The sequence below is a fragment of the Gossypium hirsutum genome, chromosome D01, assembly GCF_007990345.1.
Source record: "Gossypium hirsutum isolate 1008001.06 chromosome D01, Gossypium_hirsutum_v2.1, whole genome shotgun sequence".
Classification (NCBI taxonomy): Eukaryota; Viridiplantae; Streptophyta; class Magnoliopsida; order Malvales; family Malvaceae; genus Gossypium; species Gossypium hirsutum.
The window spans coordinates 5109527-5180348 of record NC_053437.1 but is presented as its reverse complement, the minus strand read 5'-3'; the positions used below and the strand labels follow the sequence as shown (position 1 = coordinate 5180348).

At 32.3% G+C, this 70822-nt stretch overlaps 9 protein-coding genes and 1 long non-coding RNA gene across 20 annotated transcripts in view; 4 read left to right on the top strand and 6 right to left on the bottom strand.

Moving 5' to 3' along the window:
- Positions 1-2710, top strand: part of LOC107934650 (LRR receptor-like serine/threonine-protein kinase EFR) — a 6160-nt gene extending 3450 nt beyond the window's left edge. The window contains exons 3-5 of one of the 3 annotated variants that reach the window (XM_041086847.1): positions 1-1271; positions 1528-1560; positions 1636-2710. The exon at positions 1-1271 is cut by the window's left edge and continues 724 nt beyond it. In XM_041086847.1, the coding sequence (XP_040942781.1) occupies positions 1-1271; positions 1528-1560; positions 1636-1886 (1555 nt within the window). In that variant the 3' untranslated portion in view covers positions 1887-2710. Of the gene's footprint in view, positions 1272-1527 lie in introns of all 3 variants that reach the window. The other 2 variants (XM_016867131.2, XM_016867130.2) reach the window with 2 other exon arrangements.
- Positions 2711-14748: 12038 nt separating this feature from the next.
- On the top strand, positions 14749-20245 carry LOC107934690 (gamma-glutamyl hydrolase 2). Its single transcript, XM_016867172.2, has 10 exons — positions 14749-15320; positions 15950-16036; positions 16226-16315; positions 16901-16995; positions 17977-18037; positions 18611-18700; positions 18812-18874; positions 19143-19231; positions 19784-19876; positions 19978-20245. Exons 1-10 carry the CDS (start codon positions 14880-14882, stop codon positions 20027-20029), a joined length of 1161 nt encoding a protein of 386 aa, XP_016722661.1. The 5' UTR covers positions 14749-14879; the 3' UTR covers positions 20030-20245.
- A 3846-nt stretch (positions 20246-24091) lies between these two features.
- Positions 24092-27746, bottom strand: LOC107934669 (putative receptor-like protein kinase At3g47110). The gene is made up of 3 exons (XM_016867150.2): positions 26837-27746; positions 24970-25041; positions 24092-24705 (listed from the first exon to the last, which is right to left on the bottom strand). The coding sequence occupies exons 1-3, from the start codon at positions 27744-27746 to the stop codon at positions 24092-24094; spliced, it is 1596 nt and encodes a 531-aa protein (XP_016722639.2).
- A 2707-nt stretch (positions 27747-30453) lies between these two features.
- LOC107934658 (uncharacterized) lies at positions 30454-32980 on the bottom strand. 2 transcript variants are annotated; one of them, XR_001693978.2, is made up of 4 exons: positions 32539-32930; positions 32398-32454; positions 31860-31931; positions 30454-30593 (listed from the first exon to the last, which is right to left on the bottom strand). It is a non-coding gene; the product is annotated as an uncharacterized lncRNA (long non-coding RNA). The 2 variants fall into 2 exon arrangements; XR_001693977.2 differs by having other exon boundaries at positions 32398-32980.
- Positions 32981-36281: 3301 nt separating this feature from the next.
- Positions 36282-41340, top strand: LOC107934693 (uncharacterized). The gene is made up of 8 exons (XM_016867175.2): positions 36282-36433; positions 37159-37214; positions 37325-37449; positions 38187-38346; positions 38715-39145; positions 39336-39845; positions 40085-40202; positions 41004-41340. Exons 1-8 carry the CDS (start codon positions 36365-36367, stop codon positions 41140-41142), a joined length of 1608 nt encoding a protein of 535 aa, XP_016722664.1. The 5' UTR covers positions 36282-36364; the 3' UTR covers positions 41143-41340.
- A 76-nt stretch (positions 41341-41416) lies between these two features.
- LOC107934694 (ubiquitin domain-containing protein 1) lies at positions 41417-45132 on the bottom strand. 8 transcript variants are annotated; one of them, XR_001693997.2, is made up of 5 exons: positions 44870-45110; positions 43539-43661; positions 41963-42082; positions 41690-41805; positions 41417-41592 (listed from the first exon to the last, which is right to left on the bottom strand). XR_001693997.2 is itself a non-coding variant. In XM_016867179.2 (5 exons), exons 1-4 carry the CDS (start codon positions 44904-44906, stop codon positions 41741-41743), a joined length of 345 nt encoding a protein of 114 aa, XP_016722668.1. In that variant the 5' UTR covers positions 44907-45115; the 3' UTR covers positions 41417-41592; positions 41706-41740. The 8 variants fall into 8 exon arrangements, 6 of the variants coding, with proteins under 6 accessions (XP_016722668.1, XP_016722667.1, XP_016722665.1 ...); XM_016867179.2 differs by having other exon boundaries at positions 41706-41805; positions 44870-45115; XM_016867178.2 differs by having other exon boundaries at positions 41699-41805.
- Positions 45133-48974: 3842 nt separating this feature from the next.
- LOC107934670 (dirigent protein 15) lies at positions 48975-49538 on the bottom strand. The gene has a single exon (XM_016867151.2). The coding sequence runs from the start codon at positions 49536-49538 to the stop codon at positions 48975-48977; it is 564 nt and encodes a 187-aa protein (XP_016722640.2).
- A 2704-nt stretch (positions 49539-52242) lies between these two features.
- Positions 52243-57354, bottom strand: LOC107923461 (dirigent protein 15). The gene is made up of 2 exons (XM_016853658.2): positions 56895-57354; positions 52243-52352 (listed from the first exon to the last, which is right to left on the bottom strand). The coding sequence occupies exons 1-2, from the start codon at positions 57352-57354 to the stop codon at positions 52243-52245; spliced, it is 570 nt and encodes a 189-aa protein (XP_016709147.2).
- A 3809-nt stretch (positions 57355-61163) lies between these two features.
- LOC107923463 (dirigent protein 4) lies at positions 61164-61991 on the top strand. Its single transcript, XM_016853659.2, has one exon. The coding sequence runs from the start codon at positions 61292-61294 to the stop codon at positions 61841-61843; it is 552 nt and encodes a 183-aa protein (XP_016709148.1). The 5' UTR covers positions 61164-61291; the 3' UTR covers positions 61844-61991.
- Positions 61992-64255: 2264 nt separating this feature from the next.
- On the bottom strand, positions 64256-64831 carry LOC107923464 (dirigent protein 15). Its single transcript, XM_016853660.2, has one exon. The coding sequence runs from the start codon at positions 64829-64831 to the stop codon at positions 64256-64258; it is 576 nt and encodes a 191-aa protein (XP_016709149.2).
- Between the last annotated feature and the right edge of the window lie 5991 nt (positions 64832-70822).

Sequence of the window (70822 nt, the reverse complement as noted above, 5' to 3'; positions counted from 1 at the left end):
TAACAAATTGTCTGGACAAATACCTGCTTGCTTAGGTGATCTCACTTCATTAAGGCAACTATTTCTAGACTCCAATATGTTTTCCTCCTCAATACCTTCCACGTTGACAAGGCTTAACTATCTCCTCATCCTATACTTGTCTTCAAATTCTCTGAGTGGTTCACTGCCAACTGACATTGGAAAATGGAAAGTTTTGACTAGTTTGGATTTGTCGAACAATCAGTTCTCAGGTGATATCCCAACTGGAGTTGCAGATCTCAAAGACCTCACTCATTTTTCCTTATCCAATAATAGAATCATGGGTTCTATTCCTGAGTCTTTTGATGAATTGTTGAGTTTGGAATTCTTAGACTTGTCAAGAAATAATCTATCTGGAGAGATTCCCAAATCCTTAGAGAAACTTCGTTATCTCAATTATTTCAATGTCTCTTTTAATAGGCTTGAAGGAGAAATTCCTGAAGGAGGATCATTTGGAAACTACTCAATCGAATCATCTAAGGGGAATGAAGCCTTGTGTGGTGCAGCTCGACTTCATGTTCCAAACTGCAAAACTAGACCTCTTAGAAATTCCAAAGCAAAAACTAAGCTCATACTATATGTAGCTCTGCCAATTGCCTCCACGATTTTGGTTGTGGCTCTGATTATCATTATCTTGCAAAATAAGAGGAGGAAAGACAAATTGCCAACTCAAGAAGACATGATACCTTTAGGAACGTGGAGACGATTTTCATACCACGAGCTTCGTCAAGCTACTGATGGATTCAATGATAGTAGGTTGCTTGGTAATGGAAGTTATGGATCAGTATTCCAAGGGACTCTTCCGGATGGGACGATCATTGCGGTAAAGGTCTTCAAGTTAGAGTTAGAAACAGCTTTTAAGAGCTTTGATGTTGAATGTGATGTTCTCCGCAACACTCGTCACAGAAATTTAGTCAAAGTAATAAGCAGTTGCTCGAATGATATTAATTTCAAAGCGTTGGTGCTTGAGTTCATGCCTAATGGGAGTCTTGATAAATGGTTGTATTCCAACAAACAATATTTGGATATCCTACAAAGGTTGAACATAATGATAGATGTTGCATCTGCATTGGAATATCTCCACCATGGTAATGCAACACCCGTGGTTCACTGTGATTTAAAAACCAACAATATTCTATTAGATGAAGATATGGTTGCGCATTTGAGTGATTTTGGCATCGCGAAACTCTTATGTGAAGAGGCTTCAATGATACAAACCATGACAATGGCAACATTTGGATATATGGCACCAGGTGATACTTTTAATCAAACTCTGTGCTTATTTTTCCATTTTCAATGCAAGTGTAGCATGTGCATAACAAAAGGGATCATATCTATTAACATTTGAGTTTCAAACACGTTGAATGTGACTTTTTAAGGAAGCAACTAGATTAAATCCCAGTTCAATTATAACAGGCAAGCATATAATGTTTGAGATATTTTATAGGAAATTTTCATTATCAAGATATCTTTGAATATTCATAATATTGTTGTTTTATATCCATACAGAATATGGAATGGAAGGAATTGTTTCGACAAAAGGTGATGTGTATAGTTTTGGTATTCTTTTGATGGAAATCATCACAAGAAAAAAGCCCACAGATGAAATGTTTGCAGGAGAAAGAAGCTTGAAGAGTTGGGTGATAGAGTCGATATCATCTTCGCTAAATCAAGTTGTAGATCCCAAGTTGTTGAGCACCATTGGAAGGGAATATTTAAAAGTCAAGAATTGTGCCTTATCCATTTTGCAAGTTGGCTTAGAATGTTGTGTAGAGTTACCAAATGAGAGGCTTCATATGAAAGAGATTGTTACAAAGTTAAAGAAGATCAAAGTGACGTTATTAAGGGATATGGAACGAGTTCGATGAAGAGGCAGTTGTTGAATTGACTAAAATAAACATGAGGTTTGCTTTCTAGCAATGTCTTTGATAAATATTTATACACCTAAGGTTTATTACTAGTTATTACTTTTTTAAAAGAAGAATTAGATATAATAAAGTTAATAGGTATCTATATTAATCATTACTTAATGAGCATTTTCTTCAAACAAAAATTGAGCATAAGCAATTGAGTATTTAAAAGATCGAGCATGTATGAAACGAAGTTCTGATAAGTTAGGCTGAATTTTGATGATCATTTGTACTAATTTTATGAAATTTTTTTTAACATTGTGCATATAAGCAAACAACCTTTCAATCTTCTCCAGCTTCAGGTCTCTTGTTCTTTTTCTTGCCCCAAGACAGTTTTCTTTGTTTTTTTTACAATTTTAAAAAATAACTCTTTTGAAAAATATCAAAGTCCTTGTAATAAGGCCTACCTGGCCCAGCCGCTTATAAAACACAACCCAAATTTAAAAACATATGTAGGCCCAATTGAACTAGCCCAACACTGCAAAATTAAACAGAAAACCCTAGCACTATACGCCCTAGCTACAGCAGCCTCCGCGCCTCCAGCAGACGTCTCAAGTGCCGCACGTCTCGGGGCCAACCTCTCCACGCACGCCATTCGCACGCACGACACCTGCAAAAATAGACTCAAAAGAGTCCGAATGAGAGGAAACAGTGAAAATAGCACTTGTATTTGATCTTTTTCGGGCTATAAAAGCCTTTGGAAATCTGTAAAAAGGGGGGGTGTTGGAGAGATAGAAGAAAATAGAAAGAAAGATTGAGAATACAAGATTTTGAAAGGTGAATCGGGTTCCTTTTGGTTTGTTTTTATATTTTTTTTCTTTTCTTCTTGCGTTTAAAAAAAAGAAATAACAAAGAAAAGGGGAAGGATCTTACCTCATTCATTGAGGACGCCGGACCGGTGGCCATCTCCGTCGCGATCGGAGCGTTGGCCAGGCGAGCGGCGGCGCGAGGACGCTAGGGGTGAAACCCTAGCAGAGCAAAAAAGGGGGTTTTATTTTTTTTTCATTCTTTTAAAATGATTTTAGAAAGGAAAACTGTTTTAAATAACATATCAAAACGGCACCGTTTGAGCCAGTCTTGACCCGCGCGGTGACCCAACCCGGAGGGGAGGATCCGCACGTTTTGACGTCAGAAGGGAAATTTGCGCAATTAGTCCTTCCTCTTTTATTTTTATTTTAATGCAGTACGTCATGCGTTTGCAATTTTGCCACAAAGTTACGCGCCTGTTTCAATTTGGTCCATGGACCAGGTTTGCAGATTTCGTTGAAACGACGCCGTTGGATCCGAATGGGCATATTTCCCTTTGGGTCCTCCTTTTGTGACGCGCATTTTGATTTAATCCTTTCCTGTGTTTTCTATTTCTAAATTTGGCCCTTAAAATTCCTTTATTTTTCAATTTAATCCTTCATTAGTCATTTTAATTTTTTTAGTTTTTCTATTATTCTTATACATTTACACACGTTTATAATAAATACATATATATCTATACATATATTGGTTTTCTATACATGCGCATCTTATATATATAATTTTCTCTTTTTTTTATCCTTCATATTTTTTACAAAACATACATTTTGTGAATTTTATTTTCAAAAAATGTTTTTCGTAAAATACATACACATGCGCATTTGTTTTATATAATATATACATGCATATATTTATACATACGTTTTTCCTTATATCCTTATTTTATTTTCTTATTTTTTATATACTTTATATTATATATACACTTATACATTTTATTCTGTAAATATATACATATGCATTTTTTTCTTTTATTTTATTTTGAATACATGTTTTCTGTTTGTTTTATTGGATATATTTCATTCCTTCTATTTGCATGTATACTTGTATATGTGTTAGACATTTGTGTACATATGTTTGCAATTTTACTGTTATATTGTATTTGCATATATATTGGCAAATATTTATTCATATATGTTGAAAATTAAAGTATCTGTACCATATTGCACATTAACTTTTCTAACGTACCCCTTTAAAAATATATTTTGGTTTTAACCATTCATCAAAGTTATTTTCTTGATTTAAAGGTTTTTTTTTGAATAAAAGCATTATTTGAAGTTTGGAATTTTCGAGGGAATTGAGCCCTAACATATTAGGTTCTGATTTTCTTTGTCAATCTTAAATGACCAAGAATATTCTTTATTCAAAATGCATGAGCATAAAAATCATTTTTGGGAACTTAACTTGTCGTGCCCTAACGTATTGGGTGTGGCCTGTTACTTTCTCGAAATGAAGATTTTCGCATAAAATAAAAGTGATATTCAAAGTTCGGGAATTATGAGAAATTGTACCCTAACGTATTGGGACTCGATTTCTTTACATGACTTGAACAATTGGTTATCCTTTTGCAAATTTCGTCATTCACGCTTATTTTAAAATCTTTTTAACTTTCGACACTAAGACATCAAATAGTCAATTTGGTACAGATTTTTTGGGCGTTACGAGGGTGCTAACCCTTCCTCGTGCGTAACTGACTCCCGAACCTGTTTTCTTAAAATTCGCAGACCAAAATCGTTTTTATGGTGAGCCGATCACACATTAATAAAGGATCGGTGACGACTCCAGTTTTATTTTTAAAGTCGACAACTAAATTTTTGTTTTTTCAAAAAAACGGTTTCGACAGCTTGGCGACTCCACTGGGGACACTAGAGAGTCGAGCCATAAATTGATTATGTTTTGTCTTTTTGTCGAAAACCAAAAGTTTTTTAATCACGATTTCCTTTCGCATTTATTCATCCTCATCATGATATGTTTGCATGATTGGACCAAGTCGAATAACCTGTATTTGCATTTTGTATTACATGGTCAGTTTTACCCCTCTAAGTGGGAGCGAGAAACTAGTCCTTCGTGAGGTTTTCACCTCCGTGTAGGGTAGTGGACCATTTCCGGGATACATCCGTACCTATGTCTTCGTGAGATTTTCATCTCCGTGCAGCCATAGGGAAATGTATCCCCCTGAACTGAACTCGATCCATATGAGCCTATAATGGGTGAGGATTGAGGAATCTGCCGGTTTGGGTACCTTTACTCTAGAAGCCAAACTTCATATAGTGAACCTTAGGAACTCACCCTAGGTAGAACTACACTGAACCCTGGTAGACACCTGAATAAGTGTTTTGATTGTTTGTACATAATACTGACTTTTTGTGTTTCACTTTGACTGCATGGCATTTAGACTGCATGGCATTTCATTATAGAAAAGAGATGTTGATTCATGTTTGGTTGTTAAATAGAGAACTTACCACGGAAAACGGGTTTCTTGATAAAGTGGAAGATAATACGGTTGTCCGAGTATAGTCTAAGAAAACGTGACACGAAAAACCTAACAAGAGGAGTATACGACTTTGCTGCGTAACCTGAGGATTCAAATTGTCAAAACTTATTTAAAAGTCATCAAAGGTTCCAAAGAAGCTAATGAACGTAAGTGATGAAGGAGTTACAACCCAGATCAAACAAAAAAGAGCTCAAATTCATGAGATGCATCTTAACATCTGAATGGTCGGTGTCTTTACTGGGAGTACAATGGTGAAGCCGTATATATATATCTGTTTTGTGTAAAGAGATTTGTTTTCTAGCGAGGTTTTCTAACAAAGAGTTGAACCAGAATCAACGTCTCTTTTTGCATTCATTTCATGCATTGGCATTTCATCACATCATATGCATTAAACACAGTTAAAGGATCCTAATAAACTAAAATCATTGCTCAGTTAACCTGGAAACCAACCAACCAACCAAACACCGTTACGGCACTCGAGTAAAGATTAAGGACATGGATTAGAGATTGGAAAAACTCGAACAATGTCAGAAGGAGATGCAAGACCGACTTCAGCTACAGGTGCAGGAGCGGTTAGATAAGATACAACAGGATATGTCTGAGAAGATGCGAGAATCCCAAGATGATATGATGGCGAAGCTAACCAAACTGTTGATTGGAGGAGGTGATAAGGGAAAGGGTCCCATGACTGATGTCGAAAAGGGTAATGAACCACTCTATCCTCCAGGCTTTACTCCTCCACATGTTCGAACTCAAGCTGCATATCCTCACAAACCCACTGTCACAATCAGGTCTCAACAGTCCCAGGCTAGTGCTTCGAACTTTCAAGCTAGATTGGGTTCTAACGTCGGCAACAACCCTGTTAACTTTGCCATTCCTGACTTTGATGAAGTGGCCGAGAAGGAAAGAATAAATGAGGAGTTACCGAAACAGTTAGAAGAAAGGTGCAAATGGCTTGAGGAGAAGTTCAAGACGATGGAGGTCACTGAAATTTATCGGGGAATCGACGCTAAAGAACTAAGCTTAGTTCCAGACTTGGTACTCCCTCACAAATTTAAGATGCCAGAATTCGAGAAGTACAATGGGACAACTTGCCCAGAAGCTCATATCACCATGTTCTGCAGGCGAATGGCTGGATACGTTAACAATGACCAACTATTGATACATTGTTTCCAGGATAGCCTTTCAGGGGCAGCATCTAAATGGTATAATCAATTAAGTCGTACCACAATTGGTTCATGGAGGGATTTAGCACAGGCGTTCATGAAACAGTATAGTCATGTAACAGACATGGCTCCTGATAGAATCACCCTTCAAAATATGGAGAAGAAGCCGAACGAAAGTTTTAGGCAGTACGCACAAAGATGGAGGGAAGTCGCAGTTCAAGTTCAGCCGCCGCTATTGGAAAAAGAAACAACAATGCTCTTTGTCAATACGCTGAAAGTCCCATTCATTACGCATATGTTAGGAAGTGCTACAAAAAGCTTTTCTGACATAGTTATGAATGGTGAAATGATCGAAAATGTTATAAGGAGCGGGAAAATCGATGTAGAAGAGAGTAACAAGAAGCCAGCCTTAAAGGGAAGAGAAAATGAGGTGAACAACACAAGTTACTCTAAATCAGTTACCTTGAGTCAGCCAGGAAAGGTGGCTGGTAATCAACAGAATTCATCGAGGCAAGATTCCGGCATGAAGACTGAGAAGTTCCAGTTTACACCAATCCCAATACCGTATAGGGAACTGTATCAAAATTTGTTTGATGCACATGTTGTTTCCCCTTTTCATGTGAAGCCTCTACAACCTCCGTATCCCGAATGGTATGATGCGAACGCACAATGTGAATACCATGCGGGAATTAAGGGACACTCGATTGAGAATTGCACTGCCTTCAAGAAGCAAGTTGAAAGACTTATCAACATGGGTATTGTCAAGTTTGGTGACTCGTCTGGCGCAGGAAATCTGCTACCCAATCATGATTGAGGATGGATGGACTGCAATGTATGAAGAAGTGATGAGAAATTTACACATCAATGTCATATATGCAGACACGATTAAAAGGGTCCTTATTAGATATTCGCCTTTGAGGTGTTCTAAATAATTGGACTGCAGAAGAAACCCTATAGTATTTAGAGTTTGCTAGAGTAATGTTCAGAACACACTTATTGCTTTTAGCCTGGAAGCAATAAGAACTCCTTTGTGAAATAGGCTCATGTCTGAACATTATTGTTTTAATAAAATACATCATTGCAATCATCTTTGAGCAAATGATTCTTTCATTCTTTTAGATTTTTTTTTCTGTCAAACCATTCATTCATTCATTTATATTAATATTTGTATATTCTTTGGTACCCACTATGGGTCCCCAAATGTCAATGATATGAGTGACGCTGCTACAGACTCAAAATCGCCTTTTGAGTGAGACATGTATTTAGAGGGATCTCATAACTTTGAAGATGTCATAGATTGTAGCTTATCTCCTGACTTGTTGAGTATGGTAAAACAATAAGAGAAACAAATGAGACAGTAGAGACTGCGATCTTGAGAGAACATGCATGACCGAAAAAATAAAGTAAGACGTTGTTGAATTACTTCAAGTATTTAAAGATGCCTTCGCATGGTCATACCAGGATGTACCCAGTTTAAGCGCTGTCATTGCAATCTGAACAACAACCTGATATCAGAAATTTGCAGTATGTTCAAGGTGAATATCATGAATGGTGCAGAGAAAACTCTACCGGGGCAATGTCACTCTTTTCAGTTTATCACGATTTTTTCATCGAAGTTGAAATTCTTTCTCTTCGAGTTTTGCTTGAGCTGAAGTAGGATGAAGATCCAATACCGACACGATTAGTTAAACCTAATTGAAGGAAAAGGCTAGAAACTATTCATCAGGGTCAGATGTACCAAGAAATGAATGATGCAAGCCTATAGCAAAAGGTTTGTCCCGGAGAATTCCACTAGGGCAACCTAATGCTGAAGAAGATCCTCACTCTACAAAAAAATATAACGGATGTCAAATTGGGAAGAACCTTATGTTGTAGATAAGGTCTTTTCCAAAAGAGCTTTAATTTTGAGCAAGATGGATGATAAACCTGCAAAGTCCTGTAAACTCAGGTTCAGTCAGGAAATACTTCGCTTAAAGAATGAGATGACCAAGGTAAAAACCCGCAAAGGGCACTTTGAGTTGTAAAAATTGACGAGATGAAAAATGAAAATGAAAAATGAAAAATGAAAAATAAAATAGAGAGGCTAAGGTGAAAACTCGCAAAGGGCGCCTTAGACCAAAGGGGATTTGAGTTGAAAACCTGAAAAGGGCGGTTCAAATATTGATCAGAATAGGGCATGAAGTAATCAGAGCAGCTCAAATACTAATCAGAATGGGATATGTAGTGGTCTTGCTATACCAGAATTAGCAGGAAAGGGTATGCGACATTTTGGGGCATCGATAGAGTATGGTAGATCTCCTAAACACATGTCAAACCCAGAAGGGTCTTCAGCAAGTTTGTACAGAGAAGTTCAAGCTACGATATCTGGGGTACCTAATCCTTATACCGTTTTTGTTATTCTTGGAACACTTCATTCATTTCCAAGATACACATTTCTAAATCCATTTCTTTGTCATTTATCTTTATTATCTTTGATAATTTATTCATTTCGAGCTATGCTTAGAACCAATTCTATTTTTACCCATTGTTATGATCTCTTGCAAGCATGTTGCATTAGAATAATGATTGACAGACTAATAAAACTTTCACAAGGGAAGTTTTGCATATTACTCTAGAAGCTTCTAAATAATACAGGAACCTGAAACATGACTATTGTTTAGAACGCACCAGGTTCAAAGGTTGGAAATCTGACCAAAAAAGAGTCTAAATTAAGACTATCCTTTTTGAATTTTGTTGTCTAAAACAAAATGGTGAGATGTTGTGTGGTGACCAAGCTTCAATGAGCAAGCAAGCAATGATCACTGAATAATAAGAAGAAGTTGTTTTTGGAGAAGAATATTCTTCATTTGTGCATGAGCATTTGGTATGACACCCTGGTAATGGTGTAAGAGACCAAAGAGTTTCACATCCTGTATCCTTGAATTGTGATAGTAGAGGATTGAGAAAAGGCCAAATCTTTTACTCTTGGGTTACAACGGGAGAAAGATGGTACAAATTTTTGCATCCTAGTGGATTAAACTTTGGGGTTTACAGTGGGGGCAACCAGATTAAATGTTTCCTCAGAAAAGTCAGCTAAAGGCGTTGTAGCACGTCAGTGATAAAGCCTTAATAAAATTTGAGCAATGATAACCTAAGAAGGATCATTCTTGAAAAAATATAAAATAAAATTTTACATTCATGCAAACACCATTCACACCTGTCTATTTAGGAGCATTTGATTCATTTTTGATCATGTCATCCTAATCATTAGGCATAATTAGGTTCACTATACAGGTCATGTTCCCCAGAAAATAGATCAGTGATGCTAGCAGATCTTGTCTTCCTGCATCGATAGTGAAACAGATTGAGGACACCAACCTCGCCTCCCTCGGTTGCAGTAGAGCAGGTTGAAGATTTCAGATATTGTCTCCCTAAGCAGTAGTGGAGCAGATCAAAGATGGTGAATTTTATCTCTCCGTGGTTACAGTGGAGTACATTGAAGCCAGTAATTCTACTTCCCTGGGTAGCAGTGGAATAGATTGAAGATTTCAGATATTGTCTCCCTAAGCAGTAGTGGAGCAGATCAAAAATGGTGAATTTTACCTCCCTGTGGTTACAGTGGAGTACATTGAAGCCAGTAATTCTACTTCCCTGGGCAGCAGTGGAATAGATTGAAGATTTCAGATCTTATCTCCCCAAGCAGTAGTGAAGCAGATCAAAGATGGTGAATTTTACCTCCCTGTAGTTACAGTGGAGTACATTGAAGCCAGTAATTCTACTTCCCTAGGCAACAGTGGAATAGATTGAAGATTTCAGATCTTGTCTCCCTAAGCAGTAGTGGAGCAGATCAAAGATGGTGAATTTTACCTCCCTGTGGTTACAGTGGAGTACATTGAAGCCAGTAATTCTACTTCCCTGGGCAGCAGTGGAATAGATTGAAGATTTCAGATCTTGTCCCCCTAAGCAGTAGTGGAGCAGATCAAAGATGGTGAATTTTACCTCCCTGTGATTACAGTGGAGTATATTGAAACCAATAATTCTATCTCCCTGGGCAGCAGTGGAATAGATTAAAGATAACAGATATTGTCTTCCTATATTGGTAGCGAAGTGGATCAAAGAAAGCAGATCTTCTCTTCATGTATTGGCGTGAAGTAGATCAAAGAAAGCAAATCTTGTCTTCATGTACTGACGTGAAGTAGATCAAAGACAACAGATCTTGTCTCCCATACTGGTGGTGGAGTAGATCGAAGAAAGCAGATCTTGTCTTCATGTACTGGCGTGAAGAAGATCGAAGAAAGCAGATCTTGTCTTCATGTACTAGCGTGAAGTAGATCAAAAATAGCAGATATTGTCTTCCTATACTGGCGGTGAAGTAGATCAAAGATAACAGATCTTGTCTTCATGTATTGGCATGAAGTAGATCAAAGAAAACAGATCTTGTTTTCCCATACTGGTGGCGAAGAAGATCGAAGAAAGCAGATATTGTCTTCATGTACTGGCGTGAAGTAGATCGAAGATTACAGATCTTATCTCCCTAAGCAGTAGTGGAGTAGATCAAAAATGGTGGATTTTACCTCCCTAATGTTACAGTGGAGTACATTGAAGCCAGTAATTCTATCTCCCTGGGCAACAGTGGAATAGATTGAAGATTACAGATCTTATCTCCCTAAGCAGTAGCGGAGCAGATCAAATATGGTGGATTTTACCTCCCTGAGGTTACAGTGGAGTACATTGAAGCCAGTAATTCTATCTCCCTGGGAATAGTGGAATAGATTGAAGATTACAGATCTTATCTCCCTAAGCAGTAGTGGAGCAGATCGAAGATGACGGATTTTACCTCCCTGAGGTTACAGTGGAGTACATTGAAGCCAGTAATTCTATCTCCCTGGGCAACAGTGGAATAGATTGAAGATTACAGATCTTATCTCCTTAAGCAGTAGTGGAGCAGATCAAATATGGTGGATTTTACCTCCCTGAGGATACAGTGGAGTACATTGAAGCCAGTATTCCTATCTCCTTGAAGTTGTAATAGAGTGGATTAAAACCACAGATCTTATCTCTCTGAAGTTGCAGTGGAGCAGATTAAAGATAGCAAATTTTGTCCTTTTAGGAAGTTACAGCATACGAATCCTATCTCCCTGACGTTGCAGTGGAGTGGATTGAAGCACCAGTTCCTATACCTCTGAAAATGCAGTAGGAAGGAACGAGGCTACTTAAAGAAGAAAAGCATTAAAGAAGTTGAGGCTCAATAAGACCGGGCACAATTGAGCATTATAGTCTTTGCTCTATTCCCGTTACACGACAACGAGCAAAGAGGGGCAGCTGTAATAAGGCCCAACTGGCCCAGGCCCTTATAAAGCACAACCCAAATTTAAAAACATATGTAGGCCCAATTGAACTAGCCCAACACTGCAAAATTAAACAGAAAACCCTAGCACTATACGCCCTAGCTACAGCAGCCTCCGTGCCTCCAGCAGACGTCCCAAGCGCCGCACGTCTCGGGGCCAACCTCTCCACGCACGCCATTCGCGCGCACGACACCTACAAAAATAGACTCAAAAGAGTCCGAATGAGAGGAAACAGTGAAAATAACACTTGTATTTGATCTTTTTCGGGCTATAAAAGCCTTTAGAAATCTGTAAAAAGGGGGGATGTTGGAGAGATAGAAGAAAATAGAAAGAAAGATTAAGAATACAAGATTTTGAAAGGTGAATCGGGTTCCTTTTGGTTTGTTTTTATATTTTTTTCTTTTTTTCTTGCGTTTAAAAAAAAAGAAATAACAAAGAAAATGGGAAGGATCTTACCCCATTCGTTGAGGACGTCGGACCGGTGGCCATCTCCGTCGCGATCGGAGCGCTGGCCAGGCGAGCGGCAGCGCGAGGACGCTAGGGGTGAAACCCTAGCAGAGCAAAAAAGGGGGTTTTATTTTTATTTTTTTATTTTTTCATTCTTTTAAAATGATTTTAGAAAGGAAAATTGTTTTAAATAACAGATCAAAATGGCGCCGTTTTAGCCAGGCTTGACCCGCGCGGTGACCCAACCCGGAGGGGAGGATCCGCACGTTTTGACGTCAGAAGGGAAATTTGCGCAATTAGTCCTTCCTCTTTTATTTTTATTTTAATGCAGTACGTCATGCGTTTGCAATTTTGCCACAAAGTTACGCGCCTGTTTCAATTTGGTCCATGGACCAGGTTTGCAGATTTCGTTGAAACGACGCCGTTGGATCCGAATGGGCATATTTCCCTTTGGGTCCTCCTTTTGTGACGCGCATTTTGATTTAATCCTTTCCTGTGTTTTCTATTTCTAAATTTGGCCCTTAAAATTCCTTTATTTTTCAATTTAATCCTTCATTAGTCATTTTAATTTTTTTAGTTTTTCTATTATTCTTATACATTTACACACGTTTATAATAAATACATATATATCTATACATATATTGGTTTTCTATACATGCGCATCTTATATATATAATTTTCTCTTTTTTTTTATCCTTCATATTTTTTTACAAAACATACATTTTGTGAATTTTATTTTCAAAAAATGTTTTTCGTAAAATACATACACATGCGCATTTGTTTTATATAATATATACATGCATATATTTATACATACGTTTTTCCTTATATCCTTATTTTATTTTCTTATTTTTTTATATACTTTATATTATATATACACTTATACATTTTATTCTGTAAATATATACATATGCATTTTTTTCTTTTATTTTATTTTGAATACATGTTTTCTGTTTGTTTTATTGGATATATTTCATTCCTTCTATTTGCATGTATACTTGTATATGTGTTAGACATTTGTGTACATATGTTTGCAATTTTACTGTTATATTGTATTTGCATATATATTGGCAAATATTTATTCATATATGTTGAAAATTAAAGTATCTGTACCATATTGCACATTAACTTTTCTAACGTACCCCTTTAAAAATATATTTTGGTTTTAACCATTCATCAAAGTTATTTTCTTGATTTAAAGGTTTTTTTTTGAATAAAAGCATTATTTGAAGTTTGGAATTTTCGAGGGAATTGAGCCCTAACGTATTAGGTTCTGATTTTCTTTGTCAATCTTAAATGACCAAGAATATTCTTTATTCAAAATGCATGAGCATAAAAATCATTTTTGGGAACTTAACTTGTCGTGCCCTAACGTATTGGGTGTGGCCTGTTACTTTCTCGAAATGAAGATTTTCGCATAAAATAAAAGTGATATTCAAAGTTCGGGAATTATGAGAAATTGTACCCTAACGTATTGGGACTCGATTTCTTTACATGACTTGAACAATTGGTTATCCTTTTGCAAATTTCGTCATTCACACTTATTTTAAAATCTTTTTAACTTTCGACACTAAGACATCAAATAGTGAATTTGGTACCGATTTTTTGGGCGTTACGAGGGTGCTAACCCTTCCTCGTGCGTAACTGACTCCCGAACCTGTTTTCTCAAAATTCGTAGACCAAAATCGTTTTTAAGGTGAGCTGATCACACATTAATAAAGGATCGGTGGCGACTCCAGTTTTATTTTTAAAGTCGACAACTAAATTTTTATTTTTTCAAAAAAACGGTTTCGACAGTCCCTATCATTTTTTTATAAAAGATTTTTTGCTTCAACTCCTCCTCCGCAAATGGTGCTGTCAAAGCGTGGCCATAGGTTTTTCAAGTTTAGAAGTCCAAAAATTCACAGTTTTCAACTCAGAAACGATTCTCCTCCATCAAAATAAAAACCCAAATTTCATATCATTTGCTTAACGAGAAAAAGGAAACCTTCAACCCGCATGAATGAAGATGAATGAGAAAAGGGATGAAAATGAAGGAAAAGGAAAGGAAGAATATGAATATGAGGAGAGAGGAAATATAATATTAAATATATTTTTTTTATAATTAAAAATACTACATGCGGTTCATAATGGTACTTTAAATATTTGGTTCAAAAAAATTATATAGCTAGCTAAAAAATATTAGACAACTTTTTATTTAATTAAGTTTAATAAATAATTTGGTTCAAAAATAAGTTTAACAAATAATGAGAAAATATTTTGTAAATTGTTACTAAATTTTTATATTTTACAAATAGGGTAAAAATTCACAAGTGATATTATAGAGATATAATAAAATATTTAAAAATAAATATTAAAAAAAACAAAACACTAACTATGAAAGTATGGAAAATAAAGTAACTTATAATTGTGTATTAAATTTTTAAAATGGAGATAATATTACATAAAGTTTGTTTTATTTACTTAAAAATTATTATATAATATTTTTATTTTATAAGATTTAGTATAATATTTGGTATTTCAACTTAATTTTTTTCTAATTTGGTACTTAATTTTTTTTTGTCTAAATTGGTACTTGAATTTATCACTTTTTTTTTTTAATTTGATTTTTCAACTGCACAGTTTCCTTCCAAAGTTTTTAAGGACTTGATTTCAATCTTTAACTTGTCCTTTGTTTTTTTTTTTCGCTCTGTTTATATGTCAGTTCTCCAAGATGCCCTCCTTATTCGGCTCTAACCCTTCATCCTCCGATCCTGCAAACGACACCGTGCCTTCCCCTTCCTCTTCTTGTTCCTCCTCCTCGTCTCCGGACATGTGGAATTACTTTTTTATCCCTATCCTCCTCTGCCTCACCAAAGAACTTTCCCTTGCTAAAGCTCAAACCTCAACTGGACTCCTCCTCCCGAATCAACGCGGCGACGGCTCGGCCGATGATTCACTAATTTCCTTTTCGAGTTGCGCGAATGCTGACCCGAAGCTATATTATCGGCCTGTGATTGGGATACTGAGTCATCCAGGAGACGGCGCGTCGGGGAGGCTGAACAATGATACTAACGCTTCCTACATAGCTGCGTCGTACGTGAAGTTTGTGGAAGCGGCCGGGGCTCGAGTCATTCCTCTTATTTACAATGAGCCGGAAGAGATTCTTTTCCAGGTAATAATCATGATGTTCATTTCCTTGTAAAAATGCTGAAATTTGACTTTGAATATTTGGTTCTGTGTGTGTGTGTGTGTTTTTTAAAAATGGGTCAAAAAATATAGACAGTCGGTCTATTTTTTTTGGTAAATCTATTTTTGGAAAGAAAAATTCCTGATTTAGAATCTTAAATAACTTATATGGTCATGAAAAATCTTTTCCTTTTGTTAGGTAAAATTTGATACTGTGAATTTTTAATATTTTGTTTCATAATAAGTTTTTCCTCTTAATTAAATTTAAGAATATAAAAATGCTTGCAATTCCCGCATTTCAAAAAATTCTCTCGTTTTTGTTAAATCATAAAATTAGGATACTACCAGTTGTTGCAATCTCCTTACAGTCTATGCAAAGGATCGAATTTTAGCTTAGTTGCATTTTTGTGGATATTCTTTAGTACCTTAATATTTGAAATGATATTTTGATTGCTTGGTCGATTGCATATGCATATGCCTTTCATTTCCTTGCTTTGATTTGCTACGATTAGACAGTGTTATGATGCTATGATACCTGCTTTAGCATAATTGTTGCCTTCCTTTGCCAAAAGCCTGTCACCTTGCTAAGTCACTTCTCCACCTTCGTATTTGCAGAAGCTTGAATTGGTTAATGGCGTGCTTTTTACAGGAGGGTGGTCTAAATACGGCTTGTACTATGATATTGCTAAAATGATTTTCAAGGTAATTTATATTTATATTTGTTTGTTTCTTGATTTTATGAAATTCACATGAAACTAACAAAAAAATATAGGCAAGAGATTGGTGTTAGCATGCAAGTCTATTGTTTCTTCAACTTATGCTTCAAATGTTTTTATATTTCCAATTTTCCATGGGTTGCATGTAAAACTTTTATTCTCTGTGTTTTTGCAGAAAGTTATAGAGAAGAACGATAGGGGAGATCATTTCCCGTTATATGCCGTTTGTTTGGGTTTTGAACTTTTAACAATGATTATCAGCGAAGTAAGCACCTCACATTATCTGACATTTTTTATCTGTTTCCTTTTTTTTAAAAAAGAAAAGAAAAACAATTTAATATTCTTCAGGCTTTTATCTGTTTATATGGCTTTTTCTTGATGTAGTTAACTTTTGTTCACTATTGTGGACTTTCTCTACTAATATTCATTCATGCGTCATGGCAAAATGACAAAATGAGACGTTTTTAAATTTCTTGATTTAAGGAACTCTATAATTTCCATTTGTGAGAGATTACTGTTGGCGTAACATGGCTAAATAATGGCAATTCCTGCATGTTTACCGTATTGTGAAAACTGCAGTATTTGATCTGTTAGGATGGCATGGTTACCTTGTTTATGGCATCCAAACCAATGGTTGACCTTGCTGGAAAACATTTTCTAATGGATTTGAAATCTCAAAATCTTACCTACTGGTTCTTTAGAAATCACTTCATTTCAAGTTAGCTTAAATCTACCCATGTCTACTGTATCCAATAACTTATTTTACTTAAGGATTTTCTTTGTTGAATTATAAAAAATTTAGCAAAATCATATTTTAATGAATACATACTTTTTTCCTTCTTGCTGATAGGACAAAAATATTCTTGAACCATTTTCTGCATCAAATCAGGCCTCTAGTCTCCAATTTGTGGAAAATGTTAATGTTGAAGGAACAGTATTTCAAAGGTACAAAACCTTTATTACCTTTCATGGTACATTAGTATTGTTTGATTTTGGTGCCATTTTTCTATTGATGCTTTTTCTCAGATTTTACATTATTATCCTTGGAGGATTAAGTATTTTATATTTCAAATATGTTTTGCTGGTCAGGCATTAGATGCTTTATAAGGAAGTTCACGAAAGTTAACGTGTTGAAGTAACAAAAGCCTCTCTGTATGCGCTGCTAAGAAGGGAAAGAGTCTTGTAATACATATGCAGTTTATGTTCTGTCAGACTGATCTCTCCTTTTCACTATTTGAATAAGGACTTTATTGCATGAGGATAGAGAAAGGAAGTCAACTAGTTGCATGAGATTTCCTGAAGTTCTTCAGGTTAAATGATGACCATAGCATAATATTTGGTGTGAAACTTTGGTACTATGGGCTTACCACTTTTCTTGTTAGCTTTTGCTTGCACCGTAGGCACATGGCAATGAATTGGTATAGTAACCAGACTTCACATGAAGCTTTTAGTGAAGACCATAAACAAGTTTAACACATAAATAGGAAGAGAATAAATGTGTGTTTGTTTAGCTTCCTGATTAGTGTCATTGAATTTGTTCTTAGTTGATTGAGGAGAGTTTAATAAATCCTTCTCTGAACTTCAGAGTTACTCCTTTGATAAATAGCAATAGCTGAACACAGTAATAAACCTTAATTTCCTGTTTGCTTTATCATCAAAAGGCTTTATGAATGTTGTAGGTATATCCATTTATAATATCTAACCTTTCAATCAGTAGCAAAAATGAGGTGATTTTAAGCTGATAATTTGTAGTTTGGTCCAAGTTAGTAGCAGAACGATATTGTCAGAAACTTTCTACTTAGCCCAACCTGGTTGACATCTTTTGTGTGAGAGCTTATCTGATTTCTTATAATCAGTGTAATTATATGTTCATTGCTCCAGTCAGTGCCACACTTCGACAGCTTGATAGTTATTCTCTTTTGCCAGATTTCCTCCAAATTTGCTGCAAAAGCTTGGCACGGATTGCCTAGTCATGCAAAACCATCGTGTGAGTTTCATGGCTCCTTCCATTAATATTTTAAATTAGTTGCACAACGTGTAACTGTTTGTCTTTTGCTTCTCTAGTATGTCCTCTTTGGATCATTCCTAAAACCACGAACTGATAATGAAGGATCTAAATTCTGATTTATTCAATGTTTTCATTTTTTTTTTTTCAATTTTGTTGCCACTGGTTGCCTGTTTCCTCTATTTGGCACTTTTAACAGCTTCCTACTTGTTAGCTTGTGCAGATTATTATTTGAGAGATGAAATGCATTTTAATGCACAGTAAATTGTTCATGCCTTCTGTTCTCCTAATATGTAATTTGATTTCCTTGAACCTCATTCTTGGTCTCTAAAAGCCTAACTTAGAAGAAAACTCAACAGGCAAGATGTCGTGCTAAGAGTAGAGACCTGTTAAAGAAGAAAGATGCTAATATTTCTTCCCTATTCAAAAGTTATCTTTCTTTCATGTGCGTATTAAGAAAATCCTTGCCGCCCTCTTCTGTGGTGCATTGTCTGTGTTAGGTTTCTATGTACAAGCTAATTAGCATTGCCTAAAATCAATGTCTAATTGTAACAGTATGGCATTTCACCAGAGAAGCTTCAAAATACTCCAAATCTGTCCAGATTCTTCAAGATCTTAACAACAAGCACAGATAAAAATAACAAGGTTCTGAATCTTACCATCACCATGCCATAGGAAATGTCTTAACTTGATTTATCTCATTACATTTTATGGCTGCTTTAAATGTCCTTGTTTCTATTGAAGTGTTAATAACAGGTATATGTCTCCACTGCGGAAGCACATGGCTATCCTGTCACTGCCTTCCAGTGGCATCCAGAGGTACCTCTTTTAGTGCTTTCTGATCATCGTCATGTTTATGCCTCAGTACAGTTTGGCATGGCAATTTTAATTTTTCTTGTTAAATAATAACCATATCAATGACCACTACAAGGAATTGGTGTCTTTTTTTTCCTTATTAACTTCTTTGTGTATCTCTGCTTCTGTTTCTCTTACTCCTTTTAATTTTGTTAGCAAAACTGTAGTTTTATTCTATGATCCACCAATACACTCCATTTCATTATGAATAGTCTGACCATATATTTTGCAGAAAAATGCTTTTGAATGGGGCTTGCCTATGATTCCACACACAGACGACGCCATTGAAGTGACACAACATGTTGCAAACTTTTTAATCAGGTTAGGAATGTTAAATAAGGAAGTTATTAATAGTTCTCTATATTCTTACAATTTAGTCAACAACAAACTGAGCTTATGTTATATTCGAGTGAGACACAATCTTGCACTTCAGCATATTATTTGAGTTTCGGGCAGCTGTTCCTATGTGGATATGTTTTGCTTCATCCTAAGCGTATGTAAGGAAGAAATGTTTAAAGGAAATTTGATAAATTTTAGTATATAAACAATATAAGAATATAAATAGTTTAGTATGAAAGGAGAAGGAAAGGAAGTAGGCAAACTTCATTCTCAGCATGCTATACTACAAGTAGTATTTCTGGCTGAGAATGAAATGCCCGTAGTTTTACGAATATAAGAAAGGAAAGGAAAGAAAAGGCGTATTTCTAATTATGTGACAGACTAGAGGTGAGATATTTGTGTTCGTGGCATAAGAATTTGAGTTCAAACCCTAACATTGGTTCGCCCTACCCAAATTATAAAAAATAAATACCATCTCTTTCCTTCGTCTGTTTGGAAGATGAGGTAATTTAACTTTCTTTTTTTCTGGTACAGAGAGGCTAGGAGATCACTGAATAGGCCAGCTACTCAAAAAGTGCTTGACAGCCTTATTTATAATTACAGCCCCACGTATTGTGGGAAAGCTGGGTAAGAGCTTATACATAAATCCTTTTGAGTTTTGACACTATCAGTACACCATCCTTTTGAATGTAAGCTGATTGACATGGTTGTGAATTTGAATGCTGTAGGAAGGGTTTCGATGAGGTCTACATCTTTACACAACGTCGAGCTCGAATTTGATAGAGTTGCTGTTGTGTACATAGTTAAAGATGTACGTGGTTGGATGTGTGTATATTGTTGACGCTGTATTTGCATTGTGAGTTGAATCTGATTGCTCTCTTCATTTATATAAGCTACGGACTGGATGCTTGCCACTGAGGTCATGCTCATTTTATCATGTATGAGTATTGAGTAGGTATTGTTGATAAATAAAGTTTGCAATGTTTATTCTTATTAGCTCAAATTCTAAAAATGAGAATAATTAAAATATAATCTGTTACTTGTGTTATAAATAAGCTTGAATATTTTACCATAGAAATAGGGTTTAAGCTTAAAAATACATTCTTTTTGTGTGAGATAAATATAAAAAGAACTGGATTTGTATTTGATGCGGTTTATGACATGCTATTGAAAATAAGTGTAAATTACATAAATGTCAATCGACTATTATAATTTTTTGTTTGAGTATTCGACTTTAAAAATTTACAAAATAATCACTTAATTTATTAATTTTTTTAATCCAAAACAGTTAAATTAGTAACAGTCGAATGGTGTGTTGTTAACTTAATGATATGTTTTTTTAACCATTAACTTTATTTCACATTATTTCAATGTCATATTATAATTTTTAAAAAAGAAAACTATTTTGAACTCCAAAATTACAATATGACATGGAAATGTGGAATAAAATTAATGATTAAAAAGACATTTCATTAAGTTAATAGCCACGTCAGCAGATTATTAATAATTTAGCAGTTTTGAACTTAAATTTTTTTTTTGATAGTCGGACAATCATTTTATAATTTTTTTAATATGAAATGATTTAACAAAAAATATGATAATCGGATAACCATTTATGCAGATTTCCTTGAAAATAAAGTATTTTATCAATTGGAAGATGGAACAGTAAACTAATGAATATGATGAATAGAATGGTAAGTATCCAATTAAACCTTTTGAGATATAAATCCCAACAAATTCAATTAATAGCTCTAATCAACTCTCCAAGAAATAATTCTTGATAATTTGAAGGGTGAATAACGAATTTCTAGGACTCTTTGAAGAAAATCGAGAAGAAAACTACTTCTAGTAATCATAAGAAAAAAATCTTGCACAAAAAAATTAACTCTAAACTCTAAAGTACATCTAAATAAAACTCTAATTAATCTAAACTGGGGTGAAGCCATAATTTCTTTTAGGGGCCGAAATTAAATTGTAATTTCTATGATAGTAAAAATGTAATTTCACCATTTTAATAGCTTATATCTTTATAAATTTTAAAGGATTAAATCAAATTTTTATCATTTTTAGGGGAACAAGGTGTAATTTTATATTTACTAATTTAAATTTTTTAAAATTTTAAAGGGCCTAAATGAAATGAAAAAAAAATTCATTTTAAGGGAGTCAATGCCTTATCACCCCCTAGCTAGCGTTGTTTGAATCTAAATAAAAAGTAGTTTGAAACTAAACTTTTTTTATTTGATTCAAAATACTTGGTGTGCAATAATTTTTTTGCCAAAAAGATCCTCCAAATATTATTTATAAGTTTGTATTTGATACATTGATAGTGTTTTTTTTAATTCTACAAACAGTTTTAAAATTTTATAATGTATCTATTTTTTTAAAATATTTATTTATTTTTAATATTTTATTGTACACCTAGAATAACACTTATGAACCCTTGATCCTATTTATAAAGTTTAAAAACTTAGTAACAATTTACCAAATATTTTGTCATTATTTATTAAACTTAATTAAATAATAAGTTATCTAGTATTTTTGAGTTAGCTATCTATTTTCTTAACCAAATATTTAAACTACCATTATGGGCTCGCCCATGTAGTGTTTTTTTTCTTTTTTGGTAGAGAACACCACAAAGCAATTACATTCTTAAAGTACTATCAACATAGAGAAATAATATCACGCTCGGCTATCAATATATTTCTTATTGAATCTGAAATTTTCCAAAATAGTTGTACATTACCCAATCCACGTGAAGCTATCTTGGTTATATGATCAGCAACCTTATTTTGAGAATCTCCCATTTTGCTATTGGCCGTTCCATCAGCTAAAATTAATTCTACTAGAAGCGCGTTGTCGCATTTAGTATTTTTAATTATAAAAAATAAAATTAATGTTAAATAAAATTACTATTTAATTTATATTTCCTCTCTCTTTATATACATATTCTTCCTTTCCGATTCCTTCATTTTCATCCCTTTTCTCATTCACCTTCATTCATGCAGGTTGAAAGATTTTATTTCTTTTTCTCGTTAAGTCAATGACATGAAATTTGGGTTTTTATATTAATAGAGGAGAACCGTTTCTGGGTTGAAAACTGTGAATTTTGGACTTCTAAACTTGAAAAACCTATGGCTACGCTTTGATAGCACCATTTGTGGATGAGGTGTTGAAGAAAAACTCCTTTATAAAAAAAATTTAGGGACTTTGATATTTTTCAAAAGAGTTCTTTTTCTTTTTCTTTAATTGTAAAAAAACAAAGAAAATTGTGTTGGGGCAAGAAAAAGAAAAGCTGGAGAAGATTGAAAGGGTGTTTGTTTATATGCACAATATTCAAAGAAATAATTTGAATCATTTCCCTTCCAATTTTATAAAAAAATTTACTTTAACCTTCTAATTTATTATTTTAATCTCTTTTTAGTTTTTAAATTTATAATATTTATCAAATTACTCTAAAATAAATAAAAAATAACATTTGTTAACTTTGTTAAAATGGCAGCCACCCAAATGTCACATCATTAATTATTTTTTAAATTAAAATTTTCAAAATTTATTAAAAGTGTTTTAAAATATTAAAAAAATTAAAATTAAAAAAATATTTTTTAATTTTAAAAAATTAATTAATTACTAATGTGAGAGTCATAAATGTACACATTGACTACCACATCAACAAAGTTACAAAAGCTGAGTGGAGGGCTAAAATGCAAGTCTAGTGTTACTAATCTCACATTGCTAATATATATAAAGTATAAAGAATTTGAATAGACAAATCGTTATAACTTGAGTAATTGAGTTGGGTGCAATTAGATAGTACATTTGTTATAATGACAATTGGGCTTAAATTTGGTGGTGTAAATAATTTTAATATTTTATTTTTATTTTTTAAAATAATAAAATTTTATTCCCATTTGAACGAATTTATTCAAATAATCTATATTAAAATTCACAGTATCAAATTTTACCTAACAAAAGGAAAAGATTTTTCATGACCATATAAGTTATTTAAGATTCTAAATCAAGAATTTTTCTTTTCAAAAATAGATTCACGACTGTTTATTTTTTTAAACCGAATTTTAAAAAACACACACACCCAAATATTCAAAGTCAAAATTCAACATTTTTACAAGGAAACGAACATCATGATTATTACCCGGAAAAGAATTTCTTCCGGGTCATTATAAATAAGAGGAATGACTCGAGCCCCGGCCGCTTCCACGAACTTCACGTACGACGCAGCTATGTAGGAAGCGTTAGTATCATTGTTCAGCCTCGCCGACGCGCCGTCTCGTGGATGACTCAGTATCCCAATCACAGGCCAATAATATAGCTTCGGGTCAGCATTCACGCAACTCGAAAAGGAAATTAGTGAATTATCGGCCTAGCCGTCGCCGCGTTGATTCGGGAGGAGAATTCCAAACTCAACAATTCATCAAAAGACCCAGGAATAGAACCCATGATTCTATTATTGGATAAGGAAAATTGAGTGAGGTCCTTGAGATCTGCAACTCCAGTTGGGATATCACCTGAGAACTGATTGTTCGACAAATCCAAACTAGTCAAAACTTTCCATTTTCCAATGTCAATTGGCAGTGGACCACTCAGAGAATTTGAAGACAAGTATAGGATGAGGAGATAGTTAAGCCTTGTCAACGTGGAAGGTATTGAGGAGGAGAACATATTGGAGTCTAGAAATAGTTTCCTTAATGAAGCGAGATCACCTAAGCAAGCAGGTATTGGTCCAGACAATTGGTTATTGGTCAAGAACGAGAAAGCCAATTTGTTTAGATGACATAACTCAGATGAGATGGATCCTTCCAACTTATTGTTTTCAAGAGCAAGACTTTACAACTCTTCCAATCCACCAATTGTAGTAGGAACCTGTCCTATCAATTTATTGCCTCCGAGCTCAATGTTTATCAAGTGACTTAAGTTTCCAATTTCATTGGGGATGCTACCCCTGATGTTGCATGAAGAAGCAGAGAACTCTTCAAGAGAACTTGAGAGATTTCCTACCACTCTTGGGAGTTCACCACTAATAAATGGGTTGCTATGGAAAAGAAACTTCTCCAAGACTCTACAGTTTGTCAAAGAAAAGAGAAAGCTCATTCCTGAGGAAGTTAAATTATTACTCGCCAGGTTGAGAATCTTTAAATTTCTTAGATTGCCCAGATTATCAGGAATGGACCCTGAAAAGTAATTACTAGACACGTCAAGAAGAGTAAGCTGAGAGGCATTGGAAATATACATTGGGATCGAGTCGGCAAGGTGATTGAAATCAAGATATAATTCCTCCATGTTTGATGGAAGATGGCCAGAGAGCTGATTTGTATCCAAAGAAATCATCCTTAGAGTTGAAATATTGAACAGTTGTGGAGGAATAGAACCAGCAATATTGTTAAATGCTAAATTCAACCAATTTAGATTGTTTAGGTTGCCAATCTCATGTGGTATTATACCTGCCATAAATTTTATCAAACAAAAATATTAGACAAATATGGAACATTTGCTTGTATTTTATTCTTCTAAGAACATAAAAATAACTCAATTATGATTTTATTAGAGTTTAGTGTGGCCTCAACTGGGAAAGAATGGACTTAAAAGAAAAGAAATATACTATTTGCAATGACTACGAAAAAATTTATAACTATTGTAACATAATCAAAATACAGAAAGCCGTTGAACAAAATTAAACCTATCATTAAAAGTTGGAAATAATTCACCTGTAAAATTGCCATGGGAGCAATCAAACAGCCTGAGAAGAGTTAAATTCACAAATTGTTTAGGAATTTCACCTGCAATTATAAAATTCACATGTCAAATTCAAAATTCATCTCTCAGTAAAGATTATAAGAATAAAATAAAGGCTTAATGACCTATTGAGCTCTCCAATTTTATATAATAAAGTCATTTTAACTCTCTATTTAACTTTTCGCCTTTAAACTTGTAATGTTTGTCAAATCACCCCAAAATGGATAAAAAAAATTCATGTGCATGTCACGTACTTATTTTCTTGTTTGTTTATCGTCTTTCTTCTCTATCGGAGACCCATATTTATTTTTATTTGGTCCAATCAAAAAATATTTTATCATTTCTGTATTCGCAATTCAATATAGATAGATATTTCATAACATATATATGTCTCTCTTATTCTCAATTTTCTCATGCAATTTGTTGGAATACTTGAACGATCGATTCTTTTTTTCGTCTTAGCTTCAAACTTTATGAATGAAAACAAAATAAAAGAGTCTCTCATTATGATCTAGATTTCATTTCTATGGGTTAAAAGATTAAAATAATTGGTTGAAAGACCCAACAAAAAGTTGGGTATATAGGAGTTAGAGGTGCTCATGGGCCGGGTTCAGGCCGGGCCCAAAAAATTTTGACCCGGCTCCTAGGCCTGGCCCAAAACATGGGCTTAAAATTTTGTCCAGGCCCGACCCGGGAAAAAAATCTTAAGCCCGAACCCGGCCCGGCCCGGCCTATTTTTTAATAAAACACCAAAAAATTATTTTAAAAATAAAAAATAAAAAAAATATATATTTAAAATATTTTAAAAATAAAAAAATATATTTATTATCTTTTTGCCCGAGGCCCGACCCATTTTTTAAACGGGCATCATTTTTTTGCCCAAGCCCATATTTCGGGCCTATATTTTTACCCGAACCCTCTAATATTTCGGGCGGGCCGTCAGGCCGGGCCGGGCCGCCCGACCCATGAGCACCTCTAATAGGAGTTCAAGGATAGAAATAACCAAAACTCATCTCAGCTACAGTACAAATAAAATTTGATCCCTTTCATTTATTTCTTTGTATTCTCTTTCATATTCCATTTCTTCGATGTGACTCTCTAGAGTTCATCTAAGTGATGTGCGCGATACAAAGTTCGCAATACAGAACCATTATTGTTCATCCTATTGTCTCGACTCGTCCAAAATAAAATAAATAAATAAATCTTTTCAAAAATTGAGAATCTCAATGATGTATTGTCTTTTATTTCTTTTTATTTATTAGCCTATCCATAAAAATATTAATGAAACCTCAATTCCTCTATTTGAGCTAGAAGAGAATGTACAAATATTCCTTGAATATTCGAAGTTTTCAACTATTAACTTTTTAAAATTAAAAATTTTAAAAATATTACTAACGTGATCATTTGTTTTGGGGGTGATTGACAAACAATACAAGTTAAAGGGCTAAAATAAGCGAAAATTAAATAAAGGGCTAAAATGATTTTTTTATAAAGTTGAAGGGCTAAATAAATGGTTATTCCAAAAGTAAATAAAGCTCCATTAGCAAGGTATTGCACATCATATTAGGTGTCATACACACTTCCAAGTCCAGTAGGAAATTAAAGAATATTTCTCTCATCATTTTCTGGTAGTTTATTCTTCAATCTTCTTTTCAACTATGTATTCAATTAATAAATAAATTTATGTTTTCAATCTCAATACAAGAGTGATCTAAATTATTATATTCATTAACTTAATTTCTTTCCAAAAAAAAAATCCTTACATTCTCAAACTACTTTTTTAAAAAAAAAGTTAACACTTGAAAAAGCTTTAAAAAACGGTTAGCAAGCATGTATTACCTTCAAAGTGGTTCCGACCAATATAGATGTCTTGAAGCTGGCTAAAATTCCCAATTTCTATTGGTAGGCTCCCCTCCATTTGGTTAAACGCTAAAGATAACACTTGTAACTCTTTGCACTTGAATAGACTGGCAGGAATTCTACCAGAAAGCAGGTTAAGACTCCAGTGCAATCCTTTCAAATTTGGAAGATGATCAAACATATCTTTTGGGATATGACCAGTGAGATTATTGGTGGTGAAATCGATGACTTCTAGCAAAAGCAAATCACGTGGAACAGAGGGTATGGAACCAGAGAGCATATTGTAGCTTAGATCTATTTCTTGCAACGAAGAGATATTGAAGATGGTGGAGGGAATTGAACCTGAAACCTGGTTTTCAAACAAATACAAGACCTCTAGCTTTGACAAATAGGCTAAAGAGAATGGCATAACACCTTTGAAGTTGTTTTGGTACAAAAACAACGTTCGAAGTTCAGTTAATGATCCCAACCATGATGGGATTTCTCCACTGAAGGAGTTGTTACCAAAGCTTAAATATTTCAGCCGTCGCAAATTGGATAACTGGACAGGTAATCCGCCATAGAAACTATTGTTTCTGACATAAAGAAGAGAAAGGAATGACAAATTTCCCAAGTGAGGTGGAAGGGTGCCTACGAGTCCCAACCCAGTAAGGTTTAGAGCTGTGACTCTACGGTGCTTGGATCCACAACTTACACCAAACCAATTGCAAACAGGGGCAGAGGTTGACCAGTTAGTTGTCAAGACATTTTCAGGATCATGAATAACATGATCTTTTAATGCTAGAAGAGCTGATTGATCTGTAAGTATGGTGGTTAATTTCATAGAGAAAGTAGGCATAGAAAAATGGAAGATGATAAGAATAGCTAAGTTGAGGAAAGTATTCCCCATTTGATTTTGGGTGTTTATCGAGCTACCAACAAAGGCAGAACTGAGATTAATAGATAGATAATTTATGTTGTAATTTATTCTTGCAACATTGCAAATTCTTTGAATGTGATTTAGGTAGAAACTACAGAGTTTATTATAGGATGTGATAATATGATTATGTAATTATTGCTTAAAAAACTTCTTTCTAAATTTTATTTAATTATTTTAGATTAGTGAAATTATTAGACAACGTGATAAATTTTTATCAGATAGGAAGTGACAAGTGAGCAGTCACTTCCAAGAATATAAACAACCCAATCACTCTCTTAACTAACCGTATCTAAACACTAATTGTTGTTTCTATTGACTAAAAGAATTTTCAACAAAAAAGATGTTGACTTAAAATTAAAATAAACCATCAAATTTCTTAGAACATTCAATGAGGTTGAAAGATTTTATTTTTAATTTTTGTTATTTTGGAATAATTTTTTTTCTTTCTACTTTTACCAAAAAATATATTTTAACTTTTTATTTATTATTTATTTTTTAGTTCTTAAACTTACGTTGTGAAAAAATCAACGTTTGTTAACTTTGCTAATGTGCCACATGTGGATTGTCACCGGGATGTCAAATTAGAAATTAATTAATTTTTTAAAAATTTAAAAATTTAGAAAATATTATTAATTTATTTTTAAAATACTAAATTTATTTAAAAAGTATAAAATTATAAAAAAATATTTTTATTTTTAAAATTTAATTAATTGCTAATGTGGTACATTAACTTTTTTATTCATTTTAGATGATTTGACAAACAATACGGGTTTAAAGGTTAAAAGTGACGGAAAATTAAATAAAAGACTAAAATGAATTTTTTTTAAATAAATTTGGAGCGCCAAAAAATTCATCATACTTTTTTTTGTCCTATCAATACGCTTAACAACATGCCACCATAATTTTGATTTTCTTTGGCAAGTCTGTATGCCATAGGTTTTTTAGGAAAGCTTTGTTTGTAATTTCATTAGTATTGTCATCTAGACTAGAGGTCTCTTTCAGTAGCCTTCTGTAACCACTCCTCACAATATACTCTCTTGTTACCTCCCCACTCCATACCCTATTGTCCTCTCGTGGACGTCTCGCTAGAGGAATTTGCAAGATAGTTTCTACCTCTTCCCTTGTAAACAAAGAGGTAACAAGATCCTCCTTCCATTGTCTCAGATTAGATTCACTCAGCTCTTCCACCTTAACTATATTGTGATCTCAAACTAACTCCTGGATTTTTTTTTTATCCTTCAACCCAAGGAACCAAGCATCCTGCCACTCTCCAAGCCGTTCCATCTTATAATAGTTGCTTTGTCGCCCATACGCTCCTCCAAGTATAAGAATGATAATTACCTAACTTTGGTTGCATGAAATCGACATTGGGGAAATATTTAGCTTTTAAAGTTCTAGCTAATAACGAATCATGATAATTCATTAAACACCAACCCTGTTTTGCAAGGGCTAAATTAAACTTGGATAAATTTTTAAACCTCATTCCCCCATCTTCATTTAGTTCACACAATTTATTCCAATTGCATCAATGAATCCCCCTCTTTCCTTTTTGTTCCTGCCACCAAAACCGACTTATAGCCTGTTCCATGTCATGACATAAAGAATTCAGTGGTAAAAAACAAAACATAGCATAAGTCGGAATTGATTGCAGTACACTCTTAATAAAAACTTCCTTCCCTCCCTAAGGAAGTATTTTAACACACCAATTATTTATTTGTTCTGCAATCTTATCTTTCAAACCCTGAAAGGTCCTTCATTTTTGCCTCCCTACAACATTCAGGAGCCCCAAAGACTTCTCTGGATCCATCAAACAACGCACCCTTAGTAATTGAGCTACTGAGTCCTTTGCATATGCAGAATCATTTGAACTAAAAAATAGTGTTGATTTCTCTAAGTTGATACTTTGCCCTGAATATTCTTCATACTTCTGCAAAATCCTTCTAATCTCATTTGCTCGTTTTTTCACAGCATCACCGAACAAAATACAGTCATTTGCAAAAAGCAAATGAGTAATCTCAGGATCCCTTCTACATACCTTGACACCCTTTGTTCTCCCCTCCCCTTTCACCATCCTCATCAATGTCGACCATCCCTCCCCACAAGTCAGGAATAGATAAGGACTTAGCGGATCCCCTTGTCTAAGGTTATAACCTCCCTAACCCGGACTAAATGTTATGACCATATTGAGAAGGCTACATTAGCCATCGAAATGGCTAAATAGACTATTTGACCTTCGAAAATCCTTAACACCTAACTAATTTTAAAGAAAACCGTTATTGGTGATCCAAGTTAGATAAAACATTAGTTTATTGGGTTTTCTTACAAAAACCCTAATTTTTTTTCTAAATTTAGAAAAGTCATCACCCCTGAAATTAATTAACATTAAAACATTCATTCAATTAGGCCATCTATACTTTATTATTGTTGTCATGTTTTAGAAGACTAATTGTTTTGACATTTTGTTTCACAAAAATTGAATCTTTAAAATGTCAACTATTATTCATATCATTTTGGAAATCCAATTGCCTTATCGATTTGTTTTTCAAAATGGTTAATTTGTAACATAGCGAAAAATTGGTGATCAATTTCAGTTTTACTTAAGTCATATATCATGCAATTATTAGTTATTAAGCTTCAGTAATATATGCATGCACAACCCCCCCCCCAAAAAAAATAATAATCAAGCCACAGACCCAATACATTAAAAATTACAATCCAAAACCAACAAAGAACTTATTAAAAATACTTATTTAAAAACAATCCGATGTCCGAGGTGATACCCCGTATGCTGGGTCTGATCCTAGTCACGAGTATTACCTGAGAAGTTTTGAACTATGGGGTAAGCTAAACTAACTCAATGTGAGTCTATAACAATATAATCACACAAACATTCATACAAAAAACAATCATTAATCCAATACCATTTGATTTAACACAATACAATACATAGCATAACGAGTTAATTAGCTCAGTGTAAGTCTAAACCATAAGCACATTCAACCATTCAAGCAAATGTCGTTCACCAAAATTATCGTGGCATCACAACCATAACATAAATATTTTCATTCATAAGTGTCATGAACATATCATAATGCATAATGAATTCCTACGCAAACCATCCGCTACACACCACGAGTTCTCCAAAACCCGTCTGCCAAACTCCAAATATTGCGAGCAAAGTTTGATGTGGTTAAACCACCATATAAACATAATGCAGTTATATTGCCATTTAACATTAAGTGCGATAAAATAGTCATTCTTCACAATACTCCCAGTATAGTGCATTGACTTCATATAAATATGAACTTAATATGCCGTCAGAACTCCATGGAACTCCTCCGTCAACCATAATAACCCACCTCATGCATATGCGATATGTCATACAATATTTCAATCAAATACACGCTTCATACGTATTCTTTCAATAGCATAGATTACATGTCATCATTATAACGTTCACATATCAATCATTTAGTTTCACCATCAATACGTTGACATTTAATCATATCACCAATCATTAACATTATGGAAAATTATTTCTAGTGCATGTATAGCAGTTTTTTCATTCAATACTTTTCATGGCATTTTACCCAACAAGATTTGGGGCATTCAATATCTATTTCCAAAATAACACATGTTATACATACAATCAATCACACATCATACCAATAAACCTTTCATATCAATATCAAACAATTAACTATTCAGTCAATCAAACAATTTTGCAAACATGCCATTTAGACAAGACCAGTAACGTACTTGATTTAACCACTTTAACACATTCACTTAGTCAATTAACTAAGCCCAACCAGCGAGCTTAATCCACATTTAGACCATATATATAATATTATCAAAACATTCAAGTTAACAAGTTAGGACCCATACATTATTTTTCACTCTACTATAACACACTTGCAAAACTCGCGGTTTCCCCTTAAGACTTTAAAATGAACCTAAATAAAAAATCATTATTTTATCAAATTGATATACCGCTTAAACAACCCTCAAACACCCTTTTATGGGTTCAATTCAATCATCACAACCATAACAATTTTTCAAATCTAAATTAGCTAGGTTTCTTACACTGGTTTGATGCGAAATGCATGTGCGAACGTCAACGGCTTCACTGTTGATTTGGGGCGTTTAAATCAGCACCTAACACAATTAAATACTGAAAATCAGTAGCTATTCCATCATTAAAATCTTAATCCAACCAATTATCGATTTCTTCAACAATTAAATCGAATTACACACTAGCCCATAATCAACCACACTTACACTTCCCAAATTGTCAGATTTGAGTCGTCGAATGATCAAGATTGAATTTTTCTTAAATCATACATGATTAAGGCTGATTAGGAAGGGTTTAAGAAACCAAGATGTTTTTGGAAATAGATGGGAAAAAATTAAAGAAAACAGCAACCCCCTTTTGTGCATTTAGGCACAGCGCACCACCACCAACGGTGGCAAATTGGGGTTAATTTAAAGTGCCAATTGAAATAACTTTTAAAGGCTAGAAAAATACCCATAAAATAATTATAAATTACCCTAATTCCAGATTTATAAATTTAGGTATTTCCTTGAAAGATTCATAAAAAAATTAAAGAAAATAAGCACTTACACTAGCTAGATGAAATGGGCGAAAATGGAGCTTCTTGGGCAGCAATAAAGATCGTTCCTGGAGATTAAAGATTTCAGATTTAGGATTGAAAAAATAAAGAAAAATGACAGCAAAAAGGAGGGAAAAGAATGGTGCAAGAACCCGTTGCAAAAAGAAGAGAAATTGATGGTGAATCTAGGTGGCTTGGGCGGCGGCACACAAGGAAAGAATGAAAGAGAAAGAAAATTAAAGAGAAAATAGGAGAGGAAGAGGGTGAACGACTAGGGTGGGTAAATTTTGAATTAAATGCTGAAAAATACAATAAAAAGTAGGATTCAATGCCTAGGCAACAGAAAATAAAGAGGATGAAGAATTTAGCAAAAATTAAGCTATTTTACAAAGGAATGGATTCAAACTTGTGCCCTTGATCTAATTACATTGCTTTCTTATTTTTCTTTTAACTAATAGGCTAATAGTTCATCCTTAAAATAATTTTACCAGTTTTAAACCAAAAATTTGGGTTGTTACAGATTTGAGGCAAAATTTATATAATAATAAAAATGGTGCAAGGGAAGGAATTTAAACTTTAGTTTCAATGAACGTTTCACTAAAAATTAACCAATAAACCAATACATCATTTAAAAAAACAAAAAAAAATTGAAAATCTAAAAGATATGGGCGTGACCACTCCCTCTCGATTCACTAACCCGATTCTACTAACCCCGACTTTTGGGATGTGACAAAAGCCCCTTGCCAACTTGAATTTTTCTCCCATCTCTCCATTAAAGCACACTGAGTACGACACTAAAGAAATACATGTTATAATCAAATCCACCCACGCCCTCTCATAACCCATTTTCAGCATCATCTCGCACAAGAAATCCCCCTTCAACCCTATCATAAGTCTTACTCTATCAAATGCACTCTTACAAATAATGTTCCTCACTTAAATAGATTAAGTGCTCACAATTATCTATACAATCACCTATACAAGTCTTTCAATTATACATAAATTTCAAGATTTGCTAACATAATGTATATCTATATCAATCCTTATTAAACAACAACTAAATTAGTTGAATACATATATTAATAATAACAAATAAGGTAAACAAGGATCGTTGGTAGCTAAGTCTTTAATGTTTTAATCCGATCCAACTTCCTTGATCCAAGCAATTAGATAGACATGATCTAATCTGATCTGATTCGATCCAATCCAATCCCTTAAATATGTTTTCCTAAGTGATATGATTTTATTGATGGACTAGATACAATCCACAATATCAGTATAGCTCAAAAATCTAATTCAATAAATTGTCAATCACATAAATATGAAAATAGTTCAACCAATGCAGTGCTTCAGGAAGTGGTGCTTCCACAAGCACATCTCAGTCATTCCAAATTTTTCAACAGTCTTCCCCTTTGACAATTTGTTGAGCAAAACATATACAACACGTGAAGCTATATCATCAAGTAACTTTAGCTCCCCCTTAGCATATTTCCATTATTTCCGAAAACTTATCTTAGAAAATAATTAAGTAAATTAACCATCAATATCAAGTTTGTGTTTTGCACCGATAATCAACCAACCATAATTATAACTAAGTAAATGAAACAAGGAAATAATACATCAACAGTAAAAGGCATTTGTTCACAAGGAATAAAGTTTAACAGTAGTATATCATCGAGTAGAAAATGAAGGATTAGATTAATCCAAAAAAAAAAAAAGTAGTTCACAAAATAACTCCCCCAACAACAATAACACCCCTTTTAGGTCAACTAACTTGTCAAACTATTCATCATCAGGAAGGGCAAGAAGATCAGCTTGCATGGCCTTTTGTCTGTGAATTACTTTTTTTATTGTTTTGGCCTTTATATGCAACCTGTTTACATGTCTCTGATTGAACTGAATGTTAGAGTTAGCTTAGCAATAATCTTTTGCTTAATGAATGAGGGGATGGATGTGGTACTTGCAATATTAGGCTCATCCAGAGGTTGAGCATCTTCCTCCTCCTTTGCATTATCTGACTTAAATATGAAGTTTCTTTGGTTGGATCATTTACAATGTGTTTCCCTTTTAACCATTTGTGAGGAAATTTCAATTTTGGCATAGACTTCTCAAATTGTTCTGTTGCTCGAACAATTCGAGGATTTTAAGTGTGCAACACTAGGAAGATAAGGGAGGGGAATGAAAACAAATACCAAGGGTGTACCTTTTCAACATTCTTTACAATCTCATCAAAAGTTATCTACCCTAGGTCGAATTCGACCATCTCCATTGCCTTTCTCAGTATAATGGCCACTCTTTTACTCACTAAATGTCTCCCTACCTATTAGGAAGCTTCCTAATGGCGTTTGCATACAAAGCAACATATACAATGCAGAGACTAATGACATATTTTAACCAAAATATAATGACCCAAAATCTATATATATAGCTATATATTAAAAGTAACTTTCTCCCAACTCTTTTTCTTTTTCATTTTATGAGAAATGGTTAATTTTCAATTTAGGTCTATGTTTAAATTTGAGATTTAATTCTTATACTTTAATATCTAATATAATTTGGTCTCTATATTTTTATAATTTTATTAATTAGTTCAAGTAAATATTATCATTACCTTTTCAATTGAAATATTACATAGTTATATATAATTTAAAAGCGAATCTTTAAATCCATAAACTTGAGAGATTGAGTTCTTATAAATAAAAGTTAGACGACTAAATTCCAAATCTACGAAGTGTAGAGAGTGAGTCATAGTTGTTTGAACCAATCAAATCGACTAGGGTACCAGTCTGGAGAGGCATCAAATTGGTTGGCCTGTGAACCGTTACAGGTTAGCAAAACTAGGCTAAAAAACCGATTGAATCATTTTATTTTTTTTATGTTTTTTAATGATTTATTTAATTGAACCATACGAACCAGTATCTAACCAGTTCAACTACTATTTTAATTCTAAAAATTTTGCTTAAAGTATATTTAATCTTTAAATTTTTACTCTACAATTTTACATAAACAAATAACTAATCCAACATGAAGTATGAGTAAACTATACTAGTCCAAAAATAAATTCCATATTGAGCCATCAAATTTATGAGACATAATTTTTTTCAAAATAAATAAATTCTTTTCCTATTAAAAATAGATCATAAAAATGATTAAATGTTATTAATTACAATTAATTTATTATTAATTCATATATTAAAATAAAATAAAATAAATAATACTCCTATATTATTTAACAATTACATATATCATGGTCTGACCGAATAACCCTTTTCATATAATATATTTTAAAATATGTCTTATGTTTTTTTATTTGGAATTGAATTTAGATGCAATTATTTGTAATTATATAAGAAAAGTATATTTGGTTAATTATGGTAATTGGTGAGTCTCATCAAATTGGGTGTAATTAAAGTACCCAAATTATACTTTTTAATTCTTAGAAAGTGAGAATTGGAGTAATTACGCTGATAATTACACTCACATTCAATTTTTAAAAATTTATAAAAATACATTTTAAGCATAAATATGTATGAATGTTTGGGATAATTATAACAAAAAAAAATTTATATTATGAAAATATTTTGTGTATTTTATAAAATTATAACAATTTTTTTTTTGTATTAGTTAGATCATAAAAGTTTCTACAATTTGCCCAAAAAATTCGTTATAAAAAATAAATTGTATGTTATAAAAGTATTATAATATATTTATTTATTTATAAAATGTTATGACCAAATATCTACATAACCATTTATGTGTTTATTCTATATATTATAAAAGAAATGTATTTATTTTCATAAAGAACAAAGTCACGTGCAAACTCGAATAGTCACGTGCAAACATGAGCCACTGGTATCCCTATGTTAATTTCCCGGTAGCTCTACAAGCAATGGCGGGAAAACCAGAGCCCTTATTAGAGGGAAAATCTCCCAAATCCGATTTCAAAACCCTTCCAAGAGAAAAAAAAAAAAAAAGAAAATGACTCAGATTGAAACCCTAGGTATTCTTGAAGAGATCCAAGCTATCGTCTCCGATAAAATTCAAGTCGTAAGTTCTGTTATCTTAGAGATTTTTTTTTACTATACTTTCGTATTGGCTTAATTCGTTGGTTGCTTCCAGGATTTTGGTAATAGTACTATTCTCTTTTGTAAATTTTGATTTTTTTTCTTTCCCTCTTGTGGTAATAAATTCACGGGTTTTCATCCATTTTCTTGCTTTTTTTACTGATTTTTTTATTGCATCAATTGGTTTCTGGATCGGGGTTTTAAATGGAGTCTCTTTTGATTACATAGGTAACTAGCAGGAAATTTCTTCCTATTCCCTTTTTCATGTTATTTGTTTGTGTCTTTATTTGATAGATTTTGGGATTAAAGGAATATGGTAAATTTTAAAGTAAAACCAACTGAATTTACAACTCTTCTTTAGAGTATGAATTATTCACTGGAAAATGAAATTTCGATTTGGTAAGATGGTAATTCTGTTCCAAGGAGGATTTGTATAGTATACAGTCTTTGGAAGAAGTGATTCGTTGTTTGCAGTTTGGAAGGAGATTTTGATAATAAAAAATTATGTAGTAGGACCATATTTGGCCTCTCCTTGTTTTATCTTCCCGATTTATATGCTTAAATTAAATTATCTTGGAGGAATTCTATGATAATTCAGGTCAATGAAAGTACTCTCCTTTTATTTGTAGGCTAGAATTTTTGTTCAAAGCAAGGACTTTACATAAAATATTTTTTTACCTGCTTAACTCAAAGTGAATTTCTTTTCAGGTATCCTACAAGTGGTTGAGTCGTAATTTTCTGGTCTCATCCAACGTTGCAAAGAGGTAAAATTCTCCCGCCAAGAATGTAGTTAAAGTTTCCATGCACTTAAGTAGCCATGTACATCAAGAATCATATAGATAATGTTTTCCAACTCACCGATAGTTGTACTTAGATTGCTTGCTGAGTTTGTTGAGAAGCATGGAAGTGGATTAGAAGTTGTATATAGTTTGTCTGGCTGGTTGAAGAACTCTCCATCAAACTATCATATTCAGCTTGTAACAAGACATAAACTTTCAGGTTAGACTTCCCATGGAAATTTCATCTGGTTCTACTTATTCTAATACGTCTGCAGTTAGGGTGTAATAGCCTTTACATGTGTGATTGTGTAAAAGTTGCAGGATCATATTTCTTGGAATAGATGAGCTACATATAGTAGGGTAGTCATGGTCAAAGTAGATTGTAGTTCATTCAACTGTTGATATCCTTTATATCTATAATGCTAACTTGAATCCACATTCTTCCTCATGATTTTCTCCTATAATTCCAAGTTTATATATATTCCCCGTTAAAAGAAGAGAGTTATTTTCTGAGAAATCTTCATTCACTTGACTAACTGACCTGTTATTCCTGTTTCATAATTAAGGCTCATGAAGGAGCATTTACAACTGTATAATGCAAATTTAAGTACAGTTATATACAAGAAACAGGATAGTTGCTTTTCACATTTTATTTAACTTCAACATTCTCAGTATTGCTGGAAAGCTTCCTTCATACCAGTTTCCTTTTACTTAGAAGTTACCTTTTATCAAACCATGCCTCCTCCATGTGAATAGAGAAGTACCAAGTACATTTTCAATATTGCCAGTATACTATTGAGTTTATCAGTGTTTTAAGATGCTTTAGGTGGTTTTTGGTATACTATATTAATCCTCTAGATGATTGTCTTCTTGTGCCATAATAATATTTACGTTGTTGGGCTATCAAAATTAGGTAAATGATTAATGGAAATTCTTTTTTTCCTGAATTTCCTGCAGAAGCCAAGCAAGAATATGATGGCAATTGCAGAGCTGATGTCTACAGTGTGCAAGTTTGCATCCCAGAGGACCCGGCTGCAATTTGGAATACTGAATTTCTACAAGCTGAAGAGCTCTTCAAGCAGCCTGCCCCAGTGGAGAATTGCTTGAGAGATAATAGGTACCCTACTTCCGTAAAGTGATCATCACAGCACAAGGAGAAAACTATATTTCAATGTTCCATTAGTGATTCCTCCTCGTTAATCACTTTTTGCTGGTCCTTGTAGTTTCCATTCAGATGTTTAGTTACTTATCTATACATTTAGTGGAGGCTGAATTAGCCTGTTTGTTTACAGAAACTTTTTTGGAATAGAAAACACACAAGAGTAGTAGTCTGGTTTGGGGGCAGGGGCTGATGGGAGGGGTTGGGTGAGTCAAGAGACATGAAGTCAGCTCATATAATCCTAAAATCTAGGTGAAAGTCACATGCTAGTTCCTTATCTACATCCGTCTGTCATGTGTATATCTTATCCTTAATGTTTTCTTCAGGTTCTGCGGGATTTCAGCTTCATTTGTCAAGCGCAATGTTGATGGAACTCCCGCAAGGGTTGCTGCTGCACAACCAAATAGTGCGGGAATCTCAGGACCATCCAAACCGAATTCTTCTCAAACCAACGCAGCTTTACCATCTCAACAAAATAAATTTCTGCAATCAAGCTCAAAAGTTGCTCAGCATACTCCCATTATGGTAAAAGATGTCAAAAGTGATGGTATTGGTGAAGTCCATAATCTGGCTGTCAAGCCTTCTACTGATAAAAAGAAAACTACCTCCTTGCCTTCTAATAAAAACAAAGATCAGAATGGTAAAAGTTCCACTGGAAATGGAGGTTCGTTAGCAACTTTATGGGGTCGTGCGTGTACAAAACCAAAGTGCAGTTCTGTGCCAGAAGTTGGTAGCGATTCCATCCAAAATTTCAATGGTGTGTTTACTAGAGTTTCCTTGTTATATGAATTTCTTTAACTGCATTCTATAAATTATAAAGCAAACTTGTATTCATCAACCTGAGACTCATATTCCTTGAGTGGTTCTGCTATTTAAATTTCTTCTTTTCTTTTATATTCATAGCTGACTGGTTTTCTTATTTTTGTAATTTCCTTCTAAATTACTAGGTACTGCGGATGCACAAATTTGTGCTCGTGAAGCAGTAGAAGACGAGAACAGTGACCTTGACGCTTATGAGGTTAATTTCAGGAGAGCTTCTTATGGTGAAGGCAATAAGAAGCGGAGGGTAGTTTTTGATTTCTCAGATGAAGATGAGAATGAAGATGCTGTCAATCTAGCTTCACCTGATCTCCCTAAAAGGAAATCACTTTTAGGTTCAGAACAAGATTCTAAAACTTTGGTTTCAGAGAGGCCCAATTCAATTGTAGACAAGCCAAACAAGGATGAAGTGAATATTAAGGAAGAGACAATGACTGATGGAGAACCCAATAGATCATTGAGGGAAGAAACTTCACTTCTCAGCAAACGCACAAATGGTAGAAATTCTGTGGTTAAGCTTGAGAGCCAGCTTCCTGAAACTGCTCCAAATAAGATGGATGAAGTGACTGATGCTGCTCCCAATTCACCTAAAAGGAGGAAGGTGATAAAAACACATATCGATGACCATGGAAGAGAAGGTAAATCCAATGCCTAGCCTCTCTCCGAGAGTGCTGTTTTCCTTTTCCCTATGTCAGTTCATCAATTTAGATAATTTCATGGCCTGTTCTTTCTTATGAGAAATGCAGAAATTGGTGTTTGTACATTTGTATCCCCCCTTCCCCCTTAAATGCAATAAACTGAAGCAAACAATAATAGTAGTGCTAATTCAACTGAGTATATCTTCTCATATATTCTTTTTCATTTATGTTAATATTAGTAAATGAGGTAGTTTGGGAAGGCGAGGAGACAGAGGTGAAGAAAGTTGAAAATCATATGCCGGAGAAAGTTGGAACAACCAATGCTGAAGCCAATTCTGTTACAAATACCACTAACAGGTTATGCTATTTTCTGTTTATTTTTATTTTTGCTAGTTCTCATGTTGCTGTTTAGCAGAAGTGCATTTGACAATTGCTTATCATGTCCTTTTCTTTTTGCCATGAAGTGCTTCTCTAAGCCAGTACATCTTTGATTGAAAATTAACCAGCTGTTTGGTTTTAATCGTATTTTCCTGCTAGTGAACATTATGTTTAGTTGTACAGGTTTCCAGGTTGGGGCAGTGGTTTAGTTGACATTCTAGTTATTTGAAACTCAGCATCCAAATATGTATAATCTTTTTCAGGATTCTCACTTTGGACAACCGATTTAATCTCTCATGTTTTCCTTGTTTTTCTCCTTCTTTCCTCGTGCCATACATGAGAACGGATAAAACTAAAGCCTAATTATTTCCCGAAAATAGGTCCTAGGATGAAGGGTTAACAATCTTTGCTAGAACATCAAAAAGGAAATAACCCAACGGGGATTCCTGTTACGGTTTTAACTATAATTCATAGTGTTATCGTATAAAATTGTGTAGCCCAACTGTAGGGGACTAAAGATGATGAAAACAGTGGAAAAGTGGGAGAAGGGATGGTATAATCTCCCCTTTACAATATGTAATGCTTTTACTACTTCAAGCAATTGAAATATAATTGTTAGGTTACTAAGCTGTGTTGTCAATAAGATTGATAGCCTTCATTGAGGCCAATATTTGCTTCTATCATGTAGATGTTTTATTTCAATTTACATATTTAGTGGGAAATTAATAGTTAGGGTGGCAACCGGCAGGGTGGTCCTAACTTTTCAAGTTGTTGGTGCAGGCCTACTGCACCCAAAAGGTCTCCTGCTGTTGGAAGCACTGCACCATCTAATCCTGGAGGCAAAGCCGGAAACAAGAAGGCTGGAAATGCAAAGGATCCTAAGCAAGGCAACATTCTGTCTTTCTTCAAAAAGGCTTGATCACAGTGAAACCAGCAAGCAACTGAGCTGGAAATGCATTTTCACGTATATTTTAATGTATTATTATGAAGATGTATACTGCATGTTCATGCAGGATAGTCTGATAGAAGGCTTCCATATATGAGGGATTTAACATGACTAAACGCTGTTTGATTCTATTTCTTTACCTTTTGGAATGAAGAGCAGTGCCTTAAAGAATTCTTTTTATGATTCGACACTTTGTTTTTCATTGAACAAAAATTTTAACTTTCATACAAGATATTATGCCATTGCATTGATTCAACTCAGTAAATAATTCGTTTTGGTAAAATCTTATACATGGTCTTCAGGTCCAAACAAGGGCCAAACAAAAACTATCTCTACACAAAAGCTCAGAGAAGAACTGTGACATCTTGATTGAAACCAATGTTTATGTCTTTTGATCATTTCATCAGAGAAACTTACAGCAACCTAGTGAACATCGAAAGTAAACACAAGTTAAAAAGGAACATTAGTGAGCGGCCCTAAGTTCATAAAGGGGTTTGAAGAAGATGAGAGAATCATATACATGATTTACATTAAACCTTTGCGTGCATTGCACTCTGTATTCTCTCTATTTTCAAATCTCTGGGATCAAATTGGTTGGCTCACTCAAAACATACTTTGGTAGTTCATACTTGGCACCTGCAAAGAAGAGTTAGTGAAAGCATGTTAGAAGAAATTTCAAGCCGGAATATGTGGCATTTTCAGAAAGTTAACTATTTCCAAGGAGGATGAATCATAGGGGTGTTGAAGGAGGCTTGACTGGTTTTCAAGTTTTGATTCAACAAGGTTTCGTTACCTCTTTCATCGTAGCAGATAGTTAAATCGGCAGATTGCACTATGACCCCTGCACTGTCCACAATAGCTTGAGCAAATGTTAAATCCTGTTTAGTAGCAGCTTTAAGTGCATCCCAGATCTCTAGCGTCCAGGAAGTTGACATTTACATTCCAGATCCATGTGAACATAACCAAGTTATTAACATATAAACAGATTAAAAGTAAATATGCTTTATAATAAGTAGACGGTACCATAGCTTTTTCAGTTCACTTTCAATCATTTACTTCTAATGTTCTGTTCTACAATAAAACTAGATTGCATTTTAGCAAAGAAACCATATTTCCTGATGAGACCAGAAATTGAAGACATACAGCCTGTGATATTTATTCCAATATTTAAATGAAAAAAACTGGTATTATTATTTGAGGTTTCCTGCTCGGTTCTCTCTTTTCTTCTCTATTTCTTTTAAACTCTGCCCTTAGTTAATCCAGTATTTTTCTTTGATTTTCCTGCAACTCCTATTATTCTTTTTTTTCCTTCCTTGGAAGACATACTTCCGTCTTGTAATCATAATACCGTTCAGTAGTCAAATATTAGAAAACCGACTACTGTTATTAAGTACTGAGAGTTCGTACTCAGTCTAGGGATTTTCAAAAATCATTGTAGGCTTTTAGTAAGCCTGATTTTGGTTAAAATAAGTGTAACTAAAAAGGCTGTTCTCCTAAAACACAAGCGTCATAAGGGTTACAAACTGTGTCATCTTTAACTCAATATGACTTACCCTGCCTTTGTATTTAAGTTGGCAGGAACTCCTAAATACAAATGTTTAGTTTGGAAATCACATCTATGGAGAACCTTCCCATGAAACCTATAGTTCCAGTTAATGACTCCATTCTAATCAATCAAACACTAAGTCTAATAAATAAATAAATAAAGCTAAAGCCAACACCAACAACATTATAAATCATAAGAACATTGCTAAGAGGAACCTAAAACCTGCCGAATACACATGTTTTTCTCTCAGTTTTTCTTTTATTTTCCTTTTGGGCTATAAAATTGAAATTAGGCTGAATAGTGAAAGAGTTGGTCTACCTAATTTATATTTTCCAGTTTCTGTTGATTCACATGCATGCTCAAGCAATCTTAGTGGTAACCAAAGCTCTTAACATTGTATATCAGGGCCAAGGAACTTAAAATGAACAAGAAAATAACTCACTACATGAATCCAAGTATCTAACTACAATAATTTCATATCTACAATTCTTGGTCTGACTTCAGAACCAACTTGAAACGGCATATATCATTTCACTTTGATTCAGTTTTCCATAGAAACAGATCCCCACCTAAGTAGAAAAGCATATTGGCGGATCAGTTGGCTTTATTAGATTATCCACTCAGTGTTTCAGCATTTTCTGAATTTCCCCTAACTCATACAGTAAAGGAGAAGAAAAAGACCTTTTCCATTTGGTCAACTCAAGATCAACAAAATTTCTTCTCACCCACAAAATTGATAATTGTGGAAAGATACTCGTAATCTTATGCTAACGGTTGATTTCTAGAAACAAAATCATTACTGGTTATATGTCATAGGTACTACCTTTACTACCACCATAATGAGGTGCAGTGTCCCAAAACTCTTCATGCATCTGCTCAAGTTGAGACTTCGTTATCGGCTGAGGATGTTTCCAGGGCTTTGGCTTCCGGATCTTTTTCACATTCCCTATCAGAGCCAAAAGAGTTCACTATATCATTTACTACACATACACTTCAAATGCAAATCTAAAAGCATGATTTCATACTGCATGTTTGCTAGAAAGAGTTAGTAAGTTAGTTAGCGGGATGGTAAAAAGAAACTAACCACCCAAACACTCAAGCACTACTTTTGAAGATAGCGTGCTTGGAGCTCAAACTAGGAAAAAGTTTCCTACGTGATAAGAATCCAGAACTTAACTCAACCGGTTTATATAGCCATGCTTAAGAGGCATTCAGCAAGTCCCGGATTAGAATCCTAGCATCCACTATCCCTTCTCTACGCAATGTGAGACCATCTTTGGACTGAAAATAAAGTTTCCTATATGATTATGAATTGTGCTAAACTGATCCATTGTCATACATATGACAATAGCATGAATGAATATATAATTATATAGCCCATTTCATGCAGCCAAGGCATTAGTCGTTTTTCTTTTTCATAATTTGATCATCAATCTCCAAACTTTCAACTATTGAATCTCGATACAATAGAAAAATACTAATAAATAAATTAACAATGTAGTTGCTTGCAACTCCAAAAATGCAAGTTTTCTTTATTGAAAAAGCTAAATGGAACACATTAGAAAATTTTCAGAAACATTTGGAAAACAAATTGAGTACTAATTGCAAGCTAATAATAGAACATTCAAATCATCATCCCAAATTTAGCCCCATTTTTCTTCTACTTTCTCTTTTTTTAGTCTATAACAACATTATTTATACTATGAAAAGGAATAAGTCAGAAATTTCAATCTTTTAGCTGTTACATGAATATATAGATGATAGATATTTCAATCATTGCTCCAACATTATGGTTTGTTTTTGTTTATATATCATCCATATATAGGGGAAAAAAAACAAAGAGACTATAATTATCACACAATTGAATAACCAAAATGCTATCTATCTCTTAAAATGAACGAAAAAACACTATAAATTGAAACAAAAATTTTAAAAATAAAAAGAAATTCAAGCGGAGGCCTTTTAGCTGCTTAGGAAATATCAGAAACTTTACTTGTTCAATATACCATTTAACTAGCTTAACTCCAAAGTTTTCTAGAGCTCAAATAAATCAAAGATGTTGTCATTGTTTTTCAAGCTTCCAACTTTCCCGACGATTTTCTCAGCAACCAAACAAGAAAAACCAGAAGAAAAAACAAAGTAAAATAGACTCACCGTCTCCTTTGCCCGGCGTCGATCCAGCACAGCCCATTCCACTTTTCTTCTAAAAGCCCAAAATCTCACAATTTTCGAAACCCAAAAAAGATATTTTCTTTATGTTTTCAAAGCAAATTCTTGTTGATTGAAATTTGATTGAAGTCAAAGTTTGTCTGAGAAGAGAGAAAAGGAGATGAAATGTGTTCCGGTGATAAAGCCTGTGATTTTCCGGCGACTTCAATTAAATTCTTAAAAGAGAAAAAAAAAACACAAGTGATTTGTTCAAGGCTTAATATATAGATTGACCCCTAAACTTTGCACTTTTCTCAAATTGGCACCTAAATTTTTTTTATCACATTGATTCCAAAGGTTGGCATTTGTTACTCAAATCGATCCCTATGATTAACACCAAATCCATTCCTATTGTTAACCTTTTTAGTTTTTTGAGTATTAAAATATAGATTGACATTTGAACTCGGCAACCATTAACCCCTAAATGTTTTTTTTAATCATTTTGGTCCTAAGGTTGGCATGCATTGCACAAATTCATCCTTACACTAACACAATTTGTTTTTAAAGAATCTGTTACGTGGACAAGTAGGGGGCGTGGAGAAATAAGAACATACATGAGTTCATCTTTAATTATTCTTAACAAATTTAAAAAAAAAAACCTTAAAATTTTGAAAGAAAATTTAAAAAAATTTAAATTTTTTAAAAGATATTATAAATTATAATACTTCAAAAACTGAATATATAAAAATTTAAAATAAAAAAATTAAAGTTAAAATTTAACATTTAAAAGCTTACTCTTTAAAAATTCAACTTAAAAAAATAAAAAGAAATTTAAAATCTAAAAATATATAACAAATAAAATTAAAAAATATAAAAAAATAAATATTCAAAATTTTAAAAATATTATAAAAAATTTGATTGGGCGTTGGCTGAAGTTAACCAAACTTGACCAGCATTGACCGACGCTGATAAAGAGTTAACAAACGTCAAACGGTCAATTTTAATTTCTTTAATATTTAAAATATTTTAATTTTATATTTTTACGAGTTCTGTAATTTACTAAAAATCTAACGAGATTTATTTATTTTGAATTTTAAACAATTTTTTTTTGACTTTTTAACTAATTTTGTTATTTTATTTTCAATTTATATATTCTTTTTTATTTTCAATTTCAATTTATATATATTTGAAGTTTTATCATTTATATATTTCTTATTTTTTAACAAATTTTAAATTTTTTTTCAAAATTTTAAGGTTTTAAAAACATGGTTAAAGAAGGGTTAAAGATGAATCTATATATTTTTCCACGTGTCAGTACCATATTTTTTTACGTCAACAAATGTAAAAAAAATGATGTCATTTTAAAGACTAATCTGTATAACAAATGCTAACCTTATGAACTAATATGATCTAAAAAAAATTAGAAATCAGTATAAGAAAATTTGTCAATCTATACATTAAGCATTTGATTAATGATTGAGTAAATAATAATGTAATAAAAGAGGGAAAAATTAATAAATAATGGTGAAGGGATTTAGGGAGGTGGTTGGCTGTCATGTTCTTCTTCGTGACTTGATTTTCATTTATTAGTTTCTCTAGCTTTTTCTTGCACTTTCCAATCATTTATTTTATCCCATATTCTACCAAATTTTACAAGTCCTTTTTATCTTTAATGTCTAGTAGTTAGTCCTCTGAGCTCAAAACTAGGGCTAACTATAAGAATAGCGAATCAATTATGTACTTGATTTTATTTTAATCATTTAACTATTATTTTTATTATTTAATCACTTAAATTTTTTTAAATTAAATATTTTAGTAGTCTCAGGTTAGTTTCTATTAACTCAGTAATGGAATTCTAATGTGCACTTTTCTTATTAGCCTAACAACAAATTTAGTCTTCTAATATATACGGATTCTCTCAATTTGATGATAAATATAAAAAAAATCTAATAATTTTAACCCTTAATATTTATAAAATTTACCATTGTAGTTCTAATTCTAAAAATATTACAAAAATATTTAAATCCCATTATGATTGTTGATGGAAACATACTGTTAATTGACTGAAGATATGGAATTGCTAGTTCTTAAATTACTCTTCATTATCCTAGTTTAAAGAGAAGAAATTTCTATTTTTCCAAAACATAACAAATATTGAAGGGAAGGGTCGTGATTAAGTGTATCTAGTTGTATGGAAGGACTTGAATGCATCTACTTTTATCAAAATAGAATTGTGAATTACGTACACAAAGACTCATTGGCAGGGTGCTAAGCAGCAGGCGAAGGCACAAGAAAATGCAGTCCTAAAACATCTATATGGTGCTGTAATCGATCGACCATTGTCTACAAGGTAGATCTAAGTTAATAGATGACATGAGTTTGGTATCCATTACTCCTAAAAGGTTATAAGCAACATATTTAAAATTCTTAAAAAATAATTGTAAATTACAAATTTAATAAATAAATATATACTAAAAATGATCATTTATGTAAAGTTGGAGAACTAAATTTTTAGAATTAAGACTTCATTTTTGCAAAAAACTCTCATATTACAAGTCTGATTTTATATCTTAAAATTTCATTTTTCTCATCTTATTTTCTCAAAATTATTAATTTGTACCCACTGATCATCTTACACTTGTAGATGCTTGGACTACTATCTAGAGGTCTGAGGCAGGGAAATCTATTATCTCCTTACCTTTATTTGTTTGTAGTTGATGTCCTATCTAGGTTTATATCTAAATCAGTCCAGTCTAGGTTAGTTGTTGGGATCAGAACAAGGTGTTAATGATTAGAATTTTGTATACCTGTTGGATTTTTTTGAAACTTGGTTGTGAATTCTTGATGGAAGGCAAGAATATTGATATTCACTGTACTATACGGCGCAATCCTATTTGCATCTAAGGAGTTTATGGATGCTCAGGGAATTGTTAATGATAGACAATTGCAATAGGAGAAGTTGTCCAAAGTTGCTTGGTCCAAGCCTCTAGAGGGATGGATCAAAATTGATTGCGACGGGGCTTTTGATTTGGAGACTTACGGTTTTAATAGGCAGTTTGGTGCGGTACATTTAGCCTCACGCTATAATATTATTGTAATATTTAATTTTACCGTCATTGTTATTTTTACCCTAATGACAGATAAATGTATCGTTCATTTATTTCAATCCTAATTCAATCTTTAGCGTTTCTCCTTTTATATTTCTAAGTTTGTGAGAGGTGTTGTTGCTTTTTGTGTTTACATGTGTCATGGATTTTGAGGCACGTTTTTAGGAATATGCAATTCAACTGTTACGGCCAAAAAATTTATAATCAATTGTCTTCATCACATATAATTGGTATTTAAATGGTTTTACAGGGTAACATGAAACTGCCTCCTAATAAAGTCAATTAATACTGCTTGCAATTACAACTTGCAAATCATGGTGAATCAGTTATCCCAAGGGCCTTTAACAAAGAGTTTAGAATAATCCACAAATTTCCCAAATTGCAAATTATATAAATAGAGTTCTGTGAAACCTTTAATTGATGATTTTTAACAAAATTGGACTGCAAAGAGAATAAGAAAAATAGCTACCTTGTTAGATATAGTTTTCATTTTAAAGGATTTAATTTCGATAAGAATTAAATCAAAATGTCGTACGACAAGTGATGAAGATTAAAGATAATTGTCATAGTGTTAATCATCATTCGTCCTGATTCGACCTGCTATTCGATTAAAATCGATCTAATCGATTATTGCTTATGATTATCAAATTAGCGTATCACACAATTCTCTGAAAGCTTCGCTAACACACAGTTCGTTAGCATGACGGCGAACTCATGTTAAGAGGATGCGTGTTGATCTTAGAGGAGGATATATGTTGACATGCATAGAACTTATTTAAATCTAGTACGTCACATCAAAAAATCGTACTTTATAAATATGAGAATGGACCCTCAAGAGGGGAGAGAGAAAAATAACCACTCAATAATGATAAAATTATAATTAATTTTTAATTATATTTGTATAATTATTACAAGAATCTTTAAACATTACATTAAATATAAGCCCTAGGAATATACTATTTTATTGCGCTTATTTATTAAATTTCAGTATTCTGCAATTGGGTTTAGTAATGGTACAAAGTAACATTAAACTCGACAATAGCATCCCCGATCGTGTTGCTCCAAACGGGTCGCAAGAGGGCAAACCCTGTGGCCATCCTAAACGCACCTCTCCCTCCCACTATTGCCATTTCACGAATTGTGCTAGGATCATCTTCGGCGGAAAAGCGTGAGAACAAACTGAAGGAGCTTCCGTTGAACCTGCCAGTGGTAAACGCAAAATCCGCATAAAAGATTGCAGTAAATTGAGTACGTTCTCGACTTAAATCTAAGTAGAGCCCTTGAGAATTTCCGATGAGCGTGGATGTTAGTTCAGACTCCATAGTGAGGGGATCATCCATTGCATACAAGGTACCGTATGTGGGCGTATCCTGGGTGGTGTTGGGACTGGCTATCGGGATTGCAGTAGCGTTCTCGCCACTGCGAATGTCATGGAAGAAGAAGTGGAGTCGAGTAATCTTTTCCACCCGAGGACCTGCCTTAACAGTTCTGGAGTAGTATTGGCCATGCACTGGTGCTACGGCAAGGCAAAATATAATTGCCCATGCAAATATCATCTGGTTTTCCATATATTTTCACAACGTTTACCTAAAAATAGTTGGTTTTGACACTTGAAGATAGTGGAACAAAATAAAAATTGTTGGTTTTGTGCTTTTTGTGGCGCACCTCAGGGCTTTAAATAGAATTTGTGATGGGCATGAAGAAACAGCCCTTTTTGAATAAATCTAGGTGTGAATATGGGTAATTCTTGTGTTCCTTATCTTACTTTTGTAAGCTTATAAAATTCTGGAGAAGAGTCTAAATGTGGTTGGAGAACTGAAGGAACTTCTTTTCTTTTTTGAGACTTAGTCACTGGAGGTTGGTAGGCCGGAATTCGAACTCTTTAAATATTAGAGGTTATTATTCAAATGTAATTTAGGTAGGGATTCGTGGGCGCATTTTATTTGTTTTAAACTTTTCAAAGTGATGGAAATTAATTTATTTCTGGAATTAAACTTTTCAAAGCTATGGAAATAATTTCATTTATTGGGATAAATATATTAGAGAATTTAAATTTTTGTTAGTACAATACTTAAAACTACCCATAATTCCTCTCTAACCCATAAATAGGAGGATAATGCGCTTCAGCACACTCAAACCCATGCCAACTGAACTATAAATCAATCGGCAAAATTTTTGTTCGTATTTTTAAGAGGGAATTTTAGTAGCTCAATTTCCTTTTACAAATTTCACTTGAAGCTTCGGATTTAATTTTAATATATATTTTAAAATTTTGAGATAATATAATATAATATTATTTATTTTTAATATAATTATTATTTTTTAATTAGTAAAATTCCAATAACATATGTATATAGATAATGTGTGTCAAATTTGACATAAATTTAAAAAAAATTAACTATTCATTTTATGTAATAAAAAAATCATTGATTAAATATATTAATTTAGACAATATTTTAGATTGGTATAATATAGATATCCGATTAATTCAAAATTTTACATGTATGATAAATACAAATATTTTAACAAATTCAACAGTTGATTGTTAAAATATTAATTATACAAAAAATTACAGAAAGGTGTAAAACCACCTTAGTTTTACATCTATGTAAGTAGATCCCTCCCCTTTCCTAAATAAATTATTTTTTCAAACAAGACAATTATAAATTAACCATGAGTTGTGTGGTGGTAGTTGTTCGCCTCATCCCATAACCATGTGGTTGGAGTTCAATCCCCGCTCATTAGTTGTGGGATGGGCTCTAAAAATGCTAGCATTTTAAATCTCAAAATATTTAAAATTTTTCATCAAAACTCAATTTTTTAATAAGTTTTATATAATTGAGTAAACTACACAAATAGTCACATAGTATGATCATTTTGATCACTCCCGCTAAAATCCAAATAAAAATTAAACTTTCTGTTAAATAATAAAATTATTTTAAAAATTAATCCTTTGATTTCATTGTTTCATCATCACCATCACCATCCGTAGTTACCAAAACATTAAAACCCCATAAAAATTGACTAAAAAGGTCGATTTTAACAGGAGTGATCAAAATGATCAAACTATGTAACGTGGGTGTTTAAATTAATTTTTTTTATAATTGGGTGACTATTTGTATAGTTTACGATGAATATTTCATTAAAAAAAAAATCTATTTAAGTTTACAAAATTTTAGAAGTCTTGGCTTAGCTCAATTGTTAGAAATTTTGATATTTACTTTGAAAATACCAAATTAAAACCCTTGGTGAAAGTCAAGGATAAAACATTAGAGAATGATAACCGTTTTCTAAGGGATTAATGCTTCTCATTTCTATCTGCCCAATCTCAAACGTAACTAACTTTTAATTATTTTTTAAAATGATTCTAGGAGTTGTAATTAAATTAATTCTTTGTTTTGGAAAATTATGCCATTCTAAGTGTGGCGACTTGCATTTTCCCCCATAAAAGCATTATCAATTACGGAAGGTGTCGAATACTGAATCCTAAAACCGAGTAAAATTAACGTCGTAAATTTAAGATTACAGATTCTCATCATCTGTATACTCTGTCAACTTAATATCCTTTTTATAGGCAGTCAAATTGGTGTTCAGTTTGTGATAATGGAATCGGTCCATGCTTTGTAAGTTTGGGTGAAAATATGGTATTATATTTAATGACTTGAGAGTAGATCTTGGGATACATCATATTAAGAATTATGTGCAATATATTGTGCTAAATTTATGGTTGGTAACTTTATATTTTATTTGTAGAGATGATATAAAAAGGACCACTCGGAAAGGAAAGAAGATTTGCAGCAAGTGCTTGATGTACTATTTATTTATGACCTTGGTGCATGCTTAGTTGATTATATGATGAACAAACATATTGATAGGGGAGTGTATGATCGAGCATGGTTTTACCTCTTAGGAGAAGACATTTTTTAATTCTCTTGATATTTAACTTATTTGGATTGTGTGCTAATCATTTTTTATGGGGTTCTTTCAAAAATGTCGAGGGGGAGAATATTGTTCGGTTTTTTTACTTGCTCGTTCCATGTTCTGTTAGAACAAACATAAATTTTTTGCTTAGGTCGTTTGGGATGTTTCAGCCTCATGGATGATTGGTTTTTCCAGCCTTCAAAGCAGTGGCATGTTTGAGAAAACAAAAGTTGGTGTTTGGCTAGGATTCTTCACTTCTTTAACTAATCATATGGAAAAGTTTAAAGTGTAAAAAATGATTATTCTTATCCTTATCTTTTAAGAGAGTTTTGGAGCCGTTGGAAGAATAATTTAGGAAGGTGCAGTGTCCCAAAACTCTTCACGCATCTGCTCAAGTTGAGACTTGGTTATCGGCTGAGGATGTTTCCAGGGCTTTGGCTTGCGGATCTTTTTCGCATTCCCTATCAGAGCCAAAAGAGTTCACTATATCATTTACTACACATACACTTCGAATGCAAATCTAAAGGCATGATTTCATACAGCATGTTTGCCAGAAAGAGTAAGTTAGTTAGCGGATGGTAAAAAGAAACTAACCACCCAAACACTCAAGCACTACTTCTTTTGAAGATAGCATGCCTGGAGCTCAAACTAGGAAAAAGTTTCCTACGTGATAAGAATCCAGCACTTAATCGGTTTATATAGCCATGCTTAAGAGGCATTCAGCAAGTCCCGGATTAGAATCCTAGCATCCACTATCCCTTCTCTACGCAATGTGAGACCATCTTTGGACTGAAGATAAAGTTTCCTATACGATTATGAATTGTGCTAAACTGATCCATTGTCATACATATGACAACAACATGAATGAATATATAATTATATAGTCCATTTCATGCAGCCAAGGCATTAGTCCTGTTTCTTTTTCATAATTTGATCATCAATCTCCAAACTTTCAACTATTGAATCTCGATACAATAGAAAAATACTAATAAATAAATTAACAATGTAGTTGCTTGCAACTCCAAAAATGCAAGTTTTCTTTATTGAAAAAGCTAAATGGAACACATTAGAAAATTTTCAGAAACATTTGGAAAACAAATTGAGTACTAATAATAGAACATTCAAATCATCATCCCAAATTTAGCCCCATTTTTCTTCTACTTTCTCTTTTTTCAGTCCATAACAACATCATTTATACTATGAAAAGGAATAAGTCAGAAATTTCAATCTTTTAGCTGTTACATGAATATATAGATGATAGATATTTCAATCATTGCTCCAACATTATAATTTGTTTTTGTTTATATATCATCCATATATAGGGGGAAAAAAAACAAAGAGACTATAATTATCACACAATTGAATAACCAAAATGCTATCTATCCCTTAAAATGAACGAAAAAAACACTATAAATTGAAACAAAAATTTAAAAAATAAAAAGGAATTCAAGCGGAAGCCTTTTAGCTGCTTTGGAAATATCAGAAACTTTACTTGCTTAATATACCATTTAACTAGCTTAGCTCCGAAGTTTTCTTGTGCTCAAATAAATCAAAGATGTTGTCATTGTTTTTCAAGCTTCCAACTTTCCCGACGATTTTCTCAGCAAACAAGAAAAACCAGAAGAAAAAACAAAGTAAAATACACTCACCGTCTCCTTCGGCCGGCGTCGATCCAGCACAGCCCATTCCACTTTTCTTCTAAAAGCCCAAAATCTCACAATTTTAGAAACCCAAAAAAGGAGTTTTCTCTATGCTTTCAAAGCAAATTCTTGCTGATTGAAATTTGATTGAAGTCAAAGTTGGTCTGAGAAGAGAGAAAAAGAGATGAAATGTGTTCTGGTGATAAAGCCTGTGATTTTCCGGCGACTTCAATTAAATTCTTAAAAGAGAAAAAAAAAACACAAGTGATTTGTTCAAGGTTTAATATATAGATTTGCCCCTAAGCTTTGCACTTTTCTCAAATTGGCACCTAATATTTTTTTATCACATTGATTCCTAAGGTTGGCATTTGTTACTCAAATCGATCCATATGATTAACACCAAATCCATTCCTATTGTTAACCTTTAGTTTTTTAAGGATTAATATATAGACTAACCTATGAACTCGGCAACCATTAACCCCTAAATGTTTTTTCTAATCATATTGGCCCTAAGGTTGGCATGCATTACACAAATTCATCCCTACATTAACACACTTTGTTTTTGGAGAATCTGTTACGTGGACAAGTAGGGGGCGACAGGTTGGAGAAATAAGGAGAGCATAAGTGGATTCATCTTTAATTACTCTTAACAAATTAAAAAAAAAACCTTAAATTTTTTTTAAAAAATTAATAAAATTTTAAATTTTTTTAAAAATATTATAAATGATAAAACTCCAAAAACTGAATATATAAAAATTTAAAATAAAAAAAATTAACGTTAAAATTTAGCATTTAAAAGTTTACTCTTTAAAAATTCAACTTAAAAAATAAAAAAATAAAAAAATTTTAAAATCTAAAAATATATAACAAAAAAATATAAAAATATAAAAAATAGTCAATTTTTTAAAAATATTATAAAAGAATTTGATCGGGTGTTAACTGAAGTTTACCAAACTTAACTAACATTAACCGACGCTAATAAGGAGTTAACAAACGTCAAATGGTCAATTTTTATTTCTTTAATATTTAAAATATTTTAATTTTATATTTTTACAATTTCTTGTAATTTACTAAAAATCGAACCAATTTTATTTATTTTGAATTTTAAACAATTTTTTTGACTTTTTCACTAATTTTGTTATTTTATTTTCAATTTATATATTCTTTTTTATTTTCAATTTCGATTTATATATATTTGAAGTTTTATAATTTATATATTTCTTATTTTTTAAACAAAATTTTTTTATTTTTCAAAATTTTAAAGTTTTAAAAAACATTGTGAAAGAATAGTTAAAGATGAATCTATATGTTGTCTCTTTATTGTTCCACGTGTCAGTCCCATGTTCTTTTACGTCAACAAATGTAAAAAGATAAAAATAAAAATAAATGGTGTCATTTTAAAGATTAATCTATATAACAGATGCTATAACTTTATGAACCAATATAATCTAAAAAGAAATTAGAGATCAGTAGGAGAAAATTTGTCAAGTTCAAGGTCAATCTATACATTACGTATTTGATTAATGATTGAGTAAATAATAATGTAATAAAAGAGGAGAAAAAAATAAATAATAGTGAATGGATTTAGAGAGGTGGTTGGCTGTCATGTTCTTCTTCGTGACTTTATTTTCTTTTATTAGTTTTTTTTAGCTTTTTCTTGCACTTTCCAATCATTTATTTTATCCCATATAGTGTAACAAAATTTGCAAGTCCTTTTTATCTTTAATGTCTAGTAGTTAGTCCTCTGAGCTCAAAACTAGGGCAAACTATAAGAATAGCGAATCAATTATGTACCCACTGATCTTACACTTGTACATGGTTGGACTACTATCTAGAGGTCTGAGGCAGGGAAATCTATTATCTTCTTACCTTTATTTGTTTGTAGTTCATGTCCTATCTAGGTTGATATATCTAAATCAGTCCAGTCTAGGTTAGTTGTTGGGATCAGAACAAGGTATTAATGATTAGAATTTTGTATACCTGTTGGATTTTTTTGAAACTTGGTTGTGAATTCTTGATGGAAGGCAAGAATATTGATATTCACTGTACTATACGGCGCATCCTATTTGCATCTAAGGAGTTTATGGATGCTCAGGGAATTGTTAATGACAGACAATTGCAATAGGAGAAGTTGTCCAAAGTTGCTTGGTCCAAGCCTCTGGAGGGATGGATCAAAATTAATTGCGACGGGGCTTTTGATTTAGAGACTTAGGGTTTTAATAAGCAATCTGATGCGGTATGTTCAGCCTCGCGCTATAATATTATTGTAATATTTAATTTTACCGTTATCGTTATTTTTATATTAATGACGAATGAATGTATCGTTCATTTATTTTAATCCTAATTCAATCTTTAATTTGTGAGAGGTGTTTTTGCTTTCGTCTTTTTATGTGTCATGGATTTTGAGGCACGTTTTTAGGAAGATGCAATTCAATTGTTACGGCCAAAAAAATTATAATCAATTGTCTTCATCACATATAATTGGTATTTAGATGGTTTTACAGGGTAACATGAAACTGCCTCCTAATAAAGTCAAATACTGCTTGCAATTACAACTTGCAAATCATGGTGAATCAGTTACCCAAGGGCCTTTAACAAACAGTTTAGAATAATCCACAAATTTCCCAAATCGCAAATTATATAAATAGAGTTCTGTGAAACCTTTAATTGATTACTTTTAACAAAATTGGACTGCATAGAGAATAAGAAAAAATAGCTACCTTGTTAGATATAGTTTTCATTTTAAAGGATTTAATTTCGATAAGAATTAAATCAAAATGTTGTACGACAATTATATTAAGTGATGAAGATTAAAGATGATTGTCATATTGTTAATCAATCTGTCTTGATTCGACCTGCTATTAGATTAAACTCGATCTAATTGATTATTGCTTATGATTATATAATTCGCGTATCACACAATTCTCTGAAAGCTTTGCTAGCACACAGTTCATTAGCGTGATGGCGAACTCATGTTAAGAGGATGCGTGTTGATCCTAGAGGAGGATAAATATTGACAAGCATAGAACTTATTTAAATCTAGTACGTCACATCAAAAAATGTTATTTTATAAATATGGAAATGGACCCTCAAAAGAGGAGAGAGAAAGATAACCACTAACAATGATAAAATTATAATTATTTTTAATTATATTCATATAATTATTACAAGAATCTTTAAACAGTACATTAAATATAAGCCCTAGGAATATACTATTTTATTTCCCTTATTTATTAAATTTCAGTATTCTGCAATTGGGTTTAGTAATGGTATAAAGTAACATTGAACTCGACAATAGCATCCCCCATGTGTTGCTCCAAGTGACTCGCAAGAGGGCAAACCCTGTGGCCATCCTAAACGCACCTCTCCCTCCCACTATTGCCATTTCACGAATTGTGCTAGGAGCATCTGCGGCGGAAAAGCGTGAGAACAAACTGAAGGAGCTTCCGTTGAATCTGCCAGTGGTAAACGCAAAATCCGCATAAATGATTGCAGTAAATTGAGTACGTTCTCGACTTAAATCTAAGTAGAGCCCTTGAGAATTTCCGATGAGCGTGGATGTTGGTTCAGACTCCATAGTGGGGGGATCATCCATTGCATACAAGGTACCGTATGTGGGCGGATCCTGGGGGGTGTTGGGACTGGCTATCGGGATTGCAGTAGCGTTCTTTCCACTGCGAATGTCGTGGAAGAAGAAGTGGAGTCGAGTAATCTTTTCCACCCGAGGACCTGCCTTAACAGTTCTGGAGTAGTATTGGCCATGCACTGGTGCTACGGCAAGGCAAAATATAATTGCCCATGCAAGTGTCATCTGGCTTTCCATATTTTTTCACAATGTTTACCTAAAAATAGTTGGTTTGACACATGAAGATAATGGAACAAAATAAAAATTGTTGGTTTTGTGCTTTATGTTGCACACCTTGGGGCTTTAAATAGAATTTGTGCTGGACATGGAGGAACAGTTTTTTTTTTTGAATAAATCTCGGTGTGAATATGGGTAATTCTTGTGTTCCTTATCTTTATTTTTGTAAAATATAAAATTTTGGACAAGAGTCTAATTGTGATTGGAGAACTGAAGGTATTTTTTTTTCTTTTTTGAGTCTTAGTCACTGGAGGTTGGTAGGCCGGCATTCAAACTCTAAATATTACCAAATATAATTTCCACATGAGGTTATTATTTAAATGTAATTGAGGTAGGGACTACGGATTCGTGGGCAGATTTTATTTGTTTTAAACTTTTCAAAGTGATGGAAATTAATTTATTTCTGGAATCAAACTTTTCGAAGCTATGGAAATAATTTCATTTATTGGGATAAATATATTAGAGAATTTAAATTTTTGTTAGTACAATACTTACAACTACTCATAATTCTTTTCTAACACATAAATAAGAGGATAATCTACTTCAGCACACTCAAACCCATGCCAATCGAACTATAAATCAATCGGCAAAATTTTTGTTAATATTTTTAAGAGGGGATTTTTCAGAACTCCTCTGATTTAATTTTAATATATATTTTAAATTTTTATTTTATTAAAACTATTTGTAAATTTTGAGACAATATATTATATTATTATTTATTTTTAATATAATTACAAGTAATTATTCTTTAACCAACAAATGTTTGGGATGTTTCAGCCTCATGATGATTGGTTTTTCCAGCCTTCAAAGCAGTGACATATTTGAGAAAACAAAAGTTGGTGTTTGGCTAGGATTCTTCACTTCTTTAACTAATCATATTGAAAAGTTTAAAGTGTAAAAAATGATTTTTCTTATCCTTATCTTTTAAAAGAGTTTTGGAGCCGTTGAAAGAATAATTTATGAAGGTTTTTATGTGATAAATATTTAAGATCATTAATGTGATAATCTCAACCTTTAAAGGAGTATTTCAAGCTATTAAAACACTGGTTGCTGATCACGTTGGAAAGCCTATTAATAGGCTGTTGATCGACATGTCTTGGAAAGTCGTTTGGGATAACACTCCATGTTTAGAGATTTAGGTTTCAATTACTTATTTGTATAAGGGTAGATTGAGCTTGAACCAATAGGTAATCCAAACAATCGGCAAATAAAATTATTCTTTGAGTGCAACTCCTCAAATGTAAGATTTGGGAATCTAAACTATATTTATAAATATTGTGTGTCAATTCTCTCGTTACTTATCTCTTTGACTCACTTGCACTTTAAATTTATTTTACAAACACTCTTAATTCTATTTAGATTTTGTTCCAACAAAAGATAAGACGAGATTGTTTTTAAATGGCTTCACACCAAGTTTTATTGTTCCATCCATAATACATACATCAATAGTGGAATGAAGTGCAAACCGAGGACTTTTTCAGCCCATACAACAATATTAATATAATTTCTAATTATTATGATAAAATTAAAACAGTGACATATATAATTATCTATACATCTTAAAATATAATAAAAGTTAAATAGATTTTATTGTATTTCATTGGAGTAGGCTTCCTCTCTCTCATCTCGCTTAGTCGTAACTTTGTCAAACCATGATTTTGTCTGTGGACAACACTTCATTAGTTATGGGCTCTATAGACCCCCCCCCACACACACGCACATATATATATATATATATGAGTTTGGAAAAATTTTTGAAGCGATGATAATATTATTTATTTTTATCATATTATTAAATTCACATTTTAAAATAATTATAACTAATTTAAAATTTTTAGTTCAAAAATTTTAAATAAAATGGAGGTTGTGATAATTGTACATTTAAAAATAACTGATTTAGGTATAAATTTTAACTCTTTTTTTTAAAAAAAATTTATAGATTTAAAGTCATAAGAACTTGATTTAGCTAACTCATGTATCAATTTGTAAAAATGTTAAAATTTTAAAAAATTATCATTATTGATTTAATCTCCCAATCTAGTTTTGATCATGTGTGGTTGCCATCTAATAAGTGCGGAGTGCTAAGCCTTCTCATCAGTAAACTTAATGTAGGCTTTTATCCTTACCTTCTAATAGGCATAGTTGACACCATCCTACATAAGAGGGAGTAATTGAAAATCCTTCCATATTTAGAATTTTATAACACTAAGAAACACCAATAGTTATGTTAAGCAGATAGCTCTGATACTAATTGTTGAATTAAACATTTGCTAATTGCTTAGAAACTAAGTGTTTGAATGAAAGTGCTTAGTTGTAGTGGCCAGTTTTTTTGCTACTACAATGAACAAATTGAAAAATAGAGTAATCAAAAGACACAAATTATTGTTTAGATAATTCGATTTTCTTATATCCGCAGAGTCTAGCTAAGTAAATTTACTATCTTTAATCCCCAACACAACAAGTTATTCAATTTCTATCATGTCCTTGGTATAGAAATCTCACTTTTGTATCTAAAGACCTAAACCATTCACCTCTAAGTTTTCCCCTGAAGAACTTAGGTAATAAACACAACTTGTTTACTCTCTCAAATGCACTCTTAACATACATTCATAGATGAACAATTAGGTGCTCCATTACTCAGTACATAAGTGTATACAAGCCTCTTGAATATATAGAATTTTGAGACTTGCTAACATACTAGAGATCAATTACAATCAAATCTCTATAAACAATAGCTATAAAATAGCAAGATACAATATTATGTAAAGTTAACTATTGGAGATACGTTCTTTGATGTTGTCTTCAATATTATCCCGATCTAATCTCTACAATCCAAGGGACTCGATTACTTAATCCGATCTAATCTAATCTTCAAGGTAAGTTGCTTCAAATGGATTGTTCGTCAGATTCAAGCTTACATATTTCCACAATATTAACATTATTCAAAGCCAAAAGATTTTATTTCAAAACTTGCTAACTTCAAATATGACAAATTACAAATGATCACAATGATGATGGAAATGACCACTTTGGCTTAACTCTTAGTCAACCACTTCCAAAACTTGAAAATCTACATCCACCACAAACTCCTTAAATCTAAAATCAATTCAGACTTTTCTTTATCCTGTATTGAAAGGCTCTAAAGATCCATGGGAAACTTGACTAACAAGACAATAACATGCCCAAAGACATGACTAACTTGCATTCTAGAAGGGAAAGAGAGAAAGTAGAGGCAAGACATTAAATTCAGTCAAATTAATATTTTTCTTATAGATAGAAAAATTAATACTTGTTTACAAATTCTACATATAAATTTATTCAACAAAATAAAAGCATTACATTTAGTTAATTAAAAATAATTAGCACTCTAGAAAAAAAAAAGATGAGGTAGAGGCAAGACTTTAACTTAAGTCAAATTAATATTTTTCTTATAGATAGATAAATCAATACTTGATTTACAAATTCTACATATAAATTTACTCAACAAATAAAGTATGACATTTAATTAATTAAAAATTTCGTATATATTATTATTTTATTGTTGCTGAGCAACTAAGCCGCCTGCTTTCTATAAATTGTAATTTTAAAATTCAATGTTTTATTTGATTTTGATCCAGATTGGGGCGACTATACTAAATGGCACATACAGCAGTCTTCATACGATTTGTAAATGTTATAATAAAATTTTAAAATAATTGATATAATTAATTAATTATGATCATAAGTTCCCAAATTTCCTATTTATTTTGGCCAAAGCGTAGAAACAATTATCCTTGCCTCAATCTTATTTCCTCTTAACAGTGACAGAGGACAAATTATTTCATATCTATTTTTCTCAGCGGAGTTGTTGTTGAAAATTACATCGACAATAAGCCATACAATTATCAGAGCATAGAGAATGAAAAGACTGACTTGGATTCTAATCCTCCATCTCTTCAGCGTATCAGTGCAGAGCCAATACTACACAGAAAGTTTGCCATATGATCCCGAGGAGCCGAAAGTCACCAATCTCCACTTTTTTTTGCATGAGTTTCTCAGCGGCAGCAACCCTACGGTGGCCATGATAGCTCAGGCTAATATCACAAGCAGCGATAACAATTCATCAGTGCCATTTAGCACCATATTTGCCCTTGATGATATCTTAAAGACTGGTCCTGAGGATAACTCAGAGGTGATCGGAAATGCTCAGGGGCTTGGGATCCTCATAGCCGATACAAATACAACAAACCTGCTCTGGTACTGGGACTTTGGATTTATCACGGGTAAGTTCAACGGCAGCTCTATAAGCATGTTTTCAAGGAATCCGACAACAGTGACGGTACGTGAGCTTTCGGTGGTCGGAGGGAGAGGAAAATTTAGGATGGCCAAAGGGTTTGCACAACTTAAGGATTACTCACGTAATGACACCACTATAATTGCGGAGCTTAATGTAACTGTTATTCATTACTAGAGGTTGTAAAAGGGGGGGTGGGTGCTCATGAGGTGGAGTACGGTTGTATTTAAATTCCCATTATTTCTGATTATGTTTGGGTTTAGATTCTCCCAAGTTGAACTGTTTTTCAAATTTGACTTTTTATCAATGTTACGTGTTGATCTAATGGTTAGAATGTTATCGTTTCAAGTGTGATCTAAGTTAAGTTACATTAGTCGTGATGTTGTTAGAAATTTACCCCTTCTTATAATTCACTAAAAAATATTAAATTTTCGTAAATTCAAATCATTTCAACTTTAAATATATTACAATCAAACAAGTTTAAATTGATACATGTGATGTTTTATATGTCATATTTACAATTATGCAATATATAAATACTTTGTAGTATATTACAAGGTATAGTCTTGAATTAGGTAACAATTCAATGTGGAAAAATTATTTTACAAGTGTTGACATATCTAAGTGGAAAAAGTCATTTATAGTTAATTTTCATAAAAAAAATTAATCAAAACTTTACATTGATTATGTCTATAAAAATCATAACAATATTAATATATCTTTAGTCAAAATGTTCTTAATTAATAAGATCTGAAAATTTTTCTTCACTAAATTTTTATTTCATTAATAAAATATTACTAATACATAAAAAATTTCATATAAATATACATGATTTTAAAAGTTTTTACTTAAATTTTCATGTTTTAATTAATTCAACATAATCGAAAAAATAATATTTTATTTTAAATAAAACAAATTTTTACGTAGTGTTTGAAAAGTCACCTAGTCATTGAATTTTGGTATAGTTGTTTGTAATTACATAATGGTGGCCATCTTTGAGTAACCATTGTAATTTGTGAATCCCATTGAATTAAGTGTAATTGGAGCACCCCAATTATACTTTTCAATTCTTACTGGAGGGTGAGAATTGGAGTAATTACACAAGTAATTATTGTAACACTCCTTTACCTGACCCGATTGTCGGGTCAAACTAGGATGTCATATACGTTGCCGAAGCAACTACAATCACTCCAATTCAATTGAACATTTTTATTAATGTTGATAAACTCAAAATATGATTCAAATACTTATCCGAGCTTTAAATGAGCCTACAAAAGCTCCCAAGGTGATCAAAGGTTATCTAAGAACTTAAAAATAATAATAACGTGGCATGATTTTAGAAAGAGGTTGCAGGTAGGGGATTTCCATTCAGTTAATGACAGTTAACGAGAGAATAATTAAAACATTTAATTTTAATAAGTTGAGTGATTAAATTAAAATATTAATAATTAAATGACGAAAATAGAATCAAATAAATAATTGAATGACTATTCTTATAATTTACACCAAATTATATAGTATAAACAATTAATTAATAATTCTTGTCACGACTTTAATTAAAAGTTGGTGTGTCTTGCACTCAAACTCTATTTTGGCCATCACACTCAAACTCTTTAAATATTTATCATGAGCTCATTTTTGACATCAATTAGACATTGGAAATTTTAGCTTAGCTATGTTAGAACTTTTCGTATTTATATATGAATAAAATAATTTTATAAACTTCAAATATTACTTTTAAATACTAAATTAAAATCGCTATGTTAAAATTAAAGATAACGCATAATTAAATGATATCATTTTTTAATCGATGTTGTGGCGGAGAACTAGAAATAAGGAATTATATTTGATATGCAGTGTTAGTACATAGATTTCATGCATCATCAATAAATTACAATTTGCCATATCATTAATCTGTAAAATAAAAAATAGTTGGAAGACTTTTTCATATATACTAAAAGAATTATTTAGACATGATTATAATTTTCTCATCTCCCTTCTTGTGTATCAACATGGAATTGATAAAGTGTTGGGGTTTACTAAAATCTTGAAATTTTTATTGGAATGAATTTAGAGATATTATTTTACTCACTATCTCCTATTTCAATTGATATGAATGTATATGACTGAGGTTTAAGATTAAAGTTGAATTGAAGCAAAAGGATGAAATTGGATAATTATACAAATGAGAGGGGTTTTTTCTTTTTTTGAAAATTAATACTCCCATCATATTTAACACTCTCACACAACAACAATTATCATTGATTGCCTTAATGCTATTATTCATATCGTTTTGCACTTGTTTAACAATTGGGGTAACATGAAACCAAAATAAAAGATCTTGGAATTGTCTCCTGTGGAAGTCGGATACTGCTTGCAGTCCATGGTGAATTAAAAGGAGTTTAGAACAATTTATAAAATTTCCAAAATCGAAATTATATAAATTGAGTTTAAAACAATGACAATAAGATTGAAAATGAGGTGATGAATTATGATTTATTGATTACTGACAATACATTAAATATAATCTTTAGGAATACAACATTTTATTCATCTTATTCGTTGGATTTCAATATTTTGTAATTGGGTTTAATAATGGTACAAAGTAACATTGAATTCGACATTAGCATCCCCGACCGTGTTGCTTGAAGAAGTGGGTCGCAGGAGGGCAAAGCCTGTGGCCATCCTAAATTTACCTGTCCCTCCCACTATTGCCATTTCACGAATTGTGCCAGGGGCAGGAACAACATCTGTGGGGGGAAATCGTGAGAATAAACTGAAGGAGCTGCCGTTGAACCTGCCAGTGGTAAAAGTAAAATCAGCGTAAAAGACTGCAGAAAACTTGGTAAGGTCTCGACTCAATGCTAAGTAGAGCCCTTGGGCATTTCCGACGAGCGTGGATGTTAGTTCAAACTCTGTAGTTAGAGGATCATCCATTGCAAACAAGGTGCCGTATGAGGGCGGGTCCTGGGTGATGTTGGGACTGGCTATCAGGAATGCAGTAGGGTTACTGCCACTGCGAATGTCGTGGAAGTAGAAGTGGAGGTGGGTAATCTTTTCCACCCGGGGACCTGCCTTAACAGTTCTGGAGTAGTATTGGCCATACACTGGGGCCATGGCAAGGCAAAATATCATTGCCCATGCAAATATCATTTGTTTTTCCATTTTTCTTCACAATGTTTACCTCAACAATTGTGGGGTTTGACACTTAAAAATAAAGAAAAAAAGAAAAACAGATGGTTTTGTGTTTGTTGTTGCACAACTTCGGGCTTTAAATAGAGTTGGTGGTGGATTAAAAAAAAACAGCTTTTTTTAAATAAAACGATATGTGTGAATGCCGGCAATTCTTGCGTTTCTTATTTTACTTTAGTAAATCATAGAATTTTGGAGAAGAGCCTAACTGTAATTTGGAGGCTTTGTCCCTTAGAAGTTGATAGGTCGGCACTCAAATTAGTCTTTAAATATTGCCATTGAGATTACTATTCAAATACCTATGGGTGAGTGACTTGTGGAGGGATTTTATTTGTATTAATATTTTTAAAATAAATTTATTTGTTTCGGTCAATATATTGAGAATTTAAAATTTTGTTGGTAATTTCCAGGATTTTAATGACTTAGTTTCCTTTTTCGAGTTTCACAGATTTTCCAAAATTCCTCATAATTTTATTTCATTAAAATTATGTATAATTTTATACAAATATAATGAAATCTTTTTTAATATTTTTATACTATTTATTTTACTATAATTATTATTCATTTGTTTTTTTAATTCATAAAATTTCAATAACTTAATTTAGCGGAAGGATTCAAGTAGAGGTGTGCATTGGCCTGGTCGGGCTCAACTAAAAATTTAGGCCCGTTTGCTATGCCTAAAATTTTGCTCAAGCTCAACCCGGATAAAAATGTTAAAATTTGGGCCCAACCCGGCCCGCCCATATTAATTTTTATATTATTTTTTATATAATTTTAAAATAAATATAATACATCAAAAATACTAAAAACATCAAAATACATATTTCCCAACAAATTAAAAATAAATTTTAAAAAAATATGTATACTTAAATAACACTAGGATAGATGCAACTTAACAAGCAAATGCCTCTAAAATAATAACAAAATTAACAAGAAAATAAATTTTATACAATATCCAAACAATACAACAAAATAGTATTAACATAATAGTAAAATGGTAACAAAATAGGGAGAAAACAATAAGAAAATAATATTAATAAAAAGACATATTTTTTTGTCCTTTAGTGAATTTGGGCCGGGTTGAGCCCAGGCCAAAAATACCTCATCGAGGCTTGGCCCTTTTTTAAATGAGCCTTATTTTTTATCCAAGCTCATTTTTCGGGCCTATATTTTTACCCAAACCCTCTCATATTTCGGACGGGCCTTCGAGCAGAGCCGAGTGGCCCCACCCATGAACAGGTCTAGATTCAAGTAGTTTTACACCCTTCTCTAACCTTTTATACAATTAATATTTTCATAATCTAACCGTCATATTACATACTCCATTCATGTAGATCATACATGTCAAGTTTGACATAAATTGAAAATTTATAACTATTCATTTTATATATATAAAAAAAAACTTTCAATAGTTAAATTTAGAGAGAGAAAGACAATATTTTAAATCAATGTGATAGAGATATTAGATTGGCTCAAAAATTTACATGCATAACAAATACAAATATTTTAGTAAATCTAATAGTTAGATTATTAAAATATTAATCGTATCCGACGACACTATGAAGTTAGAGTTTGGGTTGGCTATTGCTGGAGGGATATTGAGAGATCGGCACGGGGGTTGGATACTTGGGTACAACAGGAATTTGAGTCGATGTTCTATATTAAATGAAGAATTATGGGGTATTCTTGATGGCTTGAAGCTATTAAAAAACAGAATAATCCCACTATAAGTTCTGGTCATATTTATTCTTTTGGTTAGATAATATCTAGAACTACCCAAAGCCCCTCCACAACCCATAAATAGAATGATAATGCGCTTCAGCACACTTGAACTCACGTCCTCCTACATTGACAACAATACTTATACCAATAGAGTTAAGACTCGATTAACCTTAATTCTTTGGTTTTTAAAACAATGTCATTGTATGTACGGCAAGGGTATAACATTTGAACGGATTATATTCTTTGAACAATACAAGCTCAGTTATTATAAATTAGCATTGTCACTAAAATGTCAACACAAAACTTCAATAAAAAGTTATTGACTAAATATTATTATATTAGATTAAAATAACAAAAATTCAAACTATGCAATCATATTTATTTACTTCAATTGGGTAAAATTAATGTCGTACACATGGTATAAATTATTCTGATTTAGTTGAAGAGATTTGCACCAACCATCTACTAAGTCAAATTAATCATTTTTTTATAGACAGTCAGATTAAAACTTGATTACCTATTCCACATATTATTTTTACTGGAGCTGATCAGCTACTAAGTCATCTCCTTTCTGGAAATTCTAATTTTCAATTACGATGTTGTATTGATGGGCGACAATGCCAAATGGTCCATGCAGCAGTGTTGATACAATTTCTAAATATTGTGATAAAATGAAAACCATGATATACATCTTAAAATATAATAAAGTTGCTAGATGTTATTTGTATTTCATTGGATTAGAGTAGGCTTCGTTATTCTCATCTTGCTCGGTCGTTTTTATTAAACTAAAACCTTGTTTGTGTGCAACACTTTCCTAGGTATAGAACCGCACGTTATCACCTATCTAGAAAGCTATCTTGTTCCATAAGTAACTAATCACGATAAGATCAGTATAAGACAAGTGTCAATGATGTTAGAGATAAAAAGGGTTGATTGTCCTTAATAATAGGATCGCTTTTCGAATTGATCAAATCATCGGCTTTTGATTCAACAGGTTCGAGCGTCAGTTTAAGAATCATTAATTAAGAATTAATAAAATATTTTAGTTACGCTCTCGTTAGATGAGTGACGGAAAGTTGACGTGATCTTTTCTTATTGACCTAATAACAAATTTAGCTCATCAATGTTTACACATTCCCATCAATTTGGTATAAAATCTGAAAAATTCAAAGCTCTTTATGTCCACAAAATTTGTCATTTTATTTTTAATTCTATAAATTCAATTAATTTAGCCTTCAACAGTTACAAAATTTGTCAATTTAGTTTTAATTCTAAATGTCTAAAAAAATTTAAAAATTCATGTTTGGATAAAAAAAGATATAAAAATCTAAAAACTATAAATAAAAAACAAAACATATATATTAAAAAAAGAGAGAGAGAGGAATATATCAAATGATCCAGAAAGAAATGAATACAAAATAGATTGATGAGTATTAGAGAGATGACGTTGGACATCCCCATGAGATATGGAATCGACAAAGTTATCTCCCTTGATTCAATTTAAATAGTATTTTCTATTCATAAACTAAATTTTTTAGAACTTTACATACTTGAATTACCCAAGTTTGAAACTAAGTCCAAAAAAATAAGGTAAACTTTTAATTTTCAAATATTAAAAGGATGTGGAAATTGGATAAGCCATGTTTGAATTACCTTAAAAAAAACATCGAAATATTTATCACCTAAAATCCTTTCACTTCTTCAATAATGTATACTCTCTAACCACATTCATCGTTCAGTGGTGAGAAAAGAGTTTTATAAACTTAAAATATTATTTTTTTAAAATCCTAAATTAAAACCCTTTGATGAAGATACCATTTTTTTAAAGGAATGCTTCTCATGCGTTTAGCACTTCCAATCTCATTCCTATTTTCCCAATCTCGTTGACAATTTTAATTATTTTTGAAAAGATTATTTATTTATTTATTCTAGAAAATGGTGCATGGCAAGTGGCACAACCATTAGGATACACGAAATGTTGTTATATTATTTAACCTATAGATGCATTATACAATTATGGATCTAAGATTTGAATACTGAATCTTAAAGTCTCAAGATACAAAAAGAATTTATAAAAGGAGACTTCTATCATTTAATCTTTTAAATTGTTGACTAAATATTATTAAAATACAAAAAGTCGAACTACCCAATCTTATTTCTATTTTTATTTATATAATTAAATTCGGTAAAATCGTTGTCCTAAACCAGGGTAAGGGATTTGCATTTTCCAGCCTATTTAATTGTTCCAAGTGGTTTATTTAAAATTAATTCAATTTTTATGTCCAGATGAATATATCAAATAGTTTTCAACCTAGTTAGTTTAAATGGTTAATCTAGTCCAGTTTAAATAATTTTGCTCTAAATTTTCAATTGTTGAACGTAGATAAAGTTTTTGTCCAACTATAATAATAATAGTAATAACAATAATAAGGGATAAATCCCAAAACTATATATACATGAGCTTTGATTTTGTGCAATTTTATACATAAAATTTTGATTTCATCCAATTCTTGTAAATTATTAACACAATTATTAATATAACATCATTTTATGTTTATATACTGCATACATAAATAATTATATTTATCCAATATACAAATAAATTGATGTATTTGTTTCTTTAAATGTGTATGATTAAATCAATATTCAAGTTTTAAGTACACATTTGAACCACAATTAGAGTTTCGTGTGTATAAAATTAAAGTTTATGTATACAATTGTACATTAAATCAAAGTTCATGTATAATTTTGAGATTTATCCCTAATAATAATAGGGTAAACTACATTTGTAGTTACCCAATTATTAGTAATTTCTTTTTTAGTCATCAAACTATGAAAAGTTACAAAATAACCACTCAAATAGTCCATTTTTTTCTTTTTCAATCACCTACCATTAAATGTTTAACAAAAAAACGATGTCACAACTTTTAAAATTAACATAATAATAAATTTAGCACTCCATATTTACATATTATGTCGATTGAGTCTTAATTTCTAAAATTAGCTCTCAACATTATACACATTATATTAATTTATCCTATTTTTACACGAATATATAAATCAATTCACCCTATTTACATTAGATATAAAAAAATGAAAAAAATTGTTTATTACTAAACTTGTTGGAGTATTTTAATAAAAAGAACAAAGTTATCCTTTAAACAACATTAAAGAGAGTTTTAGTACATTTATTATTAAAATTATTTTTTAATATTAATCTAATTATAGGTTCTTATAATATCTACCCATACTCCTTCCCCAACTCTTAAATAGGAGGATAATGAGCTTTAACACACTCAAACTCACGTCCTCCTACATCGGTAACAATATCAATATCAATCGAACTAAAACTCAATCGAATCATTAAAATTATTTTTAACTTACATTTATTGTGATTATGAGAGTTTAATATTTTAAGTGTATTTATTATTCTAAGTTTAATCACTTACAATCAATTCAACAAAAGTTCATGTAATTGGTTTCTACATGTAACATCTGATTTCTTTCATATTTTCATGATAAATAGTGATTTCATAAAAAGATGTTTTAAGTTTTTCAAAGGGTGCTAATTAATTGGGTGAAGAAAGTATTAATTTGGGTGGAGCTTTTACTTTTCAAATCGTGTAGGTTAGTAAGGTGTACAGTGGGTAATTGTGCTTATTGTATTTTGGAGGACAGCGTGCAATAAAATCTTTTTGCTCCGATTATTATCATTGAGAGGGCATGGACCGTCTCAAGAGAGTGACATGGTCTGCGCTTCAATCTCCGTCACCTGATTTTAACTATCAAAGTTGTGATAGTTTGACTACAGTAAATTAATTCTACACTTTTGTCTAGAAGAAATATTGTATCACATTCTTCAACAATTTAAGATGAATTCCTTATGGAGAATGTTGTTGAAAGCTTACTAAAAACTACTCAAACTGGTGAACTGAATCACCTTTTCTACTTTCATGGTGCAAATTATAAAATATGGAAGCAAAAGACATATTTTTACCTAATACTTTTGAATGTCTATTACATTCTAGTGGAAAAGAATCCAAAAAAAAAATTGAATCTTTGATTGAAGAAGAAAAAATTGAGCTTGAAAAGAATGTGAAGAATGGAAGAAGGATCACGACCACCGCAAAAATTATTTACTCAATTTTCTTTCTGACAATTTGTATGATTATTATGATCAAAAGTATGTTTCAGCAAAGAAAATTTAGAAGACATTGCAACAAAAATTTAGAATGTTTGTAG

Bases quoted from the DNA above. Each gene is read 5' to 3' on its own strand.
- LOC107934690 (XM_016867172.2), top strand. From the start codon at position 14,880: ATGCCCTCCTTATTCGGCTCTAACCCTTCATCCTCCGATCCTGCAAAC. The intron at 15,321-15,949 runs GTAATAATCATG...TCGTATTTGCAG, and splicing joins CGGAAGAGATTCTTTTCCAG to AAGCTTGAATTGGTTAATGG. The intron at 16,037-16,225 runs GTAATTTATATT...GTGTTTTTGCAG, and splicing joins TTGCTAAAATGATTTTCAAG to AAAGTTATAGAGAAGAACGA.
- LOC107934669 (XM_016867150.2), bottom strand. From the start codon at position 27,746: ATGGGGAATACTTTCCTCAACTTAGCTATTCTTATCATCTTCCATTTT. The intron at 25,042-26,836 runs GTAATACATGCT...TTATAATTGCAG, and splicing joins TGGTCGGAACCACTTTGAAG to GTGAAATTCCTAAACAATTT. The intron at 24,706-24,969 runs GTGAATTATTTC...AATTTATGGCAG, and splicing joins CTCCCATGGCAATTTTACAG to GTATAATACCACATGAGATT.
- LOC107934693 (XM_016867175.2), top strand. From the start codon at position 36,365: ATGACTCAGATTGAAACCCTAGGTATTCTTGAAGAGATCCAAGCTATC. The intron at 38,347-38,714 runs GTACCCTACTTC...TGTTTTCTTCAG, and splicing joins AATTGCTTGAGAGATAATAG to GTTCTGCGGGATTTCAGCTT. The intron at 39,846-40,084 runs GTAAATCCAATG...TGTTAATATTAG, and splicing joins CGATGACCATGGAAGAGAAG to TAAATGAGGTAGTTTGGGAA.
- LOC107934694 (XM_016867179.2), bottom strand. From the start codon at position 44,906: ATGGGCTGTGCTGGATCGACGCCGGGCAAAGGAGACG. The intron at 43,662-44,869 runs GTGAGTCTATTT...TGGCTCTGATAG, and splicing joins GACGCCGGGCAAAGGAGACG to GGAATGTGAAAAAGATCCGG. The intron at 41,806-41,962 runs GTAACGAAACCT...TCTTCTTTGCAG, and splicing joins TATCTGCTACGATGAAAGAG to GTGCCAAGTATGAACTACCA.
- LOC107934670 (XM_016867151.2), bottom strand. From the start codon at position 49,538: ATGGAAAACCAGATGATATTTGCATGGGCAATTATATTTTGCCTTGCC.
- LOC107923461 (XM_016853658.2), bottom strand. From the start codon at position 57,354: ATGGAAAGCCAGATGACACTTGCATGGGCAATTATATTTTGCCTTGCC. The intron at 52,353-56,894 runs GTGCGTTTAGGA...TGGCTCTGATAG, and splicing joins GGCAATAGTGGGAGGGAGAG to GGAATGCGAAAAAGATCCGC.
- LOC107923463 (XM_016853659.2), top strand. From the start codon at position 61,292: ATGAAAAGACTGACTTGGATTCTAATCCTCCATCTCTTCAGCGTATCA.
- LOC107923464 (XM_016853660.2), bottom strand. From the start codon at position 64,831: ATGGAAAAACAAATGATATTTGCATGGGCAATGATATTTTGCCTTGCC.